Source organism: Ranitomeya variabilis, chromosome 4, assembly GCF_051348905.1.
Source record: "Ranitomeya variabilis isolate aRanVar5 chromosome 4, aRanVar5.hap1, whole genome shotgun sequence".
Classification (NCBI taxonomy): Eukaryota; Metazoa; Chordata; class Amphibia; order Anura; family Dendrobatidae; genus Ranitomeya; species Ranitomeya variabilis.
Genome location: NC_135235.1, coordinates 265,313,640 through 265,385,728, shown reverse-complemented (window position 1 = coordinate 265,385,728; position 72,089 = coordinate 265,313,640). Strand labels below are relative to the sequence as shown.

The 72,089-nt window shown below is 46.4% G+C and overlaps 2 protein-coding genes across 9 annotated transcripts in view; both read right to left on the bottom strand.

Moving 5' to 3' along the window:
* Positions 1-21,862, bottom strand: part of LAYN (layilin) — a 36,344-nt gene extending 14,482 nt beyond the window's left edge. The window contains exons 1-4 of one of the 5 annotated variants that reach the window (XM_077249772.1): positions 21,821-21,853; positions 19,097-20,844; positions 12,613-12,633; positions 9,529-9,826 (exon numbers count right to left, since the gene is read on the bottom strand). In XM_077249772.1, coding sequence (XP_077105887.1) covers positions 9,529-9,826; positions 12,613-12,633; positions 19,097-19,175 — 398 coding nt within the window. In that variant the 5' untranslated portion in view covers positions 19,176-20,844; positions 21,821-21,853. Of the gene's footprint in view, positions 1-9,528; positions 9,827-12,612; positions 12,634-13,570; positions 13,762-13,785; positions 14,167-19,096; positions 20,845-21,820 lie in introns of those variants that run through there. The other 4 variants (XM_077249775.1, XM_077249773.1, XM_077249774.1 and 1 more) reach the window with 4 other exon arrangements.
* A 2,278-nt stretch (positions 21,863-24,140) lies between these two features.
* HOATZ (HOATZ cilia and flagella associated protein) lies at positions 24,141-68,283 on the bottom strand. Of its 4 annotated transcripts, none has more exons than XM_077249802.1 (7): positions 68,003-68,283; positions 65,801-65,836; positions 64,383-64,453; positions 53,282-53,341; positions 44,315-44,357; positions 25,227-25,328; positions 24,141-24,345 (listed from the first exon to the last, which is right to left on the bottom strand). In XM_077249802.1, exons 1-7 carry the CDS (start codon positions 68,181-68,183, stop codon positions 24,254-24,256), a joined length of 585 nt encoding a protein of 194 aa, XP_077105917.1. In that variant the 5' UTR covers positions 68,184-68,283; the 3' UTR covers positions 24,141-24,253. The 4 variants fall into 4 exon arrangements, with proteins under 4 accessions (XP_077105917.1, XP_077105918.1, XP_077105919.1 ...); XM_077249803.1 differs by lacking the exon at positions 24,141-24,345 and adding an exon at positions 48,425-48,477 and having other exon boundaries at positions 25,290-25,328; positions 68,003-68,276; XM_077249804.1 differs by lacking the exons at positions 24,141-24,345; positions 25,227-25,328 and adding an exon at positions 48,425-48,477 and having other exon boundaries at positions 43,685-44,357; positions 68,003-68,274.
* Positions 68,284-72,089: the final 3,806 nt, after the last annotated feature.

Here is a 72,089-nt window from a genome sequence, read left to right as displayed (position 1 = left end):
TCATTAAAGCATTCTTGCTTACTCTGATGGTGGCTGTGCAGGGGGTGGTCTTCTATCCCCGACCGAGGCAGCACCTGTGCTGGTAGTTGGTCTCTCAGGTGCCATCAGATCAGCCGGTGTCTGGATTTGAAGGCTAACCCTGCTTGCAAGCTCGGCGGCTGCTACAAGGCGGACGGTGGTGATAGTTACGAGATCTGTCAAATCTAGATCAATCGGGGTCGCAGCAACAGGTGAAGCTCCCTCAGGCTCACACCGGTGGACATTCCGAGCGCACTATCCTTGTGCATTCCGGCGGCGAGTGTAGGTCACCTGATCCCCCCTTTGCAATGGGTCACCATCTCGACTGCAGCAGGGAGTTTTTACGTTGTAGCTAGTAACGAAGACGTCAGTTGGTAGTCCCGGTTCCTGTATGGAGCCCCAACCCCTCTTCGGGTGGAAGGCTAGCACAGTCCCCCGCTTTACCACGTCGTTCCTGTTGTGCGCAGGCTTCCTGCGTTGCGTCTTCGGCATATCAGATTGTTCTGTTCCATCTCGGTTTTTCCAGTGTTGGATCAGACATTGTCTATACTGTTCCCAAGTGAGCACAGCAAGGGTGAGGCTCTCCCCCGGAGCTCCATACGGCTCGTTCCAAGGGGTGTCCCACCGGAGGATCACCCCGTCCGGGCCTACATCTATGGGTTCCCCCATCTTGGTCGGTAATGGAGGTACCAGCTTTCCAATCGCGTCGGGGGTGAGGACTACCCGCTCCACTGAGAGGGAACGGTTATTGTTGCTGGGGTGAGGAGCGGTCACAGGAGCGGGATCGGTCAGGGGAGCCGGATCGGTCGGGAGAGCAGAATCGGCCGGGGGAGTAGGGGTGCCGTCCATACCTGCGCCTGATGTGATTCCACCGATGTCGATCTGTTCCGTTGACGAGGACACTGGAATCGGCTGCAGCCTGGACTGCGGCTCTTCCGGAGTGGCCTCTTGATGTGGCTCCGCCCTCCATGGCTCCGTGGCTGGGATAGGTAGGCCCGGGTCCTCCACTGGCGGCTCCAAGGAGTTCAGGTCCCTCACCGGCGGTGGATGCGAGTCCGCCTCTGATGGGTGAGGGCAAGCCGGGATCACCTCACCGTTGCTCGGGCACTTGCTGCTCATCGTCGCTGTCTGGCATTCGGGGGCAACGCATGCACCTGGCTCCGCCATTTCTCCAAGGTCGGGCTCCTTCTTCACCTCGTTCCCGCCGTTGCAAATCAGGGGGCGGTTCTCCTCTGCTGCTGGGTAGGTCGTCCTCTCGCAGCAGGAGTCGGAGAAGGCGGTCGCTACTTCTGGCGCCGCTTTGGTAGTCTCCTCCCATGGCACGCCCTTCTTCTTCCTCTGCGCTCCCTGTGGCGCTGCAATGGCGGCGACTTTTGGCGGGAACTTTTGGCGGTAAATGGCAACACACAGTCTTTGCAATAAAGTACAGTCCAAGCACAGTAAATCACAGTTCCAAGGCACACATGACCCGATTCTTCAGGCTTAAGTAGATCCTGCCGCAGGGCCGAGGGGTACCCAGTACCGGGCCTCTGAGTCTCTATTCTGGGGGGTGGTCATGGTGGCTAGACCCGGTCCGTGACCCTGCTGAGGGGCGTCCAGTGAAAGTGTGGTAGTGAGGTTGCGGTGTGGTGCAGGTCGCAGTTAATAATGAGGACACAGGGGTGCAGTCTCTTTACCTTTTTACTGAAGATCTCTGAGTCCTCAATCCGGAATACGGTTAATCAGGCTGCGCAAGTCCGGCCGGTCCGATGGCACCTCCAGAGTTCCCTTTGCAGGTGGAAATCTGTGCCTTCCTGCTAGCGCTATGTGTTGTGGTCCTCCCCTGCTGTGCTTACGGGATAGTCCCCACAACTGTTGTGTCTGTTTCTCGTGTTCCCTCACAACTCGATTAGATGATGTTCTGCTAATCCGTCCCTCCCGGTGTTATGGTTGGGACGCACGCGTATGACGGGTAGGCTCGGAGCTCTTCCGGGACCCTAGAGTCGCCCCTCTCCACAGGTTGCCCCCTATGTCTTCTTAGGTGATTTAGGTGAGACAGCCCGCCTATGACTGACTGTCCTGCCGTTGGTTTGAAGTATTGCCTGAACCTATATATAGAAATACTTCCTCGGCGTTCCGGACGCCGGCTGTGCGCCTCAGTAGGATGTTGCCTCGGTCTTACAGCACGACTCCTACTGGGATTCTCCTTCTTGCTTTGATCTCGTTTCTCACTCAGCACAATATATCTCGCTTCTGATCCTTTCTTAGGGCACCGCCGCTATGCTGAGCAGGCACGGTCCTGTGACGTTCTTTCTCGTTGCCAGGCCTCTGTCAGGGTCCCAAACCTGACAGGGACCCTACCGAATCTTCCCCTACAACACCCTCTGCCACCAGGTGTTGTCTGGTTCCAACCCAGTCAGCTTTCTCTCTAACTTCCTGTCTGACCCCCAGTTTTACCAGTATGTGAGGAGTGGCCTAATGAATAGTACCCTTAGCTCCCCCTGGAGGCCCGACTGTGAAATGTATTGGTGTCTGTGATACCTGGTTAGATGAACTCCTTCAGTGCCATCAGACGTACCATAGCCCCCCTTAGCGGCGGAGCCACAGTACTGCAACGACCAGGACTCTGGGGCACTGCACTTGTCCAAGTATGATTTGTGATGTGTATATAGTGTGTGTATATATGTGTGTATGGTGTGTGTTATATGTATGGTGTTGGATGCATGTGTGTGTGGATGTATGTGTGCTGTGTATATGGTATGTTATGTGTATATATGTGTGTATGGTGTGTGTTATGTGTATGGTGTGGGATGCATGTGTGTGAATATATGTGTGCTGTGTATATGGTGTGTTGTGTGTATATATGTGCGTATGGTGTGTGTTTATGTGTATGGTGTTTATGTGTATGGTGATCCTCAACCTACTGAACCGCCACACAACCAGCTCTACCCTCTCCTACTGTGTCCTCACCCATCCCCTGCAGACTGTGAGCCCTCGCGGGCAGGGTCCTCTCTCCTCGTGTACTTGTGTGTGCCTTGTTTTTTGCTCATGTTTATTGTACTTGTCTATATTTGCCCCTTTTCACATCTAAAGCGCAATGGAATAAATGGTGCTATAAAAATGTATAATAATAATACATGCATGTGTGGGATGCATGTGTGTGTGGATGTATGTGTGATGTGTGTATGGTGTGTTATGTGTATGTAGTGTGTATATATGTGTGTATGTAGAGTGTGGTGTGTATGTTATGTGTATGGTGTGGGATGCATGTGTGTATATATGTGTGTGTGTGATGTGTATATGTGTGTATGGTGTGGGATGCATGTGTGTGGATGTATGTGTGATGTGTATGGTGTGTTATGTGTATGTAGTGTGTATATGTGTGTGGTGTGTTATGTGTATGTAGTGTGTATATGCAGCGCCCCAGGGTCCTGGTCATTGCAGTAATATCGTTCTCCTCTAGGGGGGAGTGATGTTACGTTTGGAGGCAAAGAAGGACAACTGACTCCAGGTATCACAAACATGCAACACATTTCGCACTCCAGGCCGCCAGGGGGAGCCCTGCTCCTATTTACTAGGACACTCCTCACACTTAGGTAAAACTGGTGACCTGGGGAGGAAGTTAGGCAGTTGCTGGCTGAGCTTCGCTCAGGTAGTTGGTCCCTGGCAGGGGTGGGAGCCTGTCAGAGATTGAGACAGAAGGACACGGAGCTGTGCATGCCCTAAATGCGGCAGCTTCTAGAAAGAGACATTGAAAGAGAACTGTATTGTAGAGAGGGTGAAGAAGTCATAGCAAAGGAGTGGATACCAGAAGGAGTTCTGCCCTACACAGGCTGCCTCCTTCTGAGGCGCAGGATCCCGGTAGCTGGAACACCGAGGGAGCAACAGTCCTTTATGCCTTGCTCCAGAGACTGGCAGGACAGCTAATTTCACGTTACCTATCCGCCCTACACCCAGGAGGCAAGGTGGCAATTCTTAGAGGCTGGGGCATGATAGAGTCCCTGTAAAACGCCTCAAGCCACCGGTCATGCGGGTTTGTCCTATCATCTGGGGGACAGGGAGAGAGACATAACATCTACAACAGTTGTGAGGACCTTATGAGAAGCTTAGCAGTAAGGTATCACAACACCATGGCGCTAGAGGAAGGCTACTGATTTATACCTGGATAAGGGAACTCTGGGCTTGCCTCCAAACCGGCCGGACTCTGCCTGCCCTGTGATCTGGTGCCCTGGACTGTGGATGCTGAAACCTTCAGTAAAAGGTAAAGAGACTGCAACCTTGTGTCCTCGTTCTTCACTGCGCCTCTCACCATCCACCATCTACACACTGGGAAGTCCTGGGGACATACTTGACCTGTGGGAAAGTATACCATCTAGCTGCCATAACACCACCCCAGCGGACCCTTAGCAGCGTCTGTCACCCTGACCGAATACCACAGATGGCGTCACAAACTATCCCTTTAAAGACCTTTTCCCTTTAATATGTGAACAAACTGAGAGCGCAAAAGAAAATGGCCGCCCAATCTAAATATTTCTGTACCTTGGGGAAGTGTCCGTCAGCAGCCGAGATCCGCCTCTTGATCCTCAATGAAGGGAGGAGACAAAGAAAAAGAAACCGCCCCGGAGGAGAGAGCGGGAAAAGGCCCAGAATGGAGCAGAGATGGCGACCAACGGGTATCCGAAAGAGAACGACCCGATCCAACGCAATCCACTGCAACGAGGGGAGTACCCAGACCTACCGCCGCTGGAGGATGTGGACTCCTTGGAGCCGTCAGTGGGAGAGCTGAACTGCCGGTCCCTGGGCAACGGGGTGGCGACGGCGGAGACAAGGTAGCCGGCCCTATGCAGACAGAACGCCGTGAAAGAGTCGCGGTCCGGACGACAGCTGATCCCAGTATCCTCGTCGGCGGAGCGGACAGGCGTAGGAGGGGACGCATCAAGTGCAGGTACCGAAAACAACCCTGCCCCAGTAACCGCTCCCGCTCTAGCGAGCGCTCCTTCCTCCGCCACCAACCATACTTCAGCACCTGCTACCACTGCCAAAACCCTGACGGCTCTTTTCCCAGACTACGCCCTGAGAGCTGGACTGAATGGGCCCCATGTCAGAATCCTCCTTTGGGAGGAATATAGTTTGTGCTTGATATCGCAGTGGAGGAGGGAAGAGGAACGAAAAGTCCGATGCGAAATACAGGACAGCCCCCCAATGAGATGGGGTGTAGTAGTGGTCTTCCATCTTCAAAAAGGGAAGGGCTTCATTCAGGAAATTGGACTACCGGTACAGGTCCACGTCACCAAGGACGAGGTGGAACCTCACCTTGGAGAGGGATACTCGGACCAAGATCTATACCCAGGGTATGTTGTAGTTTACACTCGTTATCGGAATGAAAACGACTGGCATGCCCAGGATGTTGGGAGATGTGCATCATTCATAGCACCACCTAGTGCCCGAGAAACCGTCTCCGGTGCTACAGTAGTTAAACTACCGGCAAACCCACAAACCGACACAACCCCCACTGCGCGTATAACCACTACCACTGAGACAACCGCCGCTACTTCCGCTGTAGTTAACACCCATACGCAAGCTACGCAAACTTCTGTCGCTGCGCATGACTTGACCATCCATGATCGACGAACTCATGGCATTTACCTGGCGCCAGGTGTGGTTTTGGATCCAACTCTTCCCAGGCCAGGAAGAATCCAGTGCCAAGAGCAGCCATGGAAACCGTCTACTTAAGCCCACAAAACTTGAACAGATTGTACATAGTCCTTTAACTCTTTTTGCTGCTTTAAACCCGTCTAGGGTTATGTCTTAAAGGGGTCCTAAGTTATAGGAGGATTCCAAGTTCTGAACCCGACCAGGGTTATTCCTAAAAGGGGTCCCGTGTTAAAGGGATCCTTAGTTTGCAAGTTGCCTCCCGTTAAAGACGCTGGAGTCATGGACAGTGAATGGCTCACCAACTTTGCTGTAAATAGTTTGCACCTTCTTAAAGGTGCTCCCTACTGGTTTTACAATAAGAGCTTTGTGAAGAGCCTGTTCCTGATGACATTGTGAAAGTTCCTGCTGTTTTAGAGTTGATAATTGACTTGAATACTTTGCACTACCTCATGAAGTTGTTTGAATCCTTAAAGGGGATGTGAATTGTTGCACTTCGCCAGAATTAGTTTTGAATATAATAGATAGAATGATGTTTACATAGTCGATAGTATGTAGTTAGAAACTTAGAGAATGATAATAAAATTGAAATTGAGATAGATGATATAAAAATGTTTAATAGAATGCACTTTTGAGTAAAATGAAGAGGAGGAAAATGCAGCGAGCCCGTGGGGGTAGATAGACAGTCCTGCATGTGAAGAAGAATAAAGAAAAACGTTGATTTGCTCTTTAAAATTTTAAGATAGTACAGTATACCTGTATGGGTAATTGCACTTCATAGTTAGTTAAAGTACTGTTTTGCTAAATTGTTTAATGACTAAGTCGCGCGCGCACAATGTAAATATGTTTATTATGCAAAGTTTAAGTGTTCTCAGCTCTCATAAAGGGAAGCATCAGTTACATTAACTTGTTTCATTGCATTTAAAAATTTGTATGTCTTTTGCTAATGTATTGTTGATTTCTTTTCCCAGTCCGGGAGTACTGGATTTAACGGGGGGAGTGCAGTAATATCGTTCTCCTCTAGAGTGATGTTACGTTTGGAGGCAAAGAAAGACAACTGAATCCAGGTATCACAAACATGCAACACATTTCGCACTTCAGGCCGCCAGGGGGAGCCCTGCTCCTATTTACTAGGGCACTCCTCACACTTAGGTAAAACTGGTGACCTGGGGAGGAAGATAGACAGTTGCTGGCGAGCTTCGCTCAGGTAGTTGGTCCCTAACAGGGGCGGGAGCCTGTCAGAGATCGAGACAGAAGGACACGGAGCTGTGCATGCCCTAAGTGCGGCAGCTTCTAGAAAGAGACATTGAAAGAGAACTGTATTGTAGTGAGAGTGAAGAAGTCATAGCAAAGGAGTGGATACCAGAAGGAGTTCTGCCCTACACAGGCTGCCTCCTTCTGAGGCGCAGGATCCCGGTAGCCGGAACACCGAGGGAGCAACAGTCCTTTATGCCTTGCTCCAGAGACCGGCAGGACAGCTAACTTCACGTTACCTGCCCACCCTACACCAAGGATGCAAGGTGGCAACTCTTAGAGGCTGGGGCATGATAGAGTCCCTGTAAAACGCCTCAAGCCACTGGTCATACGGGTTTGTCCTATCCATCTGAGGGACAGAGAGAGAGACATAACATCTACAACATCTGTGAGGACCTTATGAGAAGCTTAAGGTACCTTCACACTAAACGATATCGCTAGCGATCCGTGACGTTGCAGCGTTCTGGCTAGCGATATCGTTTAGTTTGACAGGCAGCAGCGATCAGGATCCTGCTGTGATATCGCTGGTCGTTGAACAAAGTTCAGAACTTTATTTGGTCGTCAGACCGGCGTTTATCGTCGTGTTTGACACCAAAAGCAACGATACCAGCGATGTTTTACACTGGTAACCAGGGTAAACATCGGGTTACTAAGCGCAGGGCCGCGCTTAGTAACCCGATGTTTACCCTGGTTACCAGTGTAAAATGTAAAAAAAACAAACAGTACATACTTACCTTCGCGTCCCCCGGCGTCCGCTTCCCACACAGACTGAGCGCCGTAAAGTGAAAGTGAAAGTACAGCACAGCGGTGACGTCACCGCTCTGCTGTTAGGGCCGGCGCTCAGTCAGTGCCGGAAGCGGACGCCGGGGGACGCGAATGTAAGTATGTGCTGTTTGTTTTTTTTACATTTTACGCTGGTAACCAGGGTAAACATCGGGTTACTAAGCGCGGCCCTGCGCTTAGTAACCCGATGTTTACCCTGGTTACCCAGGGACCTCGGCATCGTTGGTTGCTGGAGAGCGGTCTGTGTGACAGCTCTCCAGCGATCAAACAGCGACGCTGCAGCGATCGGCATCGTTGTCGCTATCGCTGCAGCGTCGCTTAATGTGAAGGTACCCTTAGCAGTAAGGGACTACAACACCACGGCGCTTGAGGAAGGCTACTGATTTCTACCTGGATAAGGGAACGCTGGACTTGCCTCCAAAACGGCCGGACCCTGCCTACCCTGTGGTCTGGTGCTCTGGACTGTGGATGCTGAAACCTTCAGTAAAAGGTAAAGAGACTGCAACTTTGTGTCCTCATTCTTCACTGCGCCTCACACCATCCACCATCTACACACTGGAAAGCCCTGGGGACATGCTTCACCTGTGGGAAGGTATACCATCTAGCTGCCATAACATCACCCCAGCGGACCCCTTAGCAGCGTCTGTCACCCTGACCGAATACCACAGGTGGCGTCACAAACTATCCCTTTAAAGACCTTTTCCCTTTAATATGGACGTCCCAGGGCCACGGACCGGGTCTGCCACTGTGACATCCCCCTGTGAACCGAAGGACCGGGTACCGAGTACCCCACTGCCCTTGGGGGCGATCCACATATATGTGTGGATGTATGTGTGATGTGTATATATGAGTGTATGGTGTGGCATGCATGTGTGTGTGGATGTATGTGTGATGTGTATGGTGTGTTATGTGTATGTAGTGTGTATATATGTGTGAATTATGTGTATGGTTTAGTGTGTGTGATATTATTATATATAAGATATTTTGGGCTGACCATACAGTGTGTTTTATTATCCAGCTGTTGACTCTTTTCCATGTATTATGTCTCCGCAGCGTCCCCAGTCTGTTCCGGTAATGGCAGTGCAGCTGTGGTCTGGCGCTGATCCTGAACACATGCAGCCTGGCATGGACTTCTAGTGTTACCTTGTGCTAGAAACTGTGCACAAACCACACAGCAAAAACAGCACGTTTCTCACGGTTAGTTTTTATTTTTACTTTCAGTCATTTAAGCCTAATTTCCTAGCTGTTTAGTGCACGGCGTAGAGCAAGGGGCGGTCGATTTTCTTATTTTTGCTGTTTGCTTTTTTTTCTTCCTCTCTTCCAAGACCCATAACTTTTTTATGTATTTGTTGACATCGCCATGTTAGAGCCTGTCATTTACTGGACGAGTTGTAGTGTTAAATGACGGTATTCGTGTTGTTACGGTACTATATAATGTGCTGGAGAATAAGAAACAAAAATCCAAATGGGGGGAAAATAATGGAAAATAACCCCAATTAATTCATTGTTTTTTGGGGGGTGTCAATTGTTCGTAAAAAAACATATTTTTTTATATTTTAGTGGCTTAAAAATTGAGAACTTTGTAGAAAAAAATTATTGTATTTTTTTTGTCGCCATTTTTTATTTTTTTGGCCTTTGGAGCTGCTTGGGGGCTTGTTTTTTATGTGCTGACATTATTCATACCATATGGGGGTTCAGGCCATGGCGATGCATCGGCACCCTGTGATGGCGTTGTGCCTCCAGGCCACCAGTCGGCCTCCGCAGGTTTAGAACTTTCCTGCAGTTTTGGACTCCACTACAAAATATCAGAAAAGGGGATGGACGCCGGGCGTGTAGACTTACCAAAATGTCGGCTTGCTGCCATCCACCCAGGAATAAAGACTCTGACAGTCGCTCGAACTCGGTGATTCATCCTCAATTCTCCGGAGGCCGAGCCAGAAATCCCCGTCAGAGGCGGTGAGACTCTGGATGAGAATCTGGATGAACTTCTGCTCGGCTTCGGACTTTATAGTCATCAGGTCGCCCCCATCTCGTCTACATTCGTCCTGCGCTTCCTGGAAGGACAACCGCCTCGACGTATCATGGAAGTAAATGATTTTATAGCATGGCTTCTGTGTGCCTTGCTTGCAGACAATTTGCCCTACGACAGAGAGAGAATTAATTTTTATGCCTGGTGCTGCTGTGATATGTATCTTTTAAATATTTTTGGTAATGTTTATTTTTCTTATTACGCTCTTCATTAAAAACAAATTTAGTAGTCTTGCAATTTTCACATGGACCACTGGGTGCATTTTAGACTCATATCTCCTGTTTTTTCATAAAGAGTTTTCAGCAGGCTCCTTATCATCAGAGACAGGATTACAATGACAGGTAGCACTTCTATACACCTAATAACACAGGATCCAGCATTCACAATAGGTGTTGTCACAGCACACCTCCTCCTCCTGTACAATGACTGATAAAATCTCTATATACAGCAGATAACACAGGATCCACCATTTACAATAAGTGATGTCACAGCTCACCTCCTCCTCCTGTACAATGACTGATAACACCTCTATATACAGTAGATAACACAGGATCCACCATTTACAATAGGCGATGTCACAGCTCACCTCCTCCTCCTGTAAAATGACTGATAACACCTCTATATACAGTAGATAACACAGGATCCACCATTCACAATAGGTGATGTCACAGCTCACCTCCTCCTCCTGTACAATGACTGATAACACCTCTATATACAGTAGATAACACAGGATCCACCATTTACAATAGGCGATGTCACAGCTCACCTCCTCCTCCTGTACAATGACTGATAACACCTCTATATACAGTAGATAACACAGGATCCACCATTAACAGTAGGTGATGTCACAGCTCACCTCCTCCTCCTGTACAATGACTGATAACACCTCTATATACAGCAGATAACACAGGATCCACCATTCACAAAAGATGATGTCACAGCTCACCTCCTCCTCCTGTACAATGACTAATAACACCACTATATACAGTAGATAACACAGGATCCACCATTCACAATAGGTGATGTCACAGCTCATCTCCTCCTCCTATACAATGACTGATAACATCTCTATATACAGTAGATAACACAGGATCCACCATTCACAATAGGTGATGTCACAGCTCACCTCCTCCCCTCCTATACAATGACTGATAACACCTCTATATACAGTAGATAACACAGGATCCACCATTCACAATAGGTGATGTCACAGCTCACCTCCTCCTCCTGCACAATGACTGATAACACCTCTATATACAGTACATAACACAGGATCCACCATTTACAATAGGTGATGTCACAGCTCACCTCCTCCTCCTGTACAATGACTGATATCACCTCTATATACGGTAGATAACACAGGATCCACCATTCACAATAGGTGATGTCACAGCTCACCTCCTCCTCCTGTACAATGACTGATAACACGTCTATATAAGGTAGATAACACAGGATCCACCATTCACAATAGGTGATATCACAACTCACCTCCTCCTCCTCCTGTACAATGGCTGATAACACCTCTATATACAGCAGATAACACAGGATCCACCATTCACTATAGGTGATGTCACAGCTCACCTCTTCCTCCTATACAATGACTGATAACACCTCTATATACAGTAGATAACACAGGATCCACCATTCACAATATGTGATGTAACAGCTCACCTCCTCCTCCTCCTGTACAATGACTGATAACACATTTATATACAGTAGATAACACAGGATCCACCACTCATAATAGGTGATGTCACAGCTCACCTCCTCCTCCTGTACAATGACTGATAACACCTCTATATACAGTAGTAAACACAGGATCCACCACTCATAATAGGTGATGTCACAGCTCACCTCCTCCTCCTCCTCCTGTACAATGACTGATAACACCTCTATATACAGTAGTAAACACAGGATCCACTATTCAAAATAGGTGATGTCACAGATCACCTCCTCCTGTACAATGACTGATAATACCTCTATATAAAGCAGATAACACAGGAACCACCATTCACAATAGGTGATGTCACAGCTCACCTCTATATACAGTAGATAACACAGGATCCACCATTTACAATAGGTGATGTCACAGCTCACCTCCTCCTCCTGTACAATGACTGATATCACCTCTATATACGGTAGATAACACAGGATCCACCATTCACAATAGGTGATGTCACAGCTCACCCCCTCCCATCCTTTCACATTGATTTTTGCACAGATATTTCAATACAAAAGATGGGGTCAGGGTCTGTTCATTGCTGCTAATGTACATGTGTTGTTTCCTGAAACAAAAGGAAGTTAGAGTAAAAAAAAGCTGCAGTGGTCGGTGTGAAAAGGGCAAGATTTCTAATTTTTATTTTTAATACAGATCGTGATTTGGGAAAAAAAATGTAGAAAATGAAAAAACAAAAACATTTAACACAAAAACCTGATCAGAACAATAAGATCAATCACCGATATTAAAAGAGCAAATGCAGATTGTGGGGGGGGCGACCAATCATTGATACAGTCGGATGGTGCTCATACACGTTACATATTCTCGGCAGCACGGTTTATGTGAATGCATGAGCTGCCGACATACACTGAACGTGGAGGTAGTTAAAGGCAATGGCTCATACATCTCCCACTCAGGATTCCTCAGGATAAGTCAACTCTACACAACCAGTTCCCATTTTGGCAGACTCAAGCCCCCCTTGTATTATAAAATCAGCATTTTCTGCCTACGAAGCGGCCACATTTTTAAAAGAATTTTCTCCGATGAGGCATCTCCTTTAAGAAGTAGCCTGTGAAACTTCCCTTTAATTGTTTTATCACTAGAAGAGATCGAGCAAAATAAAAAAATATATAAGTAAATAAAAAAAAAATGAAACAAAAAATTGGAAAAAGTCACCTACCTGGTCTATGCGTCATATCCACTAATGGAAAGCAATGAGACAGAGAACATACGATATTAGTATCAATGATCATTCCAATGCGTCACAAAGTATTAACGAGCGGCATTAGGGGGTGCTACCGGGGGCCAAGCGACTCTGTCTGAACCTATCACCTGGTCAGTGAGATCGGCACCAGTCACTGATACGTCCATCAGAGGCAGATAGAGAAGTGCGATCCATCACTGCACAGAACTCGTCCAAATTCCAGTGGTGGCGGCTTTACACCACTCCATCTGACGCTCGACATTGTGCTTGGTGATGTACGGCTGCATGCAGCTGCTCGGCCATGAAGCTCTCTGGGGGCACAGTGTTTGTGCTGATGTTATGCCAGAGATGGTCTAGACTCTGCAGTTATGGGTCAACAGAGCGATGGTGACTTTTCTACCTTCTGCTCCTCAGCCATTGGTGACCCCGCTCTGAAAAAATCTTTGTTTTCTTTCCACAGCTCCTTTGCACTCCCATGTGTCTCCATGGAAACAGACAACAAATAAACTCTGTGTAGTCAGATCCTGAAATCGCACCCTCCAGTTTCTGTCCGTAACTTCTTACCAGTCTGCCTAATAGTGAAGTAGGGGTCAGACACAAGGCGGGACAACTCCAGGATCAGACATGGGCGCGGGATTGGTGAGTGTGCACGTGTTCGGCACAGTATGGGGTACGCTGACGCCAAACACCACTGGCTGCAGCTAATCTCCAGGGACTACGGAGGATCAGGAACTGAAAACTCAACATGCCCGATCCTTCTTTTTGCCCCACCGTCATTACCATCAGGTGACAATTAGGAGACCTTCACAGTGGGCTCCGCCGAAATCGATGGGTCTGGCTTACTTTAATCTACTGTGCATAAGGGCCTTAAAGGGGATGTCCAACTGACTTTTTTAAGGCAATGAATATTACAAAAAGTTTAAGTGATACTCACCAGTTCTAACCCCCATCACTCGGGGGCAGTCGCCCTAGTGGTCTCCTCTTGGACCTTGAGTGATGATGTCTTATTGTTCAGGAGACCGAAAGGGGCCATCATCGGATGTGAATCCTTTGATGTCCAATTACAGAGTGTATCGGTCAGAGGTCACCCACTATAGGAGTTAGGGCTACACCTTCTGTAACTTATAATATAGGGCAGCCGTCACCTACCTCCAGCATGCCCCGACAGCCGAAAGTTGGGGACCACTGGTGTAGGGACCCTGTAGTACATCTGGTCTCCAGACCCCAGGAGGAGCACAGATCACTTTTCAGCAGGGTCTTCCTCAGTCTGTGCAGGCGCCTGTCCTCTGCACCACAAGATGTTTAGCTCCTTTGTGACCGGATGGAAGATCATCCCATATAAAGACCCTGAAAACGTTTTTCCAAAAACTGACGACTTTTCAGACCGTGAAGCAGGAAGCAGATTTTATTATTGCATTTCTTCCAAGGCCAAGAGTTCAGCAGGCGAATAAATGATCCTTTTCACAAGAGGCCAAGGCCTGAATATAAAGTGCCGGGAAGTGAGGATTTCACTGTCTGGTTAGGACGACACAGAATAGCGTGGGGGGGGGCTCTGGAGACACAAACTGTCGGGGTCCTGCAGCAAATATCTAATATTAAGTGAGAAATTGCTGCTAAACTGCAGGGTTTATATAGAACTGCTGAGGCGTGAGGGGGGTTAGAGGGATTTCTATGGATGCTGACATTCCACCAGGGAAAAGAGCTGCACCATACTGGGTGTTACAGGGGGATCCCATGCTGGGGGTCTCTGCTCTGTCCAATGGTCTAATAATGATAAAGACAAGGAATGTTCTATAATGGCTATGTGATTACTGAAACCGATGTTGATAGACAGACAGATAATGGTATATAATAGATAATAAATAGATAATAGGTATATATTAGATAGATAGATAGATAGATAGATAGATAGATAGATAGATAGATAAATAATAGATAGATAGATAGGATAGATAGATAGATAGATAGATAGATAGATAGATAGATAGATAGATAGATAGATAGATAGATAGATAGATAGATAGATAGATTATTTATTAGTAGATGGTGGCCCGATTCTAACGCATCGGGTATTCTAGAATATTATGTATGCGTAGTGTATAGCACAGCTCACGCAGTATATTGCACAGCCCACGCAGTACATTGCGCAGCCCGCGCAGTACATTGCGCAGCCCACGCAGTACATTGCGCAGCCCATGCAGTACATTGCGCGGCCCACGTAGTACATTGCGCAGACCATGTTGTATATTGCGCAGCCCACGTTGTATATTGCGCAGGCCACGTAGTATATTGAGCAGGCCACGTAGTATATTGCACAGGCCACGTTGTATATTGCGCAGCCAACGCAGTACATTGCGCAGCCCATGTAGTACATTGCGCAGCCCACGTAGTACATTGCGCAGCTCACGTTGTATATTGCGCAGGCCACGTAGTATCACATAGTATATTGCGCAGGCCACGTAGTATATTGCGCAGGCCACGTTGTATATTGCGCAGCCCACGTAGTATATTGCGCAGTCCAAGTAGTATATTGCGCAGGCCACGTTGCATATTGCGCAGTCCATGTAGTATATTGCGCAGCCCACGTTGTATATTGCGCAGCCCACGTAGTATATTGCATAGCCCACGTTGTATATTGCGCAGCCCACGTAGTATATTGCGCAGTCCACGTAGTATATTGCGCAGCCCACGTTGTATATTGCGCAGCCCACGTTGTATATTGCGCAGCCCACGTAGTACATTGCGCAGCCCACGTAGTACATTGCGCAGCCCACGTTGTATATTGCGCAGCCCACGTTGTATATTGCGCAGCCCACGTAGTATATTGCGCAGCCCACGTAGTATATTGCGCAGCCCACGTAGTATATTGCGCAGCCCACGTTGTACATTGCGCAGCCCACGTTGTACATTGCGCAGCCCACATTGTATATTGCCCAGCCCACGTTGTATATTGCCCAGCCCGTTGTATATTGCGCAGCCCACATTGTATATTGCCCAGCCCACTTAGTATATTGCGCAGCCCACTTAGTATATTGCGCAGCCCACTTAGTATATTGCGCAGCCCACTTAGTATATTGCGCAGCCCACTTAGTATATTGCGCAGCCCACATTGTATATTGCCCAGCCCACGTTGTATATTGCCCAGCCCGTTGTATATTGCGCAGCCCACTTAGTATATTGCGCAGCGCACTTAGTATATTGCGCAGCCCACTTAGTATATTGCACAGCCCACTTAATATATTGCGCAGCCCGTTGTATATTGCGCAGCCCACGTTGTATATTGCCCAGCCCACGTTGTATATTGCCCAGCCCACGTTGTATATTGCCCAGCCCACGTTGTATATTGCCCAGCCCGCTGTATATTGCGCAGCCCACTTAGTATATTGCGCAGCCCGTTGTATATTGCGCAGCCCACGTTGTATATTGCGCATCCCACGTAATATATTGCGCAGCCCACGTAGTATATTGCGCAGCCCACGTAGTATATTGCGCAGCCCACATATATAGCAATGTGGGCATGATATCCCTGTAAAAAAAAAATAAAAATTAAAATAAAAAATAGTTATATACTCACCTTCCGTTGGTGCTTGGATCCAGGAAGCGGTTACCGACGCTTGGGATCCACAGAAGCTCCGCCAAGCTGCTCGCGCCGGCCGCCATCTTCCGTTCCCAGGATGCATTGCGAAATTACCCAGAAGACTTAGCGGTCTCGCAAGACCGCTAAGTCTTCTGGGTAATTTCGCAATGCAGCGCCGGGAACGGAAGATGGCGGCCGGTGCGAGCAGCTCGGCGGACTACGGAGTGTGAGTATAGCAGGTTTTTTGTTTTTTTATTATTTTTAACATTACATTTTTTTTACTATTGATGCCTCATAGGCAGCGTCAATAGTAAAAAACTGGGGACACACAGGGTTAATAGCGGCGATTACGGAGTGCGTTACCCGCGGCATAACGCGGTCCGCTATCGTCGGCATTAACCCTGTGTGAGCGGCGACCGGAGGGGAGTATGCGGGCGCCGGGCAGTAAGTGCGGGGAGTAAGGAGCGGCCATTTTCTTCCGGACTGTGCGCGTCGCTGATTGGTCGTGGGCGTTTTGCCACGACCAATCAGCGACTTGGATTCCATGACAGACAGAGGCCGCGACCAATGAATATCCGTGACAGACAGACAGACAGGACAGACAGACGGAAGTGACCCTTAGACAATTATATATATAGATTATAGCACCATTTCTTCCATGGCACTATACATGTGAGGTAGATAATAGATATATAGATAATAGATAGATGATAGATAGATAATAGATTGATATAGATAGATAATAGATAGTGTGGAGCGGTAACCCATGTTACAGCCAGGGGGCGCTGTGTGTGTGCTTCAGGATGCGCTTGGAGGCATAATTATGGTGATGAGACAAAGTCCGGCAGGATTGCAAATGGCCGGTATGTGTCGCAGAGGTGCTCTCTAAGCCCAAAAATGATATGGTTATGCTGGGACTTATAGTTCCACAAGAGTTTGTTGTGTTTTCTTATAAGGGCGGGCTTATAGGGTTAGCTGGTGAGCTGGGCGGGACTGGCTAACCCCACATATTCCCACCTAGGAGAGTGGTTACAACCATATAATGTGACTGAGGTCTGGTCACATGGTCAGAGTGTATGGATCTGTATGGTCCATGTGCAAGGTCCTGAACGGTCAGTGTTGGAAACTCCTGTGAGTGGAGTCTTCCTGGAAGCACCTGAGAGACCGTGGACGTGGACGGTCGGTGTTGGAAGCTCCTGTGAGTGGAGTCTTCCTGGAAGCACCTGAGAGCCCGTGGACGGTCGGTGTTGGAGTCTCCTGTGAGTGGAGATGTCCTGGAAGCACCTAGAGAGACTGTGGACCTGTATGCTCAGAGTGTTGGATTGTCCTGGGATGGACTGGAGTCCTGCAAGCACCTGGTAAGATCATGGACTGATGGCCTGTGTGTTGGAAGTGCCTGTGACTGGACTTCCTGGAAGCACATGGAGAGGCTGTATCTACAGAGCCTGAGACAGTTTCTGTGTTGGTGAAGCTACCGTTCCTACTGTGGGTCTGGACTATCCGAGGTGCCCTGGTCACAAGGACGGTGATCCCAGTAAGGGTATGTGCACACGTTCAAGATTTTTCGCGTTTTTTCACAATAAAAATACGCATACATATGCATCCTATCATTTAGAATGCATTCCGCAATTTTTGTGCACATGATACGTTTTTTTTTCCAAGAAAAAAATGCATCGCGGTAAAAAAAAAAGCAGCATGTTCATTAATTTTGAGGATTTTTTGCGTTTTTCCTCCTATTTAATGCATTGGGAAAGCTCCGGAAAAAAAACACGTGCAAAAACGCAAAAAACGCGAAAAAAACGCATGCTGATTTCTGGCAGAAATATCCGTTTTTTTGTCAGGAAATTTCTGCAAGAAATCCTGAACGTGTGCACTTACCCTGAGGCAGCTTTCCCCTGTGAACCAGCATTGGCAGGAGTCAGTGTGTGGAGCCGAAAGCTCCTGTAAGGTAACTCCAGATAACAAGGGGTTACGGGCAGACACGGATCTGCCATTGGAACAAGACTGTCGATAGTTAATATGTTCCGTTGATGTGTATAATGAAATGTTTAAGTTATGTGGTTTATGACATTTAATAAACCAAATAGACTGACTTAAGTGGAGAAATCCTGCCTGAGTGATTGAATCCCGTGCCAAGTGAGTGTTCCCCTACCCACTCAGGTAGCGTTTCACCACAATAGATATAGATAGATAGATAATAGATAGATAATAGATAGAGATAGATAATAGATAGATGATAGATAGATAATAGATAGATAATAGATGATAGATAATAGATAGATAATAGATATAGATAATAGATAGAGATAAATAGATAGAGATAGATAGATAGATAGATAGATAGATAGATAGATAGATAGATAATAGATAGTTAGATGATAGATAGAAATAAATAGATAATAGATAGATGATAGATAGATAATAGATGATAGATAGATAATAGATAGATAGCGCTATAGATAGATAATACATAGATAAATAATAGATAGATAATAGAGATAAAAGATAGAGAATAGATAGATAATAGATGATAGATAGATAATAGATAGATAGAGCTATAGATAGATAATAGATAGATAAGAGATAGATAGAGCTATAGATAATAGATAGATAAAAGATAATAGATATAGATAATAGATAGATTGTAGATAGAGATAAATAGATAATAGAGATAGATAATAGATAGATGATAGATAATAGATAGATAATAGATAGAGATAAATAGATAGATAATACATAGATGATAGATAGATAATAGATGATAGATATATAATAGATAGAGCTATAGATAGATATTAGGTATATAACAGATAGATTTTAGATAGTTATTAGATAGATGATTGATAGATCTGATGAGTCCTGTCCATATTCCTTTGCACTCACCACTCTGCAGCCTGGTTCCTCTACACCAGTGGAGACAGACCCAGACAATGGTGAGGAGAGCTGGGAGCAGATCCATCATTACTGGTCCCTTGTGGTTGGTGTCCTGTGTATGAAGTGCCCAGAAGAAGCAGGTGGAGAGCGCGGATGTTCAGAGAGTCCAGATGTGGCGAGCAGGCAGCTGATCCTCCATCCCTCCTGGCATTGATGCAGTGATCTGTAGGGCAGTGTGCACACTAGCCCCGGCACCGAATAAAGAGAGCGCCACTGTAGGGTGATCAATACTAGTCTATGTGACACATTGCTGGAGGGCAGGATCCAACCTCGGCCAAACCAATCCGGGCAGCAGGTTGTTCCTGCTTCATTAGAGTGAGCCCTCGTCAGGAGTCGCTCCGCTCAGTGCTGTCATTTTAATTACTTGAAAGCAGCGACTTCTTAAAACCGGATTGATTCCTCCGAACAGCAGCTTGAGGAGTCGCTGACATGCACGATATATTCAGATCGCTCTGCTCACGTCAACGGACAGGTGATATCTGGTTCCTGGACGATAATCCTCCTTTATATAAGGTAGTGAGAATCCGCGTCCTGCTCATTGACCCTAGTCCGTGATGGAAATCTATTGATCACATTGTTCTTATCAATGGTCAGACTATCGATTACGCCTTAAATCTTGGAGACGTTACTGGAAATTAGCCCGGGTGATATTGGACAAAACATAAATTGATCCATAAAATAGAGCTGGAATCGAACACTCTGATTTTTTTAATCTAAAATGTTCTCGAAAGACAAGTTGGTGTAGCAGATGCAACAAGAAGAAAAATTGTTCCAGCTTCTGGTAAAATTTTCAGAGTAATCTTTATTCCATCAAAAAACAATTAAAAAATGGTGGACAAGAACAAGAGCAAGCGACGAGTTTCGAACACGGTTGATCTTTATCAAGCTAGCAGAGCCAAGTTTGTTTTTGTTCTCAAAAAATGAGTCAAGGTAGCAGAGCCAAGACTGATTTTGTTGAGGTAGCAGAGCTAAGCTTGTTTTTGGTGTCCTGCTCTGCTACATCCGAATGATTGCTACAGAGCAGGAGTTTCTAAGAAGATGCAGCAGATGCAGAATGATCTTCCCCTCTAACTTAGATAAGCCACCAGTCATTAAATCATCACATCCTTGGGTAGAAGAAATAAATCTTAAGGCAGCTGCTCCGGGGATGAAGACAGATATTGATCCTTCGGTCCTCTTTAGCATTTACAAAAAATGGCCATTTTTCTCTCCGCACTGGGCTGTGTCAGCAGAAAGCCACAGTGCCCACACTGACCGTTAACTTTTCTCCATGGAAAACTTACTCAGCAAAAATGTCCATGAACCCGAAGCTTCTGGGGGGTGAATGAAGCCCTGAAATCCTAAGAAAGAGAGACGTTAAGCGCTCGGCTCAGCAGATCTCATGCAGAGTGTGGTAGGAAGCAGGAGGACCCGGCCGCCGAATGTCTCCGCACCCTGCAATCCTCTCTTTTTCTATCTTTGGCTGAGCGTATTCATGAGCTGGAACACTATTTCCTTTTTCCCCTGCTGCAGAGCGAATGTCTGCGTAGCGAAGCCAGAAAACAGAGTGAGTGCAGATGATCCTGCTGTTTATGAAGCGGCGGGGATGGGAGCGTGAAAGGAGCTATTCATGGAGGCCGTTCAAAAGGCTTCAAAAAGTTTTTAACTGTAAAAACATCTTAAAGCAAAACTTTACTGGTAAAGGAGTTCTCCAACTTCTGGGGAAAAAAATAAAAACAGCCGCAAATAATAATAATAATAATAATATATACACTCACCGGCCACTTTATTAGGTACACCATGCTAGTAACGGGTTGGACCCCCTTTTGCCTTCAGAACTGCCTCAATTCTTCGTGGCATAGATTCAACAAGGTGCTGGAAACATTCCTCAGAGATTTTGGTCCATATTGACATGATGGCATCACACAGTTGCCGCAGATTTGTCGGCTGCACATCCCAAAGATGCTCCATACAAGGCAGGATGGATCCATGCTTTCATGTTGTTTACGCCAAATTCTGACCCTACCATCCGAATGTCGCAGCAGAAATCGAGACTCATCAGACCAAGCAACGTTTTTCCAATCTTCTACTGTCCAATTTCGATGAGCTTGTACAAATTGTAGCCTCAGTTTCCTGTTCTTAGCTGAAAGGAGTGGTACCCGGTGTGGTCTTCTGCTGCTGTAGCCCATCTGCCTCAAAGTTCGATGCACTGTGCGTTCAGAGATGCTCTTAGGCCTACCTTGGTTGTAACGGGTGGCGATTTGAGTCACTGTTGCCTTTCTATCAGCTCGAACCAGTCTGCCCATTCTCCTCTGACCTCTGGCATCAACAAGGCATTTCCGCCCACAGAACTGCCGCTCACTGGATTTTTTTTCTTTTTCGGACCATTCTCTGTAAACCCTAGAGATGGTTGTGCGTGAAAATCCCAGTAGATCAGCAGTTTCTGAAATACTCAGACCAGCCCTTCTGGCACCAACAACCATGCCACGTTCAAAGGCACTCAAATCACCTTTCTTCCCCATACTGATGCTCGGTTTGAACTGCAGGAGATTGTCTTGACCATGTCTACATGCCTAAATGCACTGAGTTGCCGCCATGTGATTGGCTGATTAGAAATTAAGTGTTAACAAGAAGTTGGACAGGTGTACCTAATAAAGTGGCCAGTGAGTGTATATATAAATAGACACCACTCACCTCTTTTTTTGGTGCTCTAGCAATGATGCTAAGGTAGTCCTCCTAAACTTCGAAGAAAAAGTAATTAATTACACAACCACTGAAAACACAAAAAAATTGTATTAGAAATCCAATCAAACCCATAGCACGCTAGTTAGCTGTAAGGTTTTGATTAACTGCGCCTGGCTAGCTCTGCATATAACCAGGCTAGGTGTTCACCTTAGCCAGTCACCTGGAGAAAACTGACCAGGGTGGATTGTATTGGACCTGGAGAAACTCAAACTGCAAGTATCATTGGTTGCTATGGACAAAAGCCGTTTTGTTTGACCGAGCTGGGACTAGCTCAGTTGTGCATAAGTAGCCAGGGTCGATTTTGTTTAGTTAACGCTTGGACAAGGCTAGGGATTTTTTGTTTATGGTTTTGTTTTTCGGTACTGAGCAACCTATGAAATAAACATCAAATTGTTTTGACAGAAGAATCCAGTACCTGTATGAATGCTGCCTACACCGAGAATGAATCCCCTACAAAAGGTGGAGTATGCGGGCACAGTCCCAAAGAGCATGGGTAATTCCAGTGTAAAGATTGAATGTCTTAGGTAAAGGCAGCCAGATTGGAAAACACAGTCTGAAAGCATGGAGGAGTTGTTAAGAAATTGGTTCAAGTGCAGAAGGAGTAGTTAAAGCAGCAATTACAGCTGCAGCAGCAAATGGCTCTCCTGACAGAAGCTATCTGGGCGAGGGAGACGGCACTTTCCGCCAGCCAAAGTGACTGTATCCATATGAAGAGAATAGTAAAAAAAAAATGTAATCACCATTGGTTACAGACTTACCTCATCTTTGTTTGCCAGTGGCCAGCATGTGACTTCTGCAGACAATCAGTAGCCACAGTTGCCATGTGCTATACTTCATTGACACCACTGTTCAGTGCAGAGCCATGACCTATGAAAGCAGAGAAATCAGGCTTAAGAGCCACAAGCAAGCTAACAGGAAAGTGCACTATCAGAAGATACACAGACACGCCACCAATGCACCTCCAGGCTAATTTGCATAAACCTATACAGCTTGATTTCTTATCACTGGCATATTGGATGACAACAAGACAGGAATCATGTTTAGTGCTATTCATTGACCTATGATTATTTTGATTAGTACAATTATCCTGAGAGGTTCACTTTAAAGGGAATTCCAGCCTAGATGAGACTTTTCTGAAGCTCTATTAAAATGACAAAGAAAACTAAGAACAGTTGTGGATTTTCCATAAGTGATTTCTTGCCCAAAGCAATCCAAAGACTTGGTGATAACTCAACCAGGAAGTCACAAAATCCCCAGAGAAGATGATAAAAAACACATGGGCCTCACACATATCAACGTCCATGACTGTACAATGGGAAAAAGGCCAGGTATGTGATTCATGGTGGACTAGGAAGGGAGAAACCACTGCCAAGACTAACATTCAATTCATGTTGGTTAAAGCAGAATGACGGCCACCTAAAACACAGAAGTTAAAATCTAAGTTGAGAAGACGAATCTGTTACACTCCAAGGCTCACCAGGACACACACCTGTCTTGATATTAAGACTTCAGTGTTGCTAGGTTCTTGCTAGCTCCATGCACCTGGATGTCCTCCACCTGCTTGCCTGTGATCTCCTGGATGTCTCCCGCTTGCTTGTTTGTGATCTCCTTGATGTCTCTCACTTGTCTGTGGTTGTCTCCTTGACATCACCACCTGCCAGCGGCTTCCAGAATCCCATTGCCTACCTGCGGTCTCCTGGATGTCTCCCACCTGCTTGCTTGTGGTTTCTTTGACTTCTCCCGCTTGCCTACTTGCACTCTCTTGGACGTCTCCCACATGCGGTCTGACTGCTTATTCAAAGAATGGAACATATAGCTTGATGTACCCATTCTTCACCTACATGTCACAGGATTGTGTTGGGCTTAGAGCTTCACTTACTGTTTGTTCCCTCTGCAAGTGACCCGAGTGGCAGGAAGTTGGCCCTTAAGTCACCTGGGTCATGAATATAGTGCACGTCTACTACTCCTAATAAAAACATACATACCCACTGAGTCTTATTTTAAGCAAATTACTAAACTCCCTGCAATTTGACTTGGAAACTGGTAAATCAGGTGGATGGGCTATAAACAGGGCAACCAGAAGGGCCAGTCCACTTGCAAGAGTGTGACCACTGACCAGTAGTACTACGTTCTTATATTTTTCTATGGTAACCTTCCGCCTCTGAGACATAGCATTGCTAGCGTTTCAGAGTAATGGGTTATTCTTCTCCCTTGAAGCTGTTACTTACGACCGTCCGGAGGGCAGAATAACCTCACACAAAGACAGAGGTGAAGCGTAGAATGCTCTGAATTATTTATTTCAACATCACATATCATTAGAGAGATTCTTATCAATCTTATTCTTTAACGCACGAGTTATTACTTCTGTTCCAGTGCTGCTGCTCATGAGGACTGGGTCTCACGGATTAGGTGAGTATAAACCTTGTTTTTTTGTTGGCTGCGGCAGAAAGTTCTCAAAGGTCCAAACGAAGACGCTATACACCACCAAAACCAAAAGAAAGTAATTAAAACTTACCCTTCAATCATAATCATATAGGATAAAAAAATTGGGAGAATGTGCTCATATAAAAAAACATAATGCTAACGTGTTTTGGGTTGAAAAACCTTTAACTTTTCTATCCAATCTGATTAAAGGCTAAGTTTTAACTACTTCTGTTTGGTGTTGGAGTACATCTTTTGGACCATTGAGAGCTATTTGACCAGTGCATACTCTGAGCTCCACACCCAGACTGTCCACCCCAGAGGTTTATTACTAACACAGGAGTGGAGAGCGGAATTGACTCTTTTTCTATTTTCTTTGTGTAGTGGCTAGTGATGAGCGAACGTGCTCGGAAAGGGCGGTAACCAAGTGTATTCGGCACGCTCGACTATGTTCTGGTCTCGTGGCTATTTGAAAGACGCAACACATGGAGGGATTTCCTGTTTGTTGCGGCTGTTGAACAGCCACAAGATATGCAGCTGCAGGGACTCGAACATACTTTTCGAGCGTGCCGGTGACACTCGGTTAGCACCCGAGCATGCTCCGATAGCACCTTATCCCAGCACGTTCGCTCATCACTAGTAGTGGCACAAAAGTGGTGGAGGAGACTCTTGGAAGGCATCATTACTTATTTGTTTTAAGAGGGCACTTAGCGGGCGTTGTTACTGGGTTGGGGGTACAATAATTGCTTGGCCCGGCTACTGACAGTCCTTTTCAGCCTTCGTACACACTTTGGTAAGACAAGGTCTAGATTTAGCACAGATCCAATAGATCGAGTTATGTTTTTACAAAGCATATTGGGTTAAATACGCCCCATAATAGACTTCTGACTCTCAGCCATGCTTTCATTTCTGGTGAAGAAAGACTGATGCTCACAATTTCCTGACCACTGTCCAGTTGGTTTACTCTTCCAAATGGTTTGACGTGAAAGGAAATCCTGAGCTGGAGGCTTCTTTATGAGAAACGGACAATAGGAAACTGAATGAAAACAAACAATAAATACTATTTAAAGAGGGATGAATATAAACCATGGTCATATTTTGGGTATGCGCGGAAGCTAAAAGTGGGAGCTGCGATTGTTTCTTATACTGTAAGTGTCCAATAACAAAGCAATAAGGGCCACAGGCCGGTACTGGGCAAGAGATACACCTCTAGGAAACTATTAACCGCTGTGGGCAAAAAGTAAAAGTAGGACCATGGCAGATTCCATGCAAGTCCCAGTCAATAAGTTCTGGATGCAATAGTGATGTGAGGATATACACACTAGACTCCGACAACCACCAAGGTATTTTTTTCAGCTAAGTGTGACTGTCGGCTTGTGCTGCATCAGGGGTTAAGGAGCCCATAGGCTTTAGATGGAAGGAAGCCAAACCGGTCTATTTTGGCAAATCTGGCTGATCATCTGATATATATGGAGGACTGTGGTGAAATATGTGTGTATATATATATATATATATATATATATATATATATATATATACTGTATATATATATATATATATATATGTGTATATATATATATATATATATATATATATATATATATATATATATATATATATACATACATACATACACACACAGTGCCTACAAGTAGTATTCAACCCCCTGCAGATTTAGCAGGTTTAATAAGATGCAAATAAGTTAGAGCCTTCAAACTTCAAACAAGAGCAGGATTTATTAACAGATGCATAAATCTTACAAACCAAAAAGTTTTGTTGCTCAGTTAAATTATTATAAATTTTAAACATAAAAGTGTGGGTCAATTATTATTCAACCCCTAGGTTTAATATTTTGTGGAATAACCTTTGTTTGCAATTACAGCTAATAATCATCTTTTATAAGACCTGATCAGGCCGGCACAGGTCTCTGGAGTTATCTTGGCCCACTCCTCCATGCAGATCTTCTCCAAGTTATCTAGGTTCTTTGGGTGTCTCATGTGGACTTTAATCTTGAGCTCCTTCCACAAGTTTTCAATTGTGTTAAGGTCAGGAGACTGATTAGGCCACTGCAACACCTTGATTTTTTTGCCTCTTGAACCAGGCCTTGGTTTTCTTGGCTGTGTGCTTTGGGTCGTTGTCTTGTTGGAAAATGAAATGACGACCCATCTTAAGATCCTTGATGGAGGAGCGGAGGTTCTTGGCCAAAATCTCCAGGTAGGCCGTGCTATCCATCTTCCCATGGATGCGGACCAGATGGCCAGGCCCCTTGGCTGAGAAACAGGACCACAGCACGATGCTGCCACCACCATGCTTGACTGTAGGGATGGTATTCTTGGGGTCGTATGCAGTGCCATCCAGTCTCCAAACGTCACGTGTGTGGTTGGCACCAAAGATCTCGATCTTGGTCTCATCAGACCAGAGAACCTTGAACCAGTCAGTCTCAGAGTCCTCCAAGTGATCATGAGCAAACTGTAGACGAGCCTTGACATGACGCTTTGAAAGTAAAGGTACCTTACGGGCTCGTCTGGAACGGAGACCATTGCGGTGGAGTACGTTACTTATGGTATTGACTGAAACCAATGTCCCCACTGCCATGAGATCTTCCCGGAGCTCCTTCCTTGTTGTCCTTGGGTTAGCCTTGACTCTTCGGACAAGCCTGGCCTCAGCATGGGAGGAAACGTTCAAAGGCTGTCCAGGCCGTGGAAGGCAAACAGTAGTTCCATAAGCCTTCCACTTCCGGATGATGCTCCCAACAGTGGAGACAGGTAGGCCCAACTCATTGGAAAGGGTTTTGTACCCCTTGCCAGCCTTGTGACCCTCCACGATCTTGTCTCTGATGGCCTTGGCCTTGGAATGCTCCTTTGTCTTTCCCATGTTGACCATGTTTGAGTGCTGTTCACAAGTTTGGGGAGGGTCTTAAATAGTCAGAAAAGGCTGAAAAAAGAGATAATTAATCCAAACATGTGAAGCTCATTGTTCTTTGTGCCTGAACTACTTCTTAATACTTTAGGGGAACCAAACAGAATTCTGGGGGGTTGAGGAGTTGAATAATAAATGACCCTCTGAAAAGACTTTTCACAATTTTACAAAAAAATAAACAAAGAAATAACATTCTTTTTTGCTGCAGTGCATTTCACACTTCCAGGCTGATCTACAGTCCAAATGTCACAATGCCAAGTTAATTCCAAATGTGTAAACCTGCTAAATCTGCAGGGGGTTGAATACTACTTGTAGTCACTGTATATATATATATATATTGGACTATGTATAGATTTATTGTGTCACTGGCAATAATGTAACATCTGTCTTGAAAAGCTGCAGATTGCACTCAGGTGTTAACATGCATTTTCCTGAGACAAGTAGACTTCTGTCTCCAATCTCACCAGGGGGTCCTGCTGGAGGCCAAGAAGAAAGGTAACATTTGACACCTCCTAGCTCTTGGAAGAGAGATGTTAATTACGGCCTGATAGTATCTGTGAGAACTTTTACACAAAGGATCTCAAGAGTAAATAATATACTCATTGGGGGCGCGGCCGTGGTCCAATAAAAAAACAAGCAATTATGATATTAACCTGAGGGGCTGGTCTAGAAACCTGACCTCCAGACCAAAGCTATAAATTAGGGCTGTATACAGAGAAACATGTTCACATGTGAGGGCAGCCTGAGACGCTGATGTGTTCCACCAACTCCATTCACACCCCCCCCCCTCAGGGAGCAGAAAGCAAGCTACCAGTTAGATGATTTCTGTAAGTTTCTCCTGTTTATTTTTATACTGTTTTGCATAAGTTGTATGTCTTTTTATTATCATATTTTTATACCTTTTCTTACTGTAAGCACTGAACCTTTTTGTATTAAAATATAAAACTTTAACAAGTTCAACCTTGAATGTTCTAAAAGAATCCATAGCCGAAGGTGTGTGAGCCTTATGAGTGGTAGACATTATTAGTACTAATATTTCCAGAACTCATCACCCATGTATTCGGTGAGTGGTGGCAGCGTGTATGAGCGGGTGTGTGGCCTAGGGCGGTGTGTGATTTATGCTCCTATTACAGCATAGGAGGTTGGATGCTGGACTGAGAGTAGGAGATAGATTAACCCTTGCAGGCACAACCCAAGTCACGTGCCGAGAGCAGGCACGTGACAAACTAGTTACACCACGGAGTAGGGATCCGTGACAAGGACTCCTGACTCTTCCTTGACAAATGAAGAGAAGGATCAGGCAGGTGGAATTTCAGTGCCCAATCCTTTTGCTTTTAGGAAAGATAAGCCGCCGCTAGAGGTGTATCTTGAACAGGAATTCTGAATGTTTAAAATGGAGAGCAATGCCCCTTTGACGTTTCGTTGCACGCACCTTCTTCAGGGATATACAGACCTTTGACCTTGACTCTGCCTTTTTATATGTGCCCTGATATCTGATTCATTTTTGGATTGGTGTTTCCAGTAAAAAGGCTCTTCTCTTAGGGTATGAATCTGTGAACTTGTACCTGCATTATGTAACCCCTGTAGAATTTAGGCTGTATCCTATGATGTTCATTGGAATCTGCCGTCTCTCTCACCCCCCCAGCAACAACAATCACCTTATCGTGGCTGCCAGGGACACATGACTTGGCCAATTTATGCACTAAGTATTCTCAAATTTTCTTATTTTCTAGTGCAGTAATGCAACTCAAATTTCATATTTACATGCTATAGCGCTACAGAGTGCTACTTTGTTAGTTATATATGGAGATGACTACTCTTAATAAGCACCTGTTCACACCAGATTTCTGTTTGGAAGTGACGATCAGTCTTTCGATATTTCCCTCCCTTTCATCTCCTGCCTTGACTACTGCAACCTCCTGCTTTGTCCCCTCCTAACACTCTCGCACCCCTCCAATCTATACTAAACTGTGCTGCCAGACTAATTCACCTGTCCCCCCGCTATTCCCCGGCCTCTCCTCTCTGTCAAGCCCTGCACTGGCTCCCCATTACCCAACGACTCCAGTTCAAAACCATATCCATGACATACCAAGTCATCCACAACCTGTCTCCTCCATACATCTGTGACCTCGTCTCCCGGTACTTACCTACACGCAACCTCCGATCCTCACAAGATCTCCTTCTCTACTCCCCTCTCATCTCCTCTTCCCACAATCGCATACAAGATTTCTCCCATGCATCCCCCCTACTTTGAAACTCTCTGCCCCAACATATCAGACTCTCACCAACCATAGAAACCTTCAAAAGGAACCTGAAGAACCACCTCTTCCAGCAAGCCTACAACCTGCAGTAACTACCGATCGACCAAACCGCTGCACAACCAGCTCTACCCTCACCTACTTTATCCTCACCCATCCCTTGTAGACTGTGACAGGGTCCTCCCTCCTCCTCCACCAGTCGGGACTTGTATTGTTCATGATTATTGTACTTGTTTTTATTATGCATACCTCTTTTCACATGTAAAGCGCCATGGAAAAAATGGCGCTATGACAATAACTAGTAATAATCTGTGTGTATATTGTGTACTCCATAAGGTTTGGCTTTACATGGACTTTCATTAGGAGTCTGCAGGTAAACTCTGGATTGCCTTGATGTCTTTCTGTTGGTGAGAGTTAGACATCCACCACCTTCACTGATCAGGCTGTTCTGTGGCACCGCAGCTCAGCTCCCATCGACTGGGTGTTCATCTTGTACCTCATAACCTGTTGCTTTGCCCAAGCTCTTTTACAACACGCCGCTGCTGGTGCATGTTCCTGAGCTGCAGACTCCGTTCTACTGTCTGTAATCCAGATGAATAACCTAAACTTTACAATGTTTTTCCCGGTGTAACAGGCCAGATTATACCCCCAGGCCAGACTATACCCGGGGTTAAAGTGGCCTAGGCTAGATTATACCCCGGGTATACTTTGGCCTAGGCCAAACTATACCCCGGGGTATAAAATAGCCTAGGCCAAAGTATACCCCTCCAGGCCAGATTATACCCCCCAGGGTAAGCTGAGGGAAAGCTGCTCATTCTTCTAGGTCACAGCTCCCCCTCCCATCGGGCACTGCTCCTTTTCAAGCTCCTCCACCTCTGGTGACGCCAGGGATCTCCCTTTCTAAGCCCCACCCCCTCCCTATAGTCACATGTGACATGAAATCTTCAGCCCTGCTCGTGCCAGCTCGTTGTCTTGGCGCCTTGGATATGCTTGGAAAAGGGCTTTGTATACCTAGGGGGCACTGACGAGCACTGAGGGGTGGGTGGGGAACCCCTTTACTGGTTGCTATGGGATATAGCATGATCACTCTATCCTAGCAACACCTTGGATACGCTTGGAAAAGGGGTTTATCTATCTTGGGGGCACCATTGCAGCACTGCGGGTGGGTGGGGAAACCTTTTACTGGTTGCTATGGGATTTTACATGATCACTCTATCCTAGCAACGCCTTGAATACGCTTGAAAAAGGGGTTTATCTACCTTGGGGGCACTCTCGCAGCACTTAAGGATAGGTGGTTAACCCCTTAGGTGGTTGCTATGGGATTTTACATGACCACTTTATCCTAGCAACGGCTTGTATACGCTTGGAAAAGGGGTTTATCTACCTTGGGGGCACCCTTGCAGCACTGTGGGGAAGCCGGGGAACCCTTTTACTGGTTGCTATGGGATTTTACATGACCAATTTATCCTAGCAACGCCTTGTATACGCTTGGAAAAGGGGTTAATCTACCTTGGGGGCACCCTCACAGCACTGCGGGGTGGGTGGGGAACCCTTTTACTGGTTGCTATGGGATTTTACATGGCCATTCTATCCTAGCAACGCCTTGGATACGCTTAAAAAATGGGTTTATCTACCATGGGGGCACCCTCGCAGCACTGCGGGGAAGCCGGGGAACCCTTTTACTGAGGAAGGAAACAGCACAAAAATTCAAAAGCTGACTTAGGCCATAGTATACCCCCGGGGGATAAACTTTATACCAGGGGGTATAAAATAGTTTTTATAGTATTTCTCTAGGCCATAATGTTATCACTTCACTGTTTTTCTCACCCTATTGCTTATTTGTTGAAAAGTGTGCAGATCTGAACTGACAGTAGATGGCGCTGTCCTGTCAGTGCATAGTTAATGATAACTTGTTTTGTATGTTCTCTATGACACCTCTCTGCTCTCTATGACACCAAATCTTTTCCAATTTTGACAACCATGGAAGATCAATTGTATGACCAGCTTTTGAGATTCTACACTGCAACAGAACAAAGGTACCCTCAGTATACCTACGATCTACCTCCTGAGAAACGTGCAAATGCCAAGTCCCAGTTTAGACAAACAGCAAAGCCATATCGAGCCCAAGGAGGAATTGTTTATCATAGGGAAAAGGAGGTTCTTACTAAAAGTCGACTGCCAAATATCCTGAAGGCCTGTCATGACAACCCAATATCTGGGGGCCATTTTGGCAGAGATAAAACTTTAGCCAAAATCTCTGACCGGTTTTACTGGAAGGGAATGAAAAATGACGTTCACCAGTATGTGAAAGCCTGTCAAAAATGTTTTGTTATAAATCCCAAAATCACAAAGGAAGCTCCACCACTCAACAGTATATCAGTGCCTGGAAAAGTATGGAGCTTAGTTGGGATTGATATGATTGGCCCTCTTCAGGAAACATCAAATGGCAACAAATATATAGTTGCTGCCACTGATCATTTCTCCAAATGGACTGAAGCAACAGCTGTCCCAGATAAGAGTGCCAAGTCAGTGGCAAATTTTTTGTACTCCGTTATCTGTCGCCTTGGCTGTATGGAGACTCTGATTAGCGACCAGGGACGAGAGTTTGTAAACTCGATCATTGACAACCTGATGGAACATTTTCAAACAGATCACCGTATTTCATCTGCATACCACCCACAAACAAATGGCCAGCGGGAACGTGATAATCGGACACTTAAAGAAGCTCTTAGTAAGCTTGTCAATGACCAAGGAAACAACTGGGATCAATTCATCCCTGGTGTTCTGTTTGCCTATCACACATCTGTGCATGCTTCAACCAAGGTTACTCCATTTGAGGTCATGTATGGACGGAAGGCCAAGCTTCCCATGGACCTTAATCCCTCAAAAGATGATACGGTGGATCCCATGCCCATTTCAGATCATGCCACCCCTGATGTGCTAAATACACTGTCAAGCATTCTTAAAAAGCTGCACTCAGACGTCAGTACCAACATCCACTCTGCTCAAGAACACCAGAAGTGTGCCTTTGATCGCCGACACAAAAGCAACAAAGAAATCACTGCTGGTACCATAGTTTATATCAAGAATCAGCGCCGTATTCAACGCATAGGTTCAAAGATGGAACCACGCTGGATTGGACCTTATTTAGTTGTGGAATCCTTGACCAAGGGACGAGTAAAACTTAAGAACAACAAAACTGGCAAGATATTAAGCAACACATACCACACCAGCAACCTAAAGATTTACCAGGATAAAGAGGCTTCTCCACCATCCGATGATGATTATTCCAGTGACTCTGCCACACAGAAAAATAAGCAAACTAAGGCTTTCAACCTACTACCAAGTTCAAGAAGGAAGTATCTTAGCACCACTCTTGGCCTTACGTTTAGTAAGGTTGTATACTGTGGATGCAGACGAGACCTTGAACAACCACGGCGTACATATAAAACCAAAGGTGATGGAAACTGCTTCTTCCGGGCCATCAGCTACATCTTGACAGGAACAGAGGACAACCATTCCCTTCTCAGAGATAAAGTCATCCACCATATGAAAACTGACTTGACAAAAAAACTACAGGACTACTTGAACCAAAATGTGAATGAATATGTGAACATCTCTGGAATCTCTCGTGATGGAGTCTGGGCAACTGATGCAGAGATCATGACCACGGCGAATCTGTTGAGTTGCGACATAATAATCTACACAAACGTCGGTGACTCCATGGATTGGTTGACATATCCTGCAAGCTTCAATCTGCAGTCAACAACTGAACATGCACTGTATCTTGAAAATAAGCACGATCATTTCAATGTTGTTATCAGTGTTTAGCTTTAAACGTTAATTTGGTAGCAAGGACATGCTAGACTAAATGTCATAATACACAGAATGACTGTTGGGCGATTTGTTGCCCCAGATAATTGCATTGCATGATAAGTGACTTATAGCTAATGAGAAATTATTGCCCCCCCTCCCACCGCTAGGTGGTGCTGGCTCTGCTTCTACAAGCTCCAACGGCACTAGCCAGGTGCCGCTCTCCTCTATGGCGCCTGGCTGTGACGTCGGCGCATGGAGAGGCAGCGCCACCTAGCGGCAGGAGGGGGACCCCGTCTACCAGGAGACGGGCAGCGGCGGTTAGCGAGGGGGGGTAATCGGGCAGCCCCCCTAAGGTAACTATAAAATGGGGGGGTATTTGTAATGCATATGCATTACAAATACCCCCCTTTACAACTACTTTTGCCATGGGCAAAAGTTTTGTATAGTGGGAGGTACTCTTTAAGAATTGTCAGTTTGGTTTCTCAATAAAATGTTGAAGCATTAAGTAATTCTTGTGTATATCACTCAATGCAAATGATTTCATTGGGGTATAATATGAGCTGAGAGGTATAAATTGGGCTAGGCAACTTTAACCCCAGATTAGTTACATAATCTGGCCTGGAGGGGTATAGTTTGGCCTAGGCTATTTTACACCCCGGGGTATAGTTTGGCCTAGGCCAGTTTATGCCCGGGTATACTCTGGCATAGACCAAATTATACCCGGGGTTAATCTGGGACAGGGTTACTTTGGCCTGTTACACCGAGGAACCCTTTTACTGGTTGCTATGGGATTTTACATGACCACTTTATCCTAGCAATGCCTTGTATATGCTTGGAAAAGGGGTTTATCTACCTTGGGGGCACCCTGCTTGCTATAGGGTTTTACATGGTGTAAGTACCTTAGATTGATCATTTGAAATCGCTTAGCAACCAGGAAAAGAGTTCCCCAGCCTCCATGCAATGCTGCGACAGTGCCCCCAAGGTAGATAAGCCCCTTTTCCAAGCGTATCCAAGGCGTTGCTAGGATAAAGTGGCCATGTAAAATCCCATAGCAACCAGTAAAAGGGTTCCCCGGCTTCCCCGCAGTGCTGTGAGGGTGCCCCCAAGGTAGATAAACCCCTTTTCCAACCGTATCCAGGGCGTTGCTAGGATAAAGTGGCCATGTAAAATCCCATAGCAACCAGTAAAAGGGATCCCCACCCACCCCGCAGTGCTGTGAGGGTGTCCTCCAAGGTAGATTAACCCCTTTTCCAAGCGTATACAAGGCGTTGCTAGGATAAATTGGTCATGTAAAATCCCATAGCAACCAGTAAAAGGGTTCCCCGGCTTCCCCGCAGTGCTGTGAGGGTGCCCCCAAGGTAGATAAACCCCTTTTCCAACCGTATCCAGGGCGTTGCTAGGATAAAGTGGCCATGTAAAATCCCATAGCAACCAGTAAAAGGGATCCCCACCCACCCCGCAGTGCTGTGAGGGTGTCCTCCAAGGTAGATTAACCCCTTTTCCAAGCGTATACAAGGCGTTGCTAGGATAAATTGGTCATGTAAAATCCCATAGCAACCAGTAAAAGGGTTCCCCGGCTTCCCCGCAGTGCTGTGAGGGTGCCCCCAAGGTAGATAAACCCCTTTTCCAACCGTATCCAGGGCGTTGCTAGGATAAAGTGGCCATGTAAAATCCCATAGCAACCAGTAAAAGGGATCCCCACCCACCCCGCAGTGCTGTGAGGGTGTCCTCCAAGGTAGATTAACCCCTTTTCCAAGCGTATACAAGGCGTTGCTAGGATAAATTGGTCATGTAAAATCCCATAGCAACCAGTAAAAGGGTTCCCCGGCTTCCCCGCAGTGCTGTGAGGGTGCCCCCAAGGTAGATAAACCCCTTTTCCAACCGTATCCAGGGCGTTGCTAGGATAAAGTGGCCATGTAAAATCCCATAGCAACCAGTAAAAGGGATCCCCACCCACCCCGCAGTGCTGTGAGGGTGTCCTCCAAGGTAGATTAACCCCTTTTCCAAGCGTATACAAGGCGTTGCTAGGATAAATTGGTCATGTAAAATCCCATAGCAACCAGTAAAAGGGTTCCCCGGCTTCCCCGCAGTGCTGTGAGGGTGCCCCCAAGGTAGATAAACCCCTTTTCCAACCGTATCCAGGGCGTTGCTAGGATAAAGTGGCCATGTAAAATCCCATAGCAACCAGTAAAAGGGATCCCCACCCACCCCGCAGTGCTGTGAGGGTGTCCTCCAAGGTAGATTAACCCCTTTTCCAAGCGTATACAAGGCGTTGCTAGGATAAATTGGTCATGTAAAATCCCATAGCAACCAGTAAAAGGGTTCCCCGGCTTCCCCGCAGTGCTGTGAGGGTGCCCCCAAGGTAGATAAACCCCTTTTCCAACCGTATCCAGGGCGTTGCTAGGATAAAGTGGCCATGTAAAATCCCATAGCAACCAGTAAAAGGGATCCCCACCCACCCAAAAGGGATCCCCACCCACCCCGCAGTGCTGTGAGGGTGCCCCCAAGGTAGATTAACCCCTTTTCCAAGCGTATACAAGGCGTTGCTAGGATAAATTGGTCATGTAAAATCCCATAGCAACCAGTAAAAGGGTTCCCCGGCTTCCCCGCAGTGCTGTGAGGGTGCCCCCCAAGGTAGATAAACCCCTTTTCCAACCGTATCCAGGGCGTTGCTAGGATAAAGTGGCCATGTAAAATCCCATAGCAACCAGTAAAAGGCTATAGTCTGGCCTGAGGGTATAGTGTGGCCTGTTATAGTTTGGCCTAGGCTGTTTTACATCCTTAGGTATAGTTTGGCCTAGGCCAAAATATACCCAGGGTTAAATGTAGCCTAGGCCACTTTAACCCTGGGGGGTATAATGTGGCCTGGAGGGGTATAGTTTGGCCTAGGCTATTTTACACCCCGGGGTATAGTTTGGCCTAGGCCATTTTATGCCTGGGTATAGTTTGGCCTAGGCCAGTTTATACCCCGGGGTATACTCTGGCCTAGGCCAAATTATACCCGGGGTTAATCTGGGACAGGGTTACTTTGGCCTGTTACACCGGGACAGAGAGAGGCGAGGGATGGAAGAAGCTGCTGAAACTAGAGACAAAATAAATCATTGTGCGGAAACAAATCCTCAGAAGAGAGAAAGTCACAAAAGGACATATATGAAAGACCGAGATCAGGAAACAAAGAGAGAGGCTGAGCGCTGGCCAGGAGCCGCAGATGATATTTCGGTTACCAGCCATTTACACGACTCTGGATCTGAAATTAAATTGATCAGACTGGATTTCATAAATACATTGCCTGTACAACAGATCACCGATGGCTCAGAGTCTAATACACCAACTAAGTAGGAATTTATAAGAAATATTTCTTTATATAGGAGGCGGAGAAGCGACGTCATCACAAACCCGATCTACTATTTCATTTTAAAGGGGAGTTTCAACTGGATGATCACTACTCTACACGAAGACAGGGTAAGCAGCGTAGAAGTTGAGATCAAAATTGAGACAGACAACCCCCTTGTTGGGGAAGTGTGAGATCCTGGGGTGTAACGACCGCAGAGGATGCGAGCAGGCCCATGCGTGTGAAGGGCCCGTCGACGCCAGCGTAAATTTCAACTGGATGTGTGTTCTCTGACACACATCCAGTTAATGTGCATTACTGCGCAGAAACTCGCCAGGTCTGTGCGCTGCAATACACGCTAGTGGCCAATCAAAGGCATTTTTATTGTCACCCCACAAGTGTTTAACCGGATTAAGGTCCGGGGATGGGGCTGGCCGCTCCATAACCTCAATTTTGTTGGACTGGAACCAAGATTTTGCTCGCGTACTGCTGTGTTTAGGGACGTTGTCTTGGTGAAACCCCCATGACAAGGGCATATCCTCTTCAGCATAAGGCAACATCACCTCAAGTATTTTAATATATGCAAACTGGTCCATGATCCCTGGTATGCAGTAACTAGGTCTGGCACTATAGTAAGAGAAACATGCCCATATCATGATGCTTCACTGTCTGCAGGGTGTACTGAGGCTTGAATGCAGAGTTTGGGGATCGTCTGATGAACTGTCTGCGGCCCTTGGCCCCAAAAAGAACAATTTTACTTTCATCAGTCCACAAAATGATTCTCCATTTCTCTTCAGGCCAGTTGATGTGTTATTTGGCACATTGTATCCTCTTCAGTACATGTCTTTTTTATCAGTGGGACTTTGAGAGGACTTCTTGCTCAGAGATTAGTGTCACACAGGCGTCTTCTGTCACAGTCTTCACAGGTAACGTGAGACTGTCTGTGATCATCCTGGAGGTGATTGTTGGCTGAGCCTTTGCCATTCTGGACATTCTTCCATCCATTAAAATGGTCGTCTTCCATTGTCATCCACGTCTCTCTGGTTTGGCTTTCCATTTTGAAGAATTGGAGACCGTTTTAGCTGAACAGCCGATCATTGTCTGCACTTTATAAGTTTTGCCCTCTCCAATCAATTTTTTAATCAAAGTACACTGTTCTTCCAAACAATGTCTCAAACAACCCATATTTCTCAGGCTTTCAAGGAGAAGTGCATGTACAACATGTCCTGGCTTCACCCTAATTCACACATGTGTCTTCACAGAATGATTGGCCTCTTGCACTGGGGTCTATCGGACTCTAGTTATGCCACTTGTGAGACCTCTGTCTATACACATGGGAGGCACAATATCGGTGGTCACCAGCTGGAAAATTTCCTTTGCTTTCTTCTGGATGGCTCCTGACAACGCTGCTGCAATATCATGTAGTCATGGTCTCATATACAGTATCTTCTATGTTGCTAGAGGTCAGATTATGAGCAGGCCTTTCAGGTCTTGGCCGTGTCCATCTAAGTCCGACTACTGAGCAGACAAAAATCTGCCATTTTAAAAGAAAATGTGAAGAAAATACTATTATTTCTTGATTCTGGAACCTATTTTTTTTTTTTTTTAAGACAAAATTCTCAAAAGCTTCAAAATGTCTGGTGTCTCAATTTCCAGCTAGGTCTCCAAACAGGATTGTTGGTTGGAATAACATTGCCCCTCTAAAATCTCTTTTCAGTGGTGTGATGGCTCCTGCGGTGGCTGACACAAGGCTCTCGTGGATCTTCTAAACAAACTCCGGACCGAAAAGTTTGTTAATTGGTGATGGCAGATGGAAGAGTGGCGACATGAACGTATCCACCAGAATGAAAATAATACTACGGTAATTTATACTAAATTGTCAATTTCTTGCTACTGAGGTCCATTAATGAAAGAAGTAACATAAATGGCTTGGAGTTGTTTTTTTAATTTTTTACTCCCGTTTCATTCGTTCTGAGCTGTGCAGCCTATCAGTGGCTCAGCGGTCAGATCTCTTCTGGTCTGACGGAGACCGATGGAGCGGCAGCGCTGGTCAAAGGGCAGATTTCAACGCCAAGTATAGCAGATTATGATTATTGATACATTGTTATCAGATTCCACTTATGTTTGCAATAGCCGAGTCTCGTGCTCCGCTCTCTTGTCTGTGCACCCATCCGCAAGGTTGTAGCAATACTGAGAAATCCAGGAACCAGGGCACCAGACGTCCTCCTTTGAAAACTTTATTGGCACATAAAAATCACAACGTTTCAACCACACAGGGCATCTCTCAAGCTATTGAAATGCATATCTCCATTTTTTGTGGCTTGATAAAAGCCCTGCGACACTGAAACGTTTACCAATAATGTTACTAAAAGGAGGACTTGTGGTGCCCTGTTTCCTGGATTTCTCCGCCATCAGATTCAACAGCACTTTACAGACACTGCTGTCCCCCATTGGGGCTCACAATTTAGATTCTCTATCAATTTGACTTTGGAGTGTGTGAGATAACCAGAGAAAACCCGGAGGAAACCTACACAAACACATCGTACTAAAGAGTGCGAAAAACCATTTACTGTAGTTGCAAATTGTGCTGCATAAAACTCTTGCCAAAAAGAGACTGACTGACCCCTTCCAAGCCTGACACCCATCTTCTAAGCTGATTTATGACCGATTTAAAATTAAGCTTTGATGTGATAATAAATCAGCTGACCCCTGGCACTGCATTGCCACTTTAAATCCTTTGATAATCTTTAGATTTCATGATGCCTTGCACACAGTCAAGGCACGCAGTGCAGAGGCAGCAAAAACCCCGAAACAGCTGTCAACCTCCACCACATCTGACTGTAGGTACTGTGTTCTTTTCCTTCTAGGCCTCATTTCTTTTTTGGTAAACAGTAGAATGATGTGCTTTATCAAAAAGCTCTATCGTTGTCTCTTCCATCCACAAGACACTTTCCCAGAAGGATTTCGTCTTGCTCATGTACATTTTGGCAAACTGCAGTCTATCTTTGTTATGTGTCTGTTTCAGCAGTGGGGTCTTCCCGGGTCTCCTGCCATAGTGTATCATTTCAGTCACATGTCGATGGATAGTTCGCGCTGACACTGATGCACACTGAGCCTGCAGGACAGCTTGAATTTCTTTGCAACTTGATTGAGGGTTGCTTATCTACCATCCATTTCCGGGATAATTTCAAGGGTACCAATACTTTTGGCCATGACTGCAGATCAGAGAACGAGCTCACTGACGATTTTGCTGGTAACTCATTCTGCAGTTTGCTATGTACTGTGATATATGGAGGCTGCAGAAACCAAACGATCCAAAATTGGACCCAAAATTCTATGTATTTAAGTAATTAAAAATATTGAAAAGCTATCCAAATCTTTTAGGAATAAAGACAGGGAATCACACTACGGAATTTGCTTTTCCAGGTTTGAGCCAATACTCCAGCCGCTATTTTTAAGTAAGAGATGAGTATTTGGCAATGCAAACTATAAAGAAATTAACCAGTTTTTGCATCCAGACATTTTATATTGCATCTCCACACAAAATGTATTTGCTAACTTGCCAACTCATATATTATTGATGGGGAAAGAGCCTTCTGCTGCAAAACAATAAAAATGTAATGATCTTTCAAAAAATTGGGCACCAAGACCTGCAACAAACTACTAGCAGTATCCACAGCGTTACTTTTGGAGCTTGAGGCAGAAGTTGACATTACGTAGAAGCACTTTGCATGATATGTGGCCATTTCTATCCATATACAATCAGTGGACGCCATGTACACGCAGCGTGTGATCCCTTAATCTTCAGCAATGGGGGGCTGCAAACTAGTATTGCACACTTGCTAAAGGTTTTGGATGGGTGAGAATATTCCTGCCAATATATGGACTGCATGCAAAATCTGCATCATTGTGATGTCTCCCAGCACAGATGACTGGCATTTAACTGAGTAATGGGGGCATTAATATCACACAAAATGGGAGGGGGGCCTTAGCAAAAATATAATTTTGGAGCCATTTCACCCCAGCGGACTCTTGGTGCCCACATTCAATTTGTATATATATATATATATCTATATATATATCCTGCATGAGGATCTCGTCTTCACAGAGGTTATATATATATATATATATATATATATATATAACCTCTGTGAAGACGAGATCCTCATGCAGGATGTCACAAACTACTAAAGTGATGAAACAATGAGCCAGGAACGAGCCCTTTATGATTTGTACACCCATGGATGAAGCAAATCAGCTTTATTCATACAGAGTCAGGCACCTGCTGCAATGGCCAGGAATGGAGCGTATTCTGATCACCGTACATTAACCAATCAGATGCTTTGGTCAATAGTGATTGACGCCTCTTAACACTAAGATACAGAGAGAAAAATGACTCCCTCCATGACCCCACACACAACAGGATTTCAGAGAAAGAATGAACTGACTTGTCACAGCAGCTGGGGGCCTAATTCCTGAATAAAAGATGCCAATACAAAATAATAAAAAAAACACTGCAGCACAAAGGGGTTAAAAGGGTCCATACTCCGTGCAACCAAAAATCAGTAAGTTATTGCATATATATAGCAAAAACGTCATTACTTACCTAAGAAAAAAAAAAATGAAAAATTAAAGTGCGCCTGTCATTCACCCAAAATGAGACTATTACCTTGCTGTTCTCTTCTCTCTTTCACACAAAACTTGTAGAAAAGAATGGCATTACTGCCCACATACCTCTCAACAAGGTAGTGGATGTAACTTGCTATCCACTCTTTCAGAGAGCAGCTACATGTCATCATTCTACCAGCACTATAGGCGCTGTAATTTCATTTTCCTCAGGCATGCCCACATGTTCCGCCCACACTTCCTGCAAAAAGACAAAGACACGTCTCCATTCATTGAAGAGAGACAAAGAACACACCTCCACTTCCTGTAGAGTGACAAGGACATGTCCCCACTTCCTGTAGAACAGACATCCCCAATTCCTGTAGTGACAAAGACTCGCCCTCACTTCCTGTAGAGTGACAAACACCTGTCCCCACTTCTTGTAGAGAAACAAAGACCTACCCCAGCTGGGTATATGGGCTGCACATAAAAAAAAAAAATTTAATTTGAAGGTCCACATTCTTTGCAGGACGAGATTATATTTTTAGTGACACCATATTTATTTTCTATAGACCTTAAGATTCTTTTTTTGAGTATTTTGGTTGTAATTTTTTATTATTTTTAATGGCATTCATCGTATGGGTTATGGTACAGTTTTATAGCTTGGGTCGTTACGGATGCAGCAATAACAAATGTGCACTTTATTGTTTTCTTTAGTTTATACATAAAGCAGCATTTTAAGTGCCAAAATATTTTTAAATATTTTATTTTCAACTTTTTTTTTTCTTTTTCATTTTTATAATTTTTTGTGCCCCTATTGGCCCCACATAGTAATATTTTCTTACAACTAGTACCATATAGTAGTTCTGACCAACATCTTTTAGCACTGTCCCCATCCTGGTCCTCATTTTGTAGTAATGTCCCCCGTACTGGTCCTCACCTGGTAGTAATGTCCCAATCATAGTCCTCATCTTGTAGTAATGTCCTCATCATGGTCCCCATCTTGCAGTAATGTATCCCATCTTGTAGTAACGTCCCCCATCCCAGTCTCCATCTTGCAGTAATGACCACATCCTAGTTTCCATCGTCATTAATGACCCCATCCTGGTCCCCATCTTTCAGCAGTGACCCCATCCTGTAGTAATGACCCTATGCTGGTCCCCATCTTGCATTAGTGACCCCACCCTGGAGTACTGATCCCATCCTGGTCCCCATCTTTCAGCAGTGACCCCATCCTGTAGAAATGACCCTATCCTGGTCCCCATCTTGCAGTAGTGACCCCATCCTGGTACCTCGCTCTTTACTTAAAAAAAAAAAATCTTCTCACCTGACCTCGCTCCCTCGGTGAACAGCGTCCTCTTCTCCTCCACAGCCAGGGCACGTAGTCATGGGGAGATCCAGTGACTGTGGGCTGCATCAAGCAGCCTCAAGGGCCGAATATGGTCTACGTGCTTGAGACGCCTACTGTAGAGAGACAAATTACATATCCCCACTGTAGACAAAGACCAGTCCACGACTCCTGTAGAGAAACAAAGACCCGCACCCACTTTCTGTAGAGAGACATAGACCCACCTCCACTTCTTGTAGAGCAAGGGTGGGGGACCTTAGGCCCGCAGTCCACTTACGGCCCTTGATGACCTTTTATCCGGCCCCATGCAGATTCCTGGGGACCGTAATCTAAATGGTCCTTGGAAGAGAAAAAATTTCCCAACCCTGCTGAAGAGAAACAATGGCCCATCACTCACTGTAGAGAGACAAAGACCTGCCCCCACTTCCTATAGAGAGACAAAGATCCACACCCACTTCATGTAGAGAGACAGAGACCCGCCCCCACTTCTTGTAGAGAGATAAGACATGCTCCCACGTCCTGTAGACCAATAAGACATGCTCCCACTTCCTATAGAGCAATAAGACATGCTCCCACTTCCTGTAGCGCAATAAGACACGCCCCCACTTCCTGAAGAATAAGACACGCCCCATTTCCTGTAGAGCAATAAGACATGCTCCCACTTCCTATAGAGCAATAAGACACGACCCCACTTCCTGAAGAATAAGACACGCCCCATTTCCTGTAGAACAATAAGACATGCCCCCACTTCCTGTAGAGCCATAAGACAGGCCCCCACTTCCTGTAGACTAATAAGACATGCTCCCACTTCCTAGAGCAATAAGACATGCTCCCACTTTCTGTAGCGCAATAAGACATGCTCCCACTTCCTGAAGAACAATAAGACACGCCCCATTTCCTGTAGAACAATAATACACGCCCCCACTTCCTGTAGAGCCGTAAGACACGCCCCCACTTCCTGCAGAGAGACAAGACATGCTCCCACTTCCTGCAGAGAGACAAGACCGGCCTTGTATAATATATCTGTGTCTCTGCTGCTGGAAACTGATTACACTTCGCAACAGGTCAGTGGACAGTAAAGACACTCAAAATGCCGATGCACAGAGACCATGATATATGTGTCATCATAATAATGAAAGGCAGTAGATTTAATGAAATATAAACCTCTTCGTAATTCCTGATATACAAAGATACTTACATAACACCAGTCTGTATCCAGGACAGTCAGTCACTGCACTATTCTATGACATTTTATATTTCATTATATATTCACAAATAAATGCAATTCATTAAATAAAATAAGGCTTATGGGTGCGACAGGCCGCCGTTCAGGCAGAGTTCTGCCTTTTCTTTAGTTTCTTAATTCGCTGACTTGGCAGCTCCTTTCTAGATTGATTTACTGAAGAGGTGATCTGACTTGAGCTATTGAGCTCTTCTTTCTCCAATGCAGAATTTCCACCATAAAATATATTCTACTTAAAAGATAAAACGCAAATGTGGTTGACGCCAAAATGTGGAGGAAAATATGGTTCTTTTTGGCTCAAATCAATAAGAAATTTGTCTAAATTGATTTTCTCCACAAAGGGGAAAACCAGAAAAAATAGAGGTTTATCCAGATTAATAAATCTGATTCATTGTGGGAAAAATAAAAGGAATTGGATAACGTATTTTCTAAAATAACAAGTGTCCCAGAGACCAGCACTGGTCAGATGTGTCCCGTCATTGAGCTACACAAGCTGCCTCACCGCCTTTATATCTTCGCACTCTTCGCTGTCCGGTGGGGGTAGCCTACAAAAAAATAAAACATGAAACGCTCCAATATATAGAGAAAAACAGACTTTCTTTTTAAGAACAGATCGCAATGGAAATTAAAAGGCACTGTACACGTTTGTACGGAATCGCAACTTTCTAAATAGTCTGCAGGAAAGGTTTTCTACCATTTTGCTGATGCAGAAAGTTTCCAAGATCTTTACGTAGCTGAGTGATCTGCAAAAATGCTACAAATCGGTCTCAGATCTGCCTGCACCATTCCAACTTGTTCCTCTTCTCTCAGTGTTAGGGATGGCAGCAGGGAGGGGTTGTACAAATATCTGCACTGATGGGGAGAGGGGAAAATATCTACATCCTCAGGGAGAACAGAGAAAAGAAGCTGTAGATAAAGAGGAAAGCAGAATAAGAGGAAATGAGTGCAGGATAGAAGCTGTGCTCATATATGAGCTAATAGAGAAATCAACATTATGGATACACGGAGCTCACTCCAGCCTATATTACAAGGAGAAACAATCAGAGCTCATATCCAGCCTATATTAAGGGGAAGGACACACAGATCTCAAATCAAGCCAATATTAATAGCACAGAGATGCAGAATGCACATCCAGCCTATATTACTGGGAGAGACACACACACCTCGCATCCAACCTATATTACTGGAAGAGACACACAAACCTCACATCCAGACTATATTACTGGGAGAGACACACAGAGCTTACATCCAGCCTATATTACTGGGAGAGACACACAAACCTCACATCCAGCCTATATTACTGAGAGAGACACACAGAGCTTACATCCAGCCTATATTACTGGGAGAGACACACAAACCTCACATCCAGCCTATATTACTGAGAGAGACACACAGAGCTCACATCCAGCCTATATTACTGGGAGAGACACACAAACCTCACATCTAGCCTATATTACTGGGAGAGACACACAGAGCTCACACCCAGCCTATATTACTGGGAGAGACACACAAACCTCACATCTAGCCTATATTACTGAGAGAGACACACAGAGCTCACACCCAGCCTATATTACTGGGAGACCTCACATCTAGCCTATATTACTGGGAGAAACACAGAGACCTCACATCCAGCCTATATTATGGGAAGAGACCCACATACCTCACATCCAGCCTATATTACTGAGGCACACAGACCTCACATCCAGCCTATATTACTGGGAGAGACCCACATACCTCACATCCAGCCTATATTACGGGAAGAGACCCACATACCTCTCACATCCAGCCTATATTACTGGGAGAGACACAGAGCTCACACCCAGCCTATATTACTGGGAAAAACACACAGAGCTCACATCCAGCCTATATTACTGGGAGAGACCCACATACCTCACATCCAGCCTATATTACGGGAAGAGACCCACATACCTCTCACATCCAGCCTATATTACTGGGAGAGACACAGAGCTCACACCCACAGCTCAGCTCACACCCAGCTTATATTACCAAGAGACACACATAGCGCTCACATCCAGTCTATGTTACTGGAAGGGACACACAGACCAACATCCAGCCTATATTACTGGGAGAGACAAAGAGAGCTATATTACTTGGAAAAACACACACCTCACATCCACAGCTCAGTTCACACCCAGCCTATATTACTGAAAGACACCCAGACCTAAAAACCAGCATATATTAGTGGGAAGGGACAATACCAGAGTTTCCCTGCACAGTTGGGTGTTGGGAGTTATGCTGCAGCCAGTCTCATTTGCTATAGTACCTTGAGCAGACACTGTACATGACACCATCGTGCAGGGTAAACAGTGAATGGAGACCAGCACTAAGCGAACAATGCATCCCCTTCATTCTCAGCATCATCCCAGAAGTCAGACCCCCAAAATCATAATGTGATAATATACCCTGGTGTAGATGGGAAAACCTTTTTAATGGGGGGCAGAATTTTGCACGGCCACCTTCGCCTGCCCTCAGCCGCACAGCAAGCAATGATCCGTTTGAGGACATTTTTACTATAAGAACTGTATTTATTGCTGGGCAAGTACAGTTCTTCGGATTGTTTGCAGGGGGTTTATATATTTCTGTATTAGCTTGACGTTTGTAGTGTTGCTGTCACTTCTGCTTTTGTGATGCCGCCATAAAGCACGTTGATCATCACTGCATTACACGAGGCGGACGCATCCTTGAATGCCGCCATAAATGATACATTGCGCTTTATTATCCCGGCCTTGTTACGTGATGTTATTAACATTGACCCAAACACCTAGAACAGCAGCAGCGTTGGTAAATCTTTGTCTCGATGTTGATTAAATGGCTGCGGGATCAATACCGAGGTCTTGTCCTGCTCACACAGACAGAAAGCTGCGCGGCAAGGAAACCTCAGACTCGGCGCATCCACGGTTCATCCCGGCAAAGTGCGAAATGCAAACAGTTCACGGATAGAATTGTGAAAAAAGAGAAATTAATTATTAGGAGTTGATGAAAGCCATGAAAATCTATGCTGAAACCTTACGGGTAATACACTCTTATCAATCAGAGGATCTGAGCGTTAGACTGTGTTCACACACTTCAATTTTATTTATTTATTTTATACGATATATTGTCTTATTCTTCATTGTCACACAAAGTAAAAGTGAATGATGTGCTTCTTCCAAAATCAGAATCTGTATGTGGGGTTTCTAATTGTCTCTGGTAAAACTACACCAGCAGAATTTGCAGCAGAAACTGGTAAAAGCGTATCCGTATCTTCAGGTGAATTTTAACGATAATTCATCATTAATACAATTTCCTGGCATTATATGGCTTGTATCCTGTATTTATCAGTCTCTATCTCGAAATGTCACTTGTCCCGGAGACAAGCCTCTATGAGGTCTCCCGTACACTGCACACACAGAGAAGAGGCAAACCTGCTCTCCTGTCTCTTCCTTACACATACAAAGAAGCAGCAGCAGCATGGAGGACAATATACAACAGTACTGAGCAGTGTAGCTGTGAAGCCAGGACTTGGACGCAGATGGTAAAAAATGTAATAGAAGAAGTAGTAGACATACAAAGAAGTAGCAGCAGCAAGGAGGACATTATACAACAGTACTGAGCAGTGTAGCTCTGAAGCCAAGACTTGTGGGCAGATGGTAAAAAATGTACTGGAAGAAGCAGTACATATACAAAGAAGCAGCAGCAGCATGGAGAACATTATACAACAGTACTGAGCAGTGTAGCTGTGGTGGTAAGACTTGCGGGTAGATGGTAAAAAATGTACTGGAAGAAGCAGTACATATACAAAGAAGCAGCAGCATGGAGGACATTATACAACAGTACTGAGCAGTGTAGCTGTGAAGCCAAGACTTGTGGGCATATGGTAAAAATGTACTGGAAGAAGCAGTACATATACAAAGAAGCAGCAGCATGGAGGACATTATACAACAGTACTGAGCAGTATAGATGTGAAGCCAAGACTTGTGGGTAGATGGTATAAAATGTACTGGAAGAAGCAGTACACATACAAAGAAGCAGCAGCAGCAGCATGGAGGATATTATACAACAGTACTGAACAGTGCAGCTGTGAAGCCAGGATATGGGGGCAGATGATCAAAAAATGTACTAGAAGCAGTATCTGTATCTGTGCCTCTCACTCTCTGCAGCTCCCACCTCCTCCACTCCATAGATGTCTATCGGCAGCAGCTATAACCTGATCTCTAAGTGAGCAGGCAATCTGCGCTGAAGACAAATTTTACTAGTGAATTGAGAGTGAGGGATCATTGTAGGAGGCGAGGGGTCTGAGTGAACACAGACTTTTTTATCTGTGCATGTAAGATCTGGTGAAATTAATGTGATCATTGGACAAAATTGCAGAGATATACATTATGTAGATTCAAATGACCAAAGACAATGATGGCATAGTCCACAGGATGAACCATACATGTCTGGCAGGTGGAGGGGCTCATCTTTGGGAGTCCTGCCTATTACGAGGGGCACCTGATCCGTCAGATGAGGCAGCTGCTGGCCTGCGCAAGTTCATGGGTTGCTCCACTCAAGAGTCAGCTGGATGGTGGGGGTCCGCATTTATGGATAAGTGTTAAAGGGACCAACTTACCTTCGCTCTTCTATTTGCATATTTGGTGTACGTCCAAAATACACAAGTTCTTTCTAAATGGAAGAAAGATACAGAATAATACGATGTAAGTGAATCAATAATATAATATAGCATTAGGTAACAGCATGAGCGATCCCCTCTCCCAATGATGGGTCGGATCCAACCAATAACCACACACTATCCCGGGGATCGGGGAATATTCGGGATGTCACTGGTCTATAATAAGTGCAGGGATTCCAATTGCACCCGGACCCCAAGGAGCCCCTAGGAAAAGACCATTACTATACAAGATTTACAATAATTGGGGGTCTGGTTCGAGCTTTTGCATTGGGGCCCATGAGCTTGAAGTTACGCCGCTGCCCAGAACTGCAGCCAGGAGATCCTATAATGCTGTTAGAAATGATCCTACATAGTAAAGACAAGCCAGTGATGAAATGCAGACAGGAAAGCGAGCGCCCGAGCCGTCTGAACTGCATTTATCTGTCTCGGATCTGAAATTCTGCTGGATTTATATTGCATTTACTGTAACCCCGAGCACCAGAAGAAGAAAGATGCTGAACGCGCTGACAGGGCGACTCCAGAGAGACGTGTAAATGGCACCGGCGTGTGACGGCTCTTGCCCCTTTCAGATGAAGAAAACTTTGTTTAGAGTGTCACCATCCGTCACTCCTCAGCTAAAAGCCGCAGGAAAGAAGCCTGTAAGTAAGCGAAACGCTGCCCGGCTGCCTCCTGATTTCACATGACCTCTTGAAATAACGGGAGGGTGACCGCGAGGGCAATGCACACTGATAGTCCACGCTCATCCTACCGGAACCAAGGCGCCACAGTACCACTGTGGCATTTCAAGGCATGTCTTAACGGGGCTGTCCAGAATAGGTAAAAATGAAAAAAATAATATGCTGTACCCCCCTTACATCTCTGCCAGCATTGCATTAGAGGCAGTAGAAAGGGATTACAGGCAGTACAGGCAGGTCTTTGTTGCTCTAAAGAAAGCAGGGGCAGATCTCTGCCCATCTACACAAAGCGGGGGCATGTCTTTGTAGATCTAAACCAAAGCAGGGGAGGATCTTTTTCAATCTAGAGAAAACAGGGGCGGGTCTTTGACCATCTAGAGAAAGTGGGGGTGGGTCTTTGACCATCTAGAGAAAGTGGGGGTGGGTCTTTGACCATCTAGAGAAAGCGGGGGCGGGTTTTTGACCATCTAGATAAAGCGGGGGTGGGTCTTTGACCATCTAGAGAAAGCGGGGGTGGGTCTTTGACCATCTAGAGAAACCGGGGGCGGGTTTTTGATAATCTAGAAAAAGCCTGGTCGGGTCTTCCAGCATCTAGAGAAAGCAGGTGAGGGTCTTCCAGCATTGTATGTCTTCCAGCATTAGCCCTCCACTAATCACCCTGCTTCCTCTTATGTCGTATGGGCCACTGCCTGACTGATGCAGTGATCAATGCATCACTTCTGTGGCCAAAGATTGGATGCTGCAGTCACATGTCTCTATGACAGGAACAGGATGTATTGAGTCAATCTCTGTACATTTTTGTTTTGTGACTGCTGCAGCCAATCACTGATGCATTGGACACTGCTACAGCCAGGGATTGGGGGCAGCGGTTGTCTTGCCAGAAGAACAGGAAGCAAGAACAAGGGCGGGGGAATCAAGCAGCACTAGAAAAGTAGTGGAAGGAGACTGTTTGTGCCTACAGTATATTTAACTTTAAAGCATTTTGGGAGGTTTTGGGGTAATAATTTGGGGTTGGAGGGCCCCTTTAGGCTAGCCACACTTCCCCAAATATAAGGGGTAGTCTATGGCAGCACTTCTGGCATAAACGTGTCTACTGGTACCTCGCAGGGTAAGATGTGTTGAAGTTGCAGCTAATGGTGACCCCAAACTTTTGTCTAATTCCAGACTTTGGACCTTCAATTATAAATGTTGTGTGGCCCTGAGGACGAGTCAAAAAAAGTTCTTCAAACTTCATGACGAGCAAGCGGGCACTTTAAGTAGCTGGCGCAGATGTGACCAACATCACCGATAAGAGAACCCAAAATGTAGACCGCAGCAGAACGTCGCTGGCTACCTGCCCCTTTATATTGCTCTGTCCTGTATAAATCACACAAGCTCTCAGTCCAACCATCAAGCTTTAGGTGCCATTGTGCCTCTTAAGCGCTCTTGTGCGTGCGCCAATCGGCTCCGTCCGGCCAACAATGCAATATGTTCTCTGCTGCTTCACTACAAACATTGATCAACAGAAAACTGATCCAGAGAGGAGCGTAGAAGCGGTAATTACAGCTGCGGCCACCCTGTTTGAGGAGAGCCTACCATGTATTATTAATACCGAAAAAAAAAAGATCAATAAGTATCAGGGCGGCAGCAGAAAATGGCAGAACGATGGCTCCATAAATCACTGCTAGCAGCTGTAGTAACGCTGGCGGGATGATACTCCCCGGCCCACGCCGCCGCTGCAGCATCAATCTGTGATGATTGCATTTCCTCGTTAACTATAATGCAAATTGCTTATTACAACCTGTGATAAATCGGCTCAGAGTCAGCGCATAATGGTGGAAGCCGTGCCACCCCGCCCGGGGAGACGTAGAAAGCAAATGTGTGCGCTCTGCTCCAGCGTGGAAACTCACAAATGCTGCAGGGATTTAGTTAAACTGTAATTCTTAGCAATGGCACCATTTAAGGGGGTATTCCCATCTTGCACCCCGGGGTCCCCACCTATTTCAACAATAGGGCCCCGTCTCTCGCTGCCAGGAATGGAGCGGTAGCGGCAGATGCACATTAACGCAGAGAAGAAATACAAGGCTCTTTTGTTTGATAGCAAAGCTGGAAGTAGATGCGCGGCCCCAGAAGAAGGTGCGCGGCCCCAGAAGAAGGTGCGCGGCCCCAGAAGAAAATGCGAGGCCTCAGAAGAAGATGCACGGCCACAGAAGAAGGTGCACGGTCACAGAAGAAGATGCACGGCCACAGAAGAAGGTGCACGGCCACAGAAGAAGGTGCACGGCCACAGAAGAAGGTGCATGGCCACAGAAGAAGGTGCGTGGCCACAGAAGAAAATGCACTGTCCCAGTAGAAGACGTGCTGCCCCCATTCTGCTCAATTGCCCCAGTAGTGGCTACGGGTTGAGAAGAAGGCAAGTGATGCTCTGCTATAAAGACTGAAAGCTCCAAATCATTTATGGCGTTGGTTCATAAAGGACACGACAATGGACATACTGTACATATATGTGGGTCTGAGAGAATATGTAGCACACAGATATTTATTATTTGTGGTATCTACTATATAATTGTCTAAGGGTCACTTCCGTCTGTCTGTCCTTCTTTCTGTCTGTCTGTCACGGATATTCATTGGTCGCGGCCTCTGTCTGTCATGGAAATCCAAGTCACTGATTGGTTGCGGCAAAACGGCCACGACCAATCAGTGACGGGCACAGTCCAGCGGCAAAATGGCCGCTCCTTCCTCCCCGCAGTCAGTGCCCCCTCCATACTCCCCTCCAGTCAGCGCTCACACAGGGTTAATGGCAGCGGTAACGGACCGCGTTATGCCGCGGTGTAATGCACTCCGTTACTGCTGCTATTAACCCTGTGTGACCAACTTCTTACTATTGATGCTGCCTATGCGGCATCAATAGTAAAAAGATCTAATGTTAAAAATAATAAAAAAAATAAAAAATCGTTATATACTCACCGTCCGTCGGCCCCTCGGATCCAGAACCGCCCTTCCACGCTCCTCGCGACGCTCCGGTGACCGCTCCATGCATTGCGGTCTCGCGAGATGATGACGTAGCAGTCTTGCGAGACCGCTACGTCATCATCTCGCGAGACCGCAATGCACTCTTGGGACCGGAGCGCGCGAGGAGCGTCGGTAACCACTTCGCCTGCATCCGGGGGCCAACGGAAGGTGAGTATATAACTATTTATTTTAATTATTTTTTATAACAGGGATATGATGCCCACATTGCTATATACTGCGTGGGCTGTGCAATATACTATGTGGGCTGTGCTATATACTACGTGGGCTGGGCAATATATTATGTGGGCTGTGCAATATACTACATGGGCTGGGCAATATACTACGTGGGCTGTGCAATGTACTACGTGGGCTGTGCAATGTACTACGTGGGCTGTGCAATGTACTACGTGGGCTGTGCAATGTACTACGTGGGCTGTGCAATGTACTACGTGGGCTGTGCAATGTACTACGTGGGCTGTACAGTGTACTACGTGGACTGTGCAATGTACTGCATGGGCTGTGCTATATACTACGTGGGCTGTGCAATATACTACGTGGGCTGTGTTATACACAATGTGGCCTGTGTTATACACTACGTGGGCTGTGTTATACACTACATGGGCTGTGTTATACACTACGTGGGCTGTGTTATACACTACGTGGGCTGTGTTATACACTACGTGGGCTGTGTTATACACTACGTGGGCTGTGTTATACACTACGTGCGTGGGCAGTTATATACTACGTGGCTGTGTTATATGCTATGTGGGCTGTTATACACTCCGTGGGCTGTGCTATATATTACGTGGCTGTGCTATATACTCCGTGGGCTGTGCTATATACTCTGTGGGATGTGCTATATACTACGTGGCTGTGCAATATACTACGTGGCTGTGCAATATACTACGTGGGCTGTTATATACTACATGGCCGGCCGCGAACAATCAGCGACAGGCACAGTCCGGCTGCGAATTGGAGCGGGATTTGAACCACGCTTCGCTAATTGGTCACGGCCGGCCGAATCCTGTGTATTCAATGCATTATTCTAAAATCTTCATAAATAAACTACATACATATTCTAGAATACCCGATGCGTTAGAATTGGGCTACCATCTAGTTAAGTCATAACTACCTTAATACGATCTTCTCTTTGCTTTTTTAGCAGGGCGATGATTTCTTCTCTTCTTTTAGCCTTTACAAAACAAAATATAGCAAAACTGTTACCTTCATACTAACTTCAATACCAAACATAGATGTCGTGCTGTTTTTGGAATGAAAAAAAACAAACAAGCAAAAAAAAAAACAGTGACCCTATTTTCTGATTTTGGACAAACTCTTTACACATCTCACAATTTAAAGCTAAGTGACCTAAATGATCACTGTCGTTTCAATGCTCATATTGTGTACTATATAAACCCAAAATGTAAATTTTCAGCCTGACGAATTTCTCCAAAGTGCCCGGCCATTAAGTGTCTTCTTTTTACTGTAATTTGCTGTTAACTGCCTGTTGTCAAGATTAATTCAACTGTAGCAACCCTGACATGGAAACTGATAACGGGCAGTAGATGCGGGTCTGTAGCCTTCTACTGAAAGCGGAGGCGGGTCTTTGTCCCTCTACAGAAAGCAGGGGCGGGTCTTTGTCCCGCCACAGAAAGCGGGGGTGGGTCTTTGTCTCTCTACAGAAAGCGGAGGCGGGTCTTTGTTCCTCTACAGAAAGCAGAGGCAAGTCTTTGTTCCTCTACAGAAAGCAGAGGCGGGTCTTTGTTCCTCTACAGAAAGCAGAGGCGGGTCTTTGTCCCTCTACAGAAAGCGGAGGGGGGTCTTTGTCCCTCTACAGCAGGGGTGGTGAAGTTTTTTCTACCAATGGCCATTTGGAATAAAAATATTAACTTAAAAATTAACAAACTATATTGATTAAAATATTTAAATAAATTGCAGCTCCCACACACACACAGTATAGTGCAGCTCCCCCAGCACACAGTATAGAGCAGCTCCCCCAACACACAGTATAAAGCAGCTCCCCCCAAAACACAATATAGAGCAGCTCCCCCAAAACACAGTATAGTGCAGCTCCCTCCAACACACAATATAAAGCAGCGCCCCAAAAACACAGTATACTGCAGATCCCCCGACAACACAGTATAGTGCAGCTCCTCCACCAGCACACAGTATAGAGCAGCTCCCCCAGCATACAGTATAGAGCAGCTCCCTCCAATACACAGTATAGTGCAGCTCCCCTACTAACACACAGTATAGTGCAGCTCCCCACCAACACACAGTATAGTGCAGCTGCCCACCAACACACAGTATAGTGCAGCTCCCCACCAACACACAGTATAGTGCAGATCTCCCAATACACAGTAGAGTGCACACACACACAGTATAGTGAAGCCCCTGCAATCACACACACACACACACAGTATAATGCATACACACATACTCACACAATACTCACCCCTCCTCCTTGTTCCCCGCACTGCTCCAGTCTCATCGGCTCCGCTGCTGGTACAGCGCGGCGCACGATAGTGACGTCATCACACCCCCACTGGGCACAAGCAGAGGGGGAGTGATTGGTGAGGGAGCATCTGACGCTCTCTCCTCCATCACTGCTTTCAAATATATCAGCGTCTGATGCCGATAAGTTGAATCAGCGTTGGGGGCGGCGCTGGGCCATCCGCACACACCTCTGCAGAATTAAAGGGCCTGCGGCCATTAACGAGCAGAGTGGCTGGTGGCTGCTGACTGCAGCAGATGAGATTGGCCCACGGGCAGGACGTTCCCCACCCCTGCTCTACAGAAAGCGGAAGTGGGTCTTTAACGCTCTGCTTCTACTCTCCTGTCTGACAAATTGCATACAGACATAAAACAATTGGGCTTTCAACCCGGGCAGGCAAGTTATTGGACAATGACAAGAGCAGTACATGCTAGGAGGTGAGGGAAAGGAGGTTTTGCACCTAAAATTCTGGAAGAATGCTGATCACAAAGAACTGCCCACTGAAAAAGAGTGGACGGCATGTTAGTAACAGAGCCCTGGTGTCCATCATCATATCAGTGCCCACTGAAGAATTGTCCTGGCATCTGATGGGCCTGTCTGATTCTTACTGTCCTGAGCGGAGAAATATCACCCCTGCAGAAAGTGATCACTCACGTCATGGATCTCGCTTAGTTTCAGCATTGTTATATGTCATGTAATTACTCGGCGGCCATTTATACCCACATTTCCCAATAATAATCTTCTTATGAACAGCAGAAATGTTTGTCTACGTTCTGCTTGCTGCAATCTGCTAATTATCATCGGGCAAGCGGCAGAGTTCATTAACCTGAGTGATGGGGCTGTCTAATCAATGAAGGCAGTAATGTAGAGCCCAGATCCTTATGCTACAGGGTCCTATAAATCACCAACCAATGCATGAGCAACCCAACCAGGTCCAGTCCTATAAACCCAACCAGAACCAGTCCTATAAACCCAACCAGATCTAGTCCTATAAACCCAACCAGATCTAGTCCTATAAACCCACCCAGATCCAGTCCTATAAACCCAACCAGTTCCAGTCCTATAAACCCAACCAGATCCAGTCCTATAAACCCAACCAGAACCAGTCCTATAAACCCAACCAGATCTAGTCCTATAAACCCAACCAGATCCAGTCCTATAAACCCAACCAGATCCAGTCCTATAAACCCAACCAGATCCAGTCCTATAAACCCAACCAGAACCAGTCCTATAAACCCAACCAGAACCAGTCTTATAAACCCAACCAGATCTAGTCCTATAAACCCAACCAGAACCAGTCCTATAAACCCAACCAGATCTAGTCCTATAAACCCAACCAGATCCAGTCCTATAAACCCAACCAGATCCAGTCCTATAAACCCAACCAGATCCAGTCCTATAAACCCAACCAGATCCAGTCCTATAAACCCAACCAGATCCAGTCCTATAAACCCAACCAGATCCAGTCCTATAAACCCAACCAGATCCAGTCCTATAAACCCAACCAGATCCAGTCCTATAAACCCAACCAGATCCAGTTCTATAAACCCAACCAGATCCAGTTCTATAAACCCAACCAGAACCAGTCCTATAAACCCAACCAGATCTAGTCCTATAAACCAACCAGAACCAGTCCTATAAACCCAACCAGAACCAGTCCTATAAACCCAACCAGAACCAGTCCTATAAACCCAACCAGATCTAGTCCTATAAACCCAACCAGAACCAGTCCTATAAACCCAACCAGATCCAGTCCTATAAACCCAACCAGATCCAGTCCTATAAACCCAAACAGAACCAGTCCTATAAACCCAACCAGATCCATTCCTATAAACCAATTACACCTTGTATGCTGCCAACACACAGGGAAACCCAACCAGATCCAATCCTGGAAATCTCTACAAATGTCATATCCCACCAGTACATCAGTGACACAATTAGATCCAACCCTATGAATCACTTCCATCTTGTATCCCACCAACACATGGGGAAATAATGTCAGACCCAGTCTTTAAATCACTCCAAATCTCACATCCCATTAAGTCACGGGTGATCCAAACAGATCCTATCTTATAAATCCCCTCAATCTTGTATCCCACCACTATGTGAGCAATCAAATCAGATCTAATCCTATATATCCCCAGTCTTGTATACCATCCAACACACGGAGCAACCCAATCACATCCAATCATTGGATGAGACCCTATTGTGCCTTATATTGTTACTGCAGCATTTTCCACTAATACATAGACGACCCAGTAAGATCCTTCTCTTCAATCTTGCATCCCACCAATAACCGGAGCGACCTGATCACATCCAATCCTATAAACCCATTCAATGCAGTATGCCGCCAATAAACGAGTAGTGGGCTACCAACCCGGCCGTAGGGGCTGCAGCGCTCGCGATGCACCATGAGACCCCCTTAAATAGCTGAATCGGACTCCTATCAATTAGATATTTTAACTCATGAAGTGTAAACCACCAGGCGTATAACTACGCATCAGCCAGGAATGTGGAAAAATGTGAAATCCCATCAGATGTGAACAGGACTAAAATGGTTAAATCCATCGGCAGCCGAGGCGACTCTGCTCCCCCGCTGATCTGATTTGGAAAGAAATGTTTAATGTTTCCTAATGGACTGGGAGCTGCTGCTGCAATTAATTGGAAGCGCGGGTTTGCTGACTTGCAGAATGACCCGCGCTGCACAGCTCAGCTTCTTCAGGAGATACTATGGAGATGTGTACGGCTGGCGCTGGGCCCAGGGGATCGTTTTTATATTAAAGAGAAAGAATTTTACTGGAATAAGAGCAGAATTACCAAGTCTTAGATGATGGGGGACACACCGGTGGGCCGGGGTCTTATACAGTGAACATAACGGAGATGGGATGTGCTGATATTACAGTGACCCAGTACTGATGGGTGCAAAGATCTAATGGCAGAGGTGAAACTAGGCTGAGCATTTGTGTGTTTTCAATAGGAAGATGAGCGAAAGCTGCTGCCAAGCACCTAAGGCGGCGGCTTATCTCCTGGCGGCAAAAAAAAAAGAAAAAAAAGAAGAGGGACTGTAATTTAACATGGTTGATACTTCTCTTTCTGACGTAATTCAATGGCATGGAGATTTGGGAGGTGGCCATTCACATGTGGCATCATTCAGACGACTGTATTTTCATGAGTCATTTTCCTCGCGGGTCATGTATGCGTTTCTCATCTTGCACTCATACAGTCCTGAATATGCTCCCGAGCAGCTTCTACAAAGGGCACGTTCTCACACTACGGATCTGCACAAGAGAAATCCTGGATGGATTTTGAAGATAATCAGGGTCAGAAAATGACAACAGAAAATCAGATCTCTGCAAATTCTGCCAATTGTAAATGCAGCTAGAAGAATGAAATCGGGAGAAGTACAAGGAAAGTATTTCTCCTGTGGTCCTCTCTCCAGGGCACAGACAGAAGGGAGAAGCCATGCGAGCGCTCCGATCACTGAGTGCGGGACATCAAACTCCCGGCAAGCCTGCATAATCTAATAGAGGTCGTTATGGGGAATGGGCCGACAGTATTCGTTAGGTTAATGATGGAGACAGGACGGCATCACGGAGATTTAATTACCGCAGTGGATTAACTCTGTCCCTGCCAACAACCAGTATTTCTAATATTTACAGGTATATATACACTGGTGCAAATCAGAGAAGGCCCCCGGAAAAGCGAAACCGCACCGGGTGCCCCCATAACAATTCAAAAGAGATAGACGGTATGACAGCACAACAACCACAGACGCTCTCTGTAATAATGCAAAAGCCATACACAGTGCAGCCCCCTCTTCCCCAACAATGCCCCATATACACTGCAGCCTCCTCTCCCCCAACAATGCCCCATATACAGTGCAGCCCCCTCTTCCCCAACAATTCCCCATATACAGTGCAGCCTCCTCTCCCCCAACAATGCCCCATATACAGTGCAGCCCCCTCTCCCCCAACAATGTCCCATATACAGCGCAGCCCCCTCTCCCCCAACAATGCCCCATATACACTGCAGCCTCCTCTCCCCCAACAATGCCCCATACACAGTGCAGCCCCCTCTTCCCCAACAATGCCCCATATACACTGCAGCCTCCTCTCCCCCAACAATGCCCCATATACAGTGCAGCTCCCTCTCCCCCAACAATGTCCCATATACAGCGCAGCCCCCTCTCCCCCAACAATGCCCCATATACACTGCAGCCTCCTCTCCCCCAACAATGCCCCATATACACTGCAGCCTCCTCTCCCCCAACAATGCCCCATATACACTGCAGCCTCCTCTCCCCCAACAATGCCCCATACACAGTGCAGCCCCCTCTTCCCCAACAATGCCCCATATACACTGCAGCCTCCTCTCCCCCAACAATGCCCCATATACAGTGCAGCCCCCTCTTCCCCAACAATTCCCCATATACAGTGCAGCCCCCTCTCCCCCAACAATGTCCCATATACAGCGCAGCCCCCTCTCCCCCAACAATGCCCCATATACACTGCAGCCTCCTCTCCCCCAACAATGCCCCATATACACTGCAGCCTCCTCTCCCCCAACAATGCCCCATATACAGTGCAGCCCCCTCTTCCCCAACAATTCCCCATATACAGTGCAGCCCCCTCTTCCCCAACAATGCCCCGTATACAGCGCAGCCTCCTCTCCCCCAACAATGCCCCCTATATATACAGCGCAGCCCCCTCTCCCCCAACAATGCCCTATATACAGTGCAGCCTCCTCTCCCCAACAATTCCCCATATACAGTGCAGCCCCCTCTTCCCCAACAATTCCCCATATACAGTGCAGCCCCCTCTTCCCCAACAATGCCCCCTATATATACAGCGCAGCCCCCTCTCCCCCAACAATGCCCTATATACAGTGCAGCCTCCTCTCCCCAACAAAGCCCCATATACAGTGCAGCCTCCTCTCCCCAACAAAGCCCCATATACAGTGCAGCCCCCTCTTCCCCAACAATGCCCCATATAACAGTGGAAAAGCCACATTTGCCTCCAGCATTAATGTAAAAGCCACAAATGTTCCCCCAAAACAATGCAAAAGAAAAATACTCTACATATTAGTGAAACAGATTTTGATGTCCAGTGCAAAAGCAGCAGACATTTCCCTTAACCCTTCTAACATGAGGTTAACACGAAATATCAATGGTGGAATCACTGAGGTCTTTCACCGTCACTGAGGTCCTTCACCGTCACTGAGGTCCTTCATCGTCACTGTGGTGCTTCACCGTCACTGAGGTCCTTCACCGTCACTGAGGTCCTTCACCGTCACTGAGGTCCTTCACTATCACATTCTAATACTATTCATATCTAAAAGGTCGGTGCAAACATGTGAACTCTACAGCCTTTCTGGCTCGTACAGGAATGCCTCAGCTGCTAGAGTGAGCGAATCCCATCTTGGCATCCTGGATGGCTGACTTTTATAGCCTGGGGTCCATGTTCACAGCCTCACACAAAATAATGGAATTACAGCCGTGTACGAGGCTCTTGGGGGACCTGTTACTATAAGAATTAATTGCTCCTTGCGGAGTGCGCTTGCTTCCAGTATGATCTTCTGGGTAGAGTCGTATGGTGGTTACACCAGTGGGGACTCTGGTAATTAAAAATCTCTAAGAAAGAGCCGTCAATAAGAGGACTTCAGCGGGAAGTGATCTGCAGTCGAGGGAGAAATGCTGCATTAATGATAGAATAAGCCGTGCCGCATTACCGTCATTGTGGTTGACGGATGCTCATGTCACGCATCTTCCTCGGCTCGGCAGGGCTTCATGCCTTTGTGATCATGTGTACCCACTAACTGTGTCCATAAGGCACAAGGCCCTATTACCAGACTGAGGCCATAAGAGGGTCCTGTTGTGTTCTTACTAGTAGACTGCGCTAGTTTGGGGAAGTTTATGGCATTTAATGGATACGTCATGGGCTTTTCATGATTGAACCATTAAATGGCCACTCACCGGTGGCATCATTCACCCATGGACCATAATGGAGGCCATTTAACATGCCAGTCAAGTAAAAAAGAGAACAAATCTGCAAATAGGATCCCATACTGGTTTACGGGTGACGGACGTCGAGGTTAAGTTTCTAACAAGGTCCATCACAGATGATCGGCGGTCCTGGTAGTAGATAACTTGCTAAGGATTAGGTAGAACCTCTATGGCACAAGGGTTGGTCAGGATTTATGACCGTTTGCCTATCCTTATCATCAATGTATAGTCGTGAAAGCTCATTATGAGGCAAATAGGAAAGGATCTACAAAGGAAAGGAAACTCAACTGCACAGCTGTCTTGCTTAAGTCTCAGGCCATCATGCCAAGATCAGAAGCACTGAGGGAACACGTAGTGACTCCAATAAGGAGAGATTTATGGTCTCCAAAACGAAGGCAGGTACAGCAACACCTTGTCCTGAACTACACCACCTCGTACGGATGATAGTGATTTCTGGGTCAGCGCACTCTCTCACCCTTTACAGAAATACCCAAATTAACCCAATGGAAAGGAAACTGTCAGCAGATGACGCCCCATAAACTCAAAAACGGTCTTGGGGAAACAGTTGAAATGTTCCCATTGCTTGCTACGATAATCCGAGCTCTTCTGATATGCTATTAACAAATTGCTGTCGTGTCACCAAATTTTCCATAAATCAATTGTACAAGTGAATATAAGAAATTTTGTAATATATCTTATCAGAAAGATCAGCTTCTCCACTTATGAACCGCTTCTTACCCTTCCCCCACCTCCTGAACTCATTGTTTATTACGAAAAACAGCTAAAATCCATCCTGCTCTAGGTAAGACACACTAAAATCTCACTCAGGGATCAGATTACAGCTGCCTATTGTAGTCTATGGAAGGGGAGGAGCAGGGAGAGTCATAGACGCACAAAGACAGGGCTGCAGATTCCTGGTAAGTGTTTACCTCACCCAATACTGGATTCACATCTACACTGCTCAGTACTTCTGTACATTGTCCTCCATACTGCGGCTTCTGGACATGTGCTACATTGGAGAGCAGGAATCCCTTATGTCTTATGTGTGCTGTGTATGGGAGACATCATAGCTAGTGATGAGCGAATATACTCGTTACTCAAGATTTCCCGAGCATGCTCGGGTGTCCTCAGAGTATTTTTTAGTGCTCGGAGATTTAGCTTTCATTGCGGCAGCTGAATGATTTACATCTGTTAGCCAGCATATGTACATGTGGGGGTTGCCTGGTTGCTAGGGAATCCCCACATGTAATCAAGCTGGCTAAGAGATGTAAATCATTCAGCTGCGGTGAGGAAAACAAAATCTCCGAGCACTAAAAAATACTCGGAGGACCCCCGAGCATGCTCGGGAAATCTCGAGTAACGAGTATATTGGCTCATCACTGCCTATATCATGACTATAACAACTAGTCTAAACCCTCTAGCTCAGAGACAACTGAAAATTACTGAACGAGCCTGTAGAGGGGAAGACTTGATCCCATATAATAGTATTATTCCCAATGTACACAGGACTGATTATAATTCAATTTTGGGGTAAGTGACACCATGCCCCTTCCCTGAGGTCTCACTCATTTTATAAAATTGTTGAAGCAAACAAATCAAGAAAAAATTGCCAGTTGCCGTAAATCCGTCCATTATTACTACTAACGATAATACATCAATGTGAATGCTTTCATCTGCAGGAATCTTCTCCGGGATCAATGGAAAAATCGTTAAGAAATACATAGCGGGATATTACCAAGCCCCTGTTTAATTACTCCATTCGCTGTACTTAATATACGTCTGACATTTGTCCATTAGAGTCCCGAGCAGACCCTATATCCCTCTGACAATGATCAATCCCACAAGATAAATGCCGGCATCCCGCTTTCGATGTCTAATGATTTTCTTTCCTAGAAGATGAACTACAAATGGGTTTTGGGCAATGAATATTAATGTATAAGGACACGGCAGCCATAAACACAGCGCTGAACCAACGCGACTGATGCAGAAGGAAAGTCTGGGCAATCACTGATACGTAAGACCCAACATTAGAGGCTTTTCACGTCTCGGCTACATTCCGCCGGCCACGTCTCGGCTACATTCCGCCGGCCACGTCTCGGCTACATTCCGCCGGCCACGTCTCGGCTACATTCCGCCGGCCACGTCTCGGCTACATTCCGCCGGCCACGTCTCGGCTACATTCCGCCGGCCACGTCTCGGCTACATTCCGCCGGCCACGTCTCGGCTACATTCCGCCGGCCACGTCTCGGCTACATTCCGCCGGCCACGTCTCGGCAACATTCGGCCGGCCACGCCTCGGCTACATTCGGCCGGCCACGTCTCGGCTACATTTGGCCGGCTACGCCTCGGCTACACTCGGCCGGCCACATCTCGGCTACATTCAGCCGGCCACGTCTCGGCTACACTCGGCCGGCCACATCTCGGCTGGCCACATCTCAGCCCGCCACATCTCGGCTACATTCGGCCGGCCACGTCTCGGCTACATTCGGCCGGCCACATCACGGCTACATTCAGAAGGCCACATCTCGACTACATTCGGACGGCCACACCTCGGCTACATTCCGCCGGCCACACCTCGGCTACATTCCGCCGGCCACGTCTCGGCTACATTCTGCCAGCCACAGGGCGGTGATTAGATCGGCTGCTGGAATATTTGGGGAAATTACTATATCAGCAAAACAGACATTGTCTAGATGACTGAGGGGACGGAAGGACCACCATCAGCAACCTAATGTCACAATAAGGGGCAAAGGCAGCAAAATGGTAACATTGTCTACTGCCCTGTTGTGATGAAGGAGGGCGACAAACTGCTTTAACGGCAAGACCGGAGAGTGCAGCTAAACACAAGTGGCCAAACCATGCTGGATTTTTCTGTAATGGGTGGCTCCACTTCATCAGCATTCTGCCAGCATTATAGGAGCAGGAATTTGAGATTGCTCAGTGGTATCCTTGCCATAAACTGAAAGCCCTCGTCCCTGAATTTTTTGTGATAGGCAGGTGTCACGTCTCCACCAGAACCTGCTCCTGCGAATTCTGCTGTCACCAGGTGCCGCTGTATTTACTCTAGTGTAGAGAGAAAGACCCGCTCCTACTTCCTATAGAGACAAAGACCCGCCCCCTACTTCCTATAGCGACAAAGACCCGCCCCTATTTCCTATAGAGACAAAGACCCGCCCCTACTTCCTGTAGAGAGACAAAGACCCGCCCACACTTCCTGTAGAGACACAAAGACCCGCCCCTTCCTTCCTGTAGAGAGACAAAGACCCGCCACTACTTCCTGTAGAGAGACAAAGACCCGCCACTACTTCCTGTAGAGAGACAAAGACCCGCCCCCTACTTCCTATAGAGAGACAAAGACCCGCCCCTACTTCCTGTAGAGAGACAAAGTCCCACCCGCACTTCCTGTAGAGAGACAAAGACCTGCCCCCTACTTCCTGTAGAGAGACAAAGACCCGCCCCTACTTCCTGTAGAGAGACAAAGACCCGCCCATACTTGCTGTAGAAACAATGACTCTCCCCTACTTCCATCGGTCCGGGATGGACTTTTTGCGACTTGCTTGTTGGGGTACCCAGGGGGTTGCCATGTGACCCCATTGGCCGTGCGACTCGTGTCACAGTCAGATATGCCCAAGAGCTGATTTCTTGCAATGACCAGCTCGTGGATAGAAAGATTTCTGTGTTTCCTTGTGATTTACTGCGCGATGGTCCTAAGGAGAGAACACGAGAACTGGCCCTTACCTTCTCCATATAAACGGATCTCTGTTCCATATCTTGTACTCTCTGTGCTTCCAATAAAAAATATTCTGTCTCTGAAAACGACAGAAATCTGATTTATGACATAATCTGGGAGACATAAAATAATAATGCGTTTACTCCACTCGATGCACAATGTACGTATCCAGAGGACAGGCGGCCATCGGCATCAGATCAGCGGGGGTCCGACTGCAGATCGGTGAGATGACCAACACCCCCCCCCCCCCCCGCACCACAAAAAACAAAAACATTCTGGATCTTTACAGCATTAACCCCATAGGGTAAATATTTCAATGTATAAAATTGGATTTATATAAATGCGCCGATACTAAATGAATTTAGTTTTTTATTTTTCGGAATGAGGGCAATTTGAACTTTGAGCTTTTCATTTTTTTTTCACATTTTGCTAAGCTTCTGCAAGGGACATGATCTTTTGATTGCGGGTGGGGAAATGTTCCCCCCCACTATCAGTGAGTGACATCCACATCTAAGGGGTTAAATAGTAACTTTGACCATTGCATCTCCCTTCTTTTAAAGGGAACTTGTCAGCTCAGAAAGTGCCATTTACCTGCAGATATAGGGTTAATGTATAGGTAAATAGCGTTACAATGTCGCCAGGAGAAAATTTACTTATTCCTCCCGGCAACTGCCGGCATTCAGGGATATTGTGAGGGGCGGCTGGACGCACACCCAGCACTTGGATTGACAGCTCTGTCTGCACAGATATGCCGCAGTGTCAGCTGTCAATCAAAGTGCCGGGACCTGCGTACAGAGTGGTGACTCGCCGCTCCGTGCAAGCTTTGATTGACAGGAGACTCTGCAGCACATCGGTGGAGGCCGAGATGTCAAGGTGTTCGGTGTGCGTCTATTTCCGCTGAGCCGCAACAGATTCACCTTTTCTTTGGGCGTTTTACTTCTGTTCGCTTTGCTTCTGTCGGTTTTGGGTAACAAGTGTTTCTCACTTACTCTGTTTGTCTGTCCTATCACCTTTCGGGTGCAGCTTTAAATACCTTCCCCTACTGGTGTTTTCTGCTGGTGATAAACTTTGTTGGATTCATTCACTTTGCTTTAGTTGCAGTTGTTTTGTGTGTGATCCCTTTATTCCTTAGGGACCCGATACTCTAGCGATCCTAGGGTAAGTAGCTGTCGTGTTAGAGCGCCATTGTGTTACCTTAAGGTTCAAACCTCTGTGGTCAGGCAGGGACAAAGGTCAGAGAAGGGCTTTTCAGGTTTAGGGATCTGTCCCCCTGGTTTATACATTACCCGTGTGAATGTGTTTTGGCAATCATAACATTATCACCAGTAGGGGAAGGAATTTAAAGCTACCCCCAAGCAATAAAACTTCCCTTTGCCAGAAAGCAGGCGTCCAGGCATTGATATATCCCCCCATGAGTTATACTTACTGAGGTCCTCCAGTTCCTCCAGGGGGTACGTCTTTCCTAAAAATAAAAGGGAAAAATCAAGAAGTGAAGGCAATAATAAGCCATTGACTCGTCCCCCCTCCGATATCATCTCTGGTAGTGCCCCTCCCCCGCGCCATTGTTCATCCCCGTGATCTGACTATCATTATACGCGATCATTGGGTAAAAGCAAATGTGTATTGATCCCTGTAATGATGAGCCCTGACGAGGCGCTTTCAGCTCCAGAGCCATCGCAGTGATCTCCAGGCCTATGTAATGTAGTGATTAGAGGATTAATGGTGGAGGACGGTGTGGGCAGACGGGGGGGATTACTGCCGCGCTGTGGACGGGACCTCCGCTCCATGGTCTGATATTAGTGATCAATAGTGTTTCCTGAAAAGCCCAGAGAGCCGGGATCATCCGCAAACTTACAGCTGCCAGAAATCTATATATCTAGTGCGATTAATCAGAAATAATTCTACTAAGCTCACAGGTCTGCGAGATTTACCTGCATCTAATGCTGCGGTCAGTTATAGAGGGTCCATCACCCCAGGGGTCAGTTATAGAGGGGCCGTCACCCCAGGGGTCGGTTATAGAAGGGCCGTCACCCCAGGGGTCAGTTATAGAGGGGCTGTCACCCCAGGGGTCAGCTATAGAGAGGCCGTCACCCCAGGGGTCGGTTATAGAAGGGCCGTCACCCCAGGGGTCAGTTATAGAGGGGCCATCAGCCCAGGGGTCGGTTATAGAAGGCCCGTCACCCCAGGGGTCAGCTATAGAGAGGCCGTCACCCCAGGGGTCAGTTATAGAGGGGCCGTCACCCCAGGGGTCAGTTATAGAAAGGCCATCACCCCAGGGGTCAGTTATAGAGGGGCCGTCACCCCAGGGGTCAGTTATAGAGAGGCCATCAGCCCAGGGTTCGGTTATAGAAGGGCCGTCAGCCTAGGGGTCGGTTATAGAAGGGCCGTCACCCCAGGGGTCAGTTATAGAGGGGCCATCACCCCAGGGGTCAGTTAGAGAGGGGCCGTCACCCCAGGGGTCAGTTATAGAGGGGCCATCACCCCAGGGGTCAGTTATAGAGGGGCCGTCACCCCAGGGGTCAGTTATAGAGGGGCCGTCACCCCAGGGGTCAGTTATAGAGGGGCCGTCACCCCAGGGGTCAGTTATAGAGGGTCATCACCCCAGGGGTCAGTTATAGAGGGGCCGTCACCCCAGGGGTCAGTTATAGAGAGTCATCACCCCAGGGGTCAGTTAGAGAGGGGCCGTCACCCCAGGGGTCAGTTAGAGAGGGGCCGTCACCCCAGGGGTCAGTTATAGAGGGGCCGTCACCCCAGGGGTCAGTTATAGAGAGTCATCACCCCAGGGGTCAGTTAGAGAGGGGCCGTCACCCCAGGGGTCAGTTATAGAGGGGCCGTCACCCCAGGGGTCAGTTATAGAGAGTCATCACCCCAGGGGTCAGTTAGAGAGGGGCCGTCACCCCAGGGGTCAGTTAGAGAGGGGCCGTCACCCCAGGGGTCAGTTAGTGAGGGTCATCACCCCAGGGGTCAGTTAGAGAGGGGCCGTCACCCCAGGGGTCAGTTATAGAAGGGCCGTCACCCCAGGGGTCAGTTATAGAAGGGCCGTCACCCCAGGGGTCGGTTATAGAGGGGCCGTCACCCCAGGGGTCAGTTATAGAGGGGCCGTCACCCCAGGGGTCAGTTATAGAGGGGCCGTCACCCCAGGGGTCAGTTATAGAGGGGCCATCACCCCAGGGGTCAGTTATAGAGGGGCCATCACCCCATGGGTCAGTTATAGAGGGGCCGTCACCCCAGGGGTCAGTTATAGAGCGTCATCACCCCAGGGGTCAGTAGAGAGGGGCCGTCACCCCAGGGGTCAGTTATAGAGGGGCCGTCACCCCAGGGGTCAGTTATAGAGCGTCATCACCCCAGGGGTCAGTAGAGAGGGGTCATCACCCCAGGGGTCAGTTATAGAGGGTCATCACCCCAGGGGTCAGTTATAGAGTGGCCGTCACCCCAGGGATCAGTTACAGAGGGGTCATGGGGTCATCACCCCAGGGGTCAGTTATAGAGGGTCATCACCCCAGGGGTCAGAGAGGGGCAGTGGATTAATGATTCCATCCTATGGCAGTAAATTCATCACCGATCTCCACTCCTCGGATCTGATCGGGTGGGAATGCTCGGTCCTATCGCATCTCGTGGCATCACTCACTCTGCCCGGCCTCCCCGGCAGGCCGCCGCCTCTGCTCCACGTCCCCGGACACCAGCCTGGATTCCAGCGGCGGCTGCAGGGTGACGGAATTCCAGAAGATCTTACAGCACATCACGTCATGCTCAGCGGATCCGGCGAACACCGTGTACCCGTCATAACCGGACTCCTCCGTGCCGGCCATGCCGCCTTCTGTCAGCGGTAATACTCGTTACTATGAGGATGAGACGCCGCGCAGGCGCAGAGGGTAAATCCTTTTAGAAGCAAGCGCACTGAGAAGTCAATGTCACCATGGAGATGGGAAGCGGCGCAGGCGCAGTAAGTAATTGTGATGGTACAGGAGGTCACGTGATGACAATGGTATGGAAGGGACTGTGCAGGAGCTGAGGACTGCTGCAGGATCCCACACTGACACTGCTGCAGCCAGGGACACTGCTGCTGGGGGCTGATACCTGAGCACAGGGGCAATATTCTGTATAAAGGCGGATTATTGAGCTGGAGGTGGGGGGATACCTCAGGGGAGGGCTGCTGAATGATGAGGGGAGGGGTGGAGGATGTGGGTCTTTATTCTACAGTTGACTAGTAGATGAAGTGATGGGGAGATATAAGGCTCCGCTCACCTGGCGGTGATGCCCAATTGTCAGGTATTAGAGCTGATGGTTGGCAAACACCTGGCAGGGGGCCGTGATTACAAGGCCTGCAGCGCCTCCCCCTCCCGCTGCAGAAGACACGCCGGATGTCCCCGGTGTATTTTGGGATAGTCTCAATTTTGTGCATTTGGGTTTCATTACAATTTTTTCTCCCTTTGGCTCCTACAAGTTCTTTGTTTCCTGCACACTTAGTGTCGATGTGGTCATAAATCAGCCGAGCGGAGCCAGAAAAAGGCGTAAGAGTGACAAGCGTCCATCAGAATGAGCTCGCTGACGGGTTCTCACATGACTCATTCTGCAGCCAGCAGCAGACAGCGCAGCACAGAGGCTGCAGAATGATAAAACGGTCACAAATTATTAACGGAACATAATTACAAACATGAAAAAGTCTCCACAGATGGACAAGCCACTCAATGCTGGCAGAAGCCCCAAGTATTTAATATGTATGGCAGAATTTAAGAAGAGAAGGATTGGGCATGTTGTATTTCTGCATGCCTGATATGATAACCTATTGCTAGAGGTGCCGTGAGGGGACAGAGTTAGGGGCGGCTTAATTCCCCTCTCGCCAGTTAGAACACATGCATGTATTTTAGGGCGGTGAGTGTTGGCATTAGACAAGGCAGAAAGAAAATCAATGTAATCTTCATAGCCTGCCGCATGTGACGTGGATTCTTGCTGTGGATGAACCGTCCCCTCAGCTCCAGTATAAGCGTCGCATGCAGCCCCTGTGCAGCCTTCTATAGGCCCCCGCCATTCACTCCCCAACAGCCCATAGTCTTGGAACTCACAGGTTTCCAGTTATGTTTTGTAGTGATCTCTTCAATAGATGCCGAATACTCTCCTGTCTTACACTCGCAGTATCGGCATAATTACCACCAGGTATATAATATCCTACTGCCTGTCATTAACTGTGCGCTAAGTGTATAAGAAGCAACTAGATGATTGAACGGATCCCAAAATATAATATCTTGGGCAGAAATATCATTGGTGCAACCAGTGGCGTAACTAGAACCCTGGGGGCCCCTCCCTCCATCCTGGTATATATATATGTCCTCCATACCTGATATATATAATATATATATATACATATATATATACACTGCTCAAAAAACTAAAAGGGAACATTTAAACCACAGAATATACAGTTATATGTAAAAGTTTGGGCACCCCTATTAATCTTAAGCTTAATGTTTAATAAAAATTGTTGTTTTTTTTGCAACAGCTATTTCAGTTTCATATATCTAATAACTGTTGGACACAGTAATGTTTTTGCCTTGAAATGAGGTTTATTGTACTTACAGAAAATGTGCAATCTGCATTCAAACAAAATTTGACAGGTGCATAAGTATGGGCACCCTTATCATTTTCTTGTTTTAAATACTCCTACCTACTTTTACTGACTTACTAAAGCACATTTTTTGGTTTTGTAACCTCATTGAGCTTTGAACTTCATAGCCAGGTGTATGCAATCATGAGAAAAGCTACTTAGTGGCCACTTGCAAGTTGTTCTCCTGTTTGAATCTCCTCTGAAGAGTGGCATCATGGGCTCCTCAAAACAACTGTCAAATGATCTGAAAACAAAGATTATTCAACATAGTTGTTCGGGGGAAGGATACAAAAAGCTGTCTCAGAGATTTAACCTGTCAATTTCCACTGTGAGGAACATACAGAAATACACCAAAGAACAAGTTTTAGTATTACATAGATAACAAGGATAAAGGCAACAATATATAACAAACTTTGCAAGATTCCAGCTATCCAGCCCCCAGGTCCCTCAAACCAATTGGCTGGATTAAGAAAGGAAGAAAGGAGAAGGTGTCTGCCCACCAACTGTCCTTATTACGGTCATTGTCTTCATCATATTAATCTCTGAGTCTTTGAATATCCTCTAACTTTAACTTCATAGTGCTATTGGGATCTATATAATGACAGCATGCGGGTCCAATAACCTGACACCACCCTGTGCTGCTGTTAAATAATCCAGTACTATAGTATATTGATTAGTGACTATGATAAGTTGGTTTTGGACAACAACAGTAGTATTAAGTATATCCAATATATCCCAAATTTGATCATCCATATAGTCTGTGGCCCTAACCAATTTATCCCACATTTGTGTAATCATAGGGTAAATGAAAATAGAACTGACAATTTTATTGGCTATACCCATCTGTACTACTAATCTTTCATGATATTGTACAAACTTATTATTCAAGGATATTGGGGAATTTAGGCTGTCCCATGCGGTTATCAATATTATTATATGGCAATACGAAAAACCAAAACATTATGTCCCCTTATTTGCTACTAGTCTGTTTAACCAGCTTGCAGTGCGATACGTGGATCCACGTCGGCCTTCCTTCCAGCTTTACTGATGTAGGAGTAATGAGGAGGACTTGGTAGGGACCGTCATACAAGGGTTCTAGTCCGTGTTTTCTGACATAGCTTTTCACGACCACGAAACCACCAGACTTTAAGTTGTGACAAGTGTCGGTTTCTGCTGAATCTGGAAGGGAAGAAAAAAACTAAAACATGGGTGTTAGCAAGATTTTTACTAAGCTGAATAACATTGAACAGCACGGTCAGTTTCCTCTGGTAACTGTTGAGACTGGAAATTTGCAACTGGGGGCCTAGCACTAAACAATATCTCATATGGGGACAGGCCATGTTTTGCCTTAGGGGTAGTACGAATGTGGTACATTACAATGGTTAGGAGCTCTGGCCATGGAGCCGTAGTCTCCTGCATCATTTTGGTCAATTGTCCCTTCAGTGTGCCTTTCAACCTCTCAACTTTCCCACTAGATTGTGGATGGTACGGAGTATGGAGGGCTACAGTGGATCCAAGTATTGTCAGGCCATGTTCACACTTTGCGGGTTTTACCGCGGATCCGCGGCGATTTTGATGCTGCGGGTCCGCAGCAGTTTCCATAGCGTTTACATTAACATGTAAACCCTATGGAAACCGCAATCCGCTGTGCACATGCTGCGGGAAAAACCGCGCAGAAACGCAGCAGTTTACAACCCGCAGCATGTCACTTCTTTGTGCAGAATCGCTGCGATTCTGCACCCATAGAAATGCATTGATCGGCTTACTTCCCGCATGGGGCTGTGCCCACGATGCGGGAAGTAAGCGGATAATGTGCGGTTGCTACCCGGGGTGGAGGAGAGGAGACTCTCCTCCAGGCCCTGGAAAGCATAAATAGTGTAAAAAAAAAAAGAATTAAAATAAAAAATGATGCTATACTCACCTCTCAGCGCTGCACGCGGCCGTCCGGTCTCAGGGTTGCTGTGCGAGCAGGGCCTGAGATGACGTCGCGGTCACATGACCGTGACGTCACGAAGGTCCTTCTCGGCACAGCATCTTTGGAACCGGAGCGCCGAGGAGATCCGGACATCAGAGGGTGAGTATTTAACCAATGTTTATTATTTTTAACATTACT

Coding starts and splice junctions, on each gene's coding strand:
- HOATZ (XM_077249802.1), bottom strand. CDS start 68,183: ATGGCCGGCACGGAGGAGTCCGGTTATGACGGGTACACGGTGTTCGCC. Junction 53,342..64,382: donor GATCCGTTTATATGGAGAAG/GTAAGGGCCAGT, acceptor TGTTTTGTAAAG/GCTAAAAGAAGAGAAGAAAT. Junction 25,329..44,314: donor AGTGCGAAGATATAAAGGCG/GTGAGGCAGCTT, acceptor GTTTTCATTCAG/TTTCCTATTGTCCGTTTCTC.